General features: G+C 35.5%; 2 protein-coding genes across 2 annotated transcripts; both read left to right on the top strand.

Annotated features, from left to right (window-relative positions):
* The first annotated feature begins 6,589 nt into the window (after positions 1 to 6,589).
* On the top strand, positions 6,590 to 32,983 carry LOC103512372 (calcium-activated potassium channel slowpoke-like). Its single transcript, XM_026825862.1, has 11 exons — positions 6,590 to 6,828; positions 9,723 to 9,878; positions 10,501 to 10,577; positions 12,383 to 12,451; positions 18,159 to 18,224; positions 21,653 to 21,688; positions 22,156 to 22,291; positions 23,406 to 23,468; positions 26,514 to 26,691; positions 32,068 to 32,292; positions 32,717 to 32,983. The coding sequence occupies exons 1-11, from the start codon at positions 6,704 to 6,706 to the stop codon at positions 32,981 to 32,983; spliced, it is 1,398 nt and encodes a 465-aa protein (XP_026681663.1). The 5' UTR covers positions 6,590 to 6,703.
* LOC113468742 (calcium-activated potassium channel slowpoke-like) lies at positions 26,911 to 27,664 on the top strand. Its single transcript, XM_026825863.1, has 2 exons — positions 26,911 to 26,969; positions 27,353 to 27,664. Exons 1-2 carry the CDS (start codon positions 26,937 to 26,939, stop codon positions 27,578 to 27,580), a joined length of 261 nt encoding a protein of 86 aa, XP_026681664.1. The 5' UTR covers positions 26,911 to 26,936; the 3' UTR covers positions 27,581 to 27,664.
* Positions 32,984 to 65,211: the final 32,228 nt, after the last annotated feature.

The following is a 65,211-nucleotide window of genomic DNA, read 5'->3' on the forward strand; positions in this document are numbered from 1 at the left end:
TTTCCATGTGCGTTTTTGTGCCTGAACTTTAATTTTCAAATGGGGCATACCAAGATATTTTTTAAAAACAGAATTTGGGTAACGCTGGGAGCTTTTGGCTTTTGGTTTAGGGGAGTAACTGTCGAATTACAATTCTGTAATTATTACTGTCGGTCAAAAGTAAGTACTTTGCAAAAGATGTAGACATCCTTTTTTCGTGCAAAAACGCCAACTAGACGGTGCTTTTCAATCTTTCAATTCTGTCGTGAACAACATTAATTTGTCACTTGTTCATTTTATTCCAACTCATTTTTTTTTATTTTGTAACCCTGTCCTATTGCTGATCTTGGCATACTTATTCTATAGGATAAAAAATTGATCTTTTCGGGTTTTTACAAACAGCTGTTCTTCAATCTTCAAAAGCTTTTTGAATAAATAATAAGTACCTATAGGGTGTAGGTCTTTTCTCTTGTTCTTGAGCCTACGTTTTCATGAATACTTTATCTTTGAAATTCTTTTAATTGTGCGTCCAAATTAGGGTGTAGGTCTTTTCTCTTGTTCTTGAGCCTACGTTTTCATGAATACTTTATCTTTGAAATTCTTTTAATTGTGCGTCCAAATTTTCAATCTTAGATTGACTGCAAGGGCGGACACATAAATTATTATGTCACGGCTCTAGTTCCTTTGAGAATTTCACGTAATTCGGTATAAGTGGTATAACTATCTATAGGGCAGTATAGGGCGAAACAACGATTAACTTTACTTGACTTCTATATGTTTTCCACTAGAATTCCATGCTGTAGTAATACTCTTGCTAGTCGCTGATTGCTGCATGTTTATTGCAAGGGCGGACACATAAATTATTATGTCACGGCTCTAGTTCCTTTGAGAATTTCACGCACAAGTCCTGAATCTGTCCAATGTCTTTCATGTTTACGTTCCAAATTTCCAAGATAAGAAGAGATCAAATAAGAAGCGTGTGTTCCACACATAAACTTTCAAACTTTTCATATTTTGAAAATCTTGGAAGTATCCCAAGTCCAAGAACTTGATTTCTAATTTCACTAATTCATAAGTAATTCGGTATAAGTGGTATAACTATCTATAGGGTAGTATAGGGCGAAACAACGATGAAAATTGGGGTTCTCCATTAACTTTACTTGACTTCTATATGTTTTCCACTAGAATTCCATGCTGTAGTAATACTCTTGCTAGTCGCTGATTGCTGCATGTTTATTTGTTTCACAAAGTTGCATGTTTTCTGTAGATAATACTGTAAATATAAAGAAAAGGAAAGTTAATTTAAATTGTGCTGATAGAGAAAGAGAGGCTGAGAGGAGATGATGGAGGGATTTTTATTATGGACGTGGACGCCTTGACGTCACGTCCAAGATGGAGAGAGGTCAGTGACCTTATGGTGGAATAGTTGACGTAGTAAATGGTATGTTTACGAAGGAAAAACAATCCTAGACGTCACGTCCAAGATGGAGAGAGGTCAGTGACCTTATGGTGGAATAGTTGACGTAGTAAATGGTATGTTTACGAAGGAAAAACAATCGAAATACTATTCCAAGACGGCAAAATGTTTAGGAAATAGACTACGAGTCTACAAAGGTCAGTTTCCGCAATATTACAGAGAGTTTTTCGTCAATTATGAGTATCATTACTCAAATGTTATTGCAGAAAACAGCTATGATTGTCAAATTACAAATATGTACCTATTACAATCAATGTGATCAAGCACGTAAAAAAGTGCTCTTTGCATTTCTTGATCTCAAAAGATAAATAATCTTTTAAATCGTTTAAATGTAAAATTTAAATCACGATTTTTCGGTTCTTTACTAACTTGGTATTGAGATACATTCCTGTAGAAAACAGCTATGATTGTCAAATTACAAATAATATGTATTACAATCAATGTGATCAAGCACGTAAAAAAGTGCTCTTTGCATTTCTTGATCTCGAAAGATAAATAATCTTTTAAATCGTTTAAATGTAAAATTTAAATCACGATTTTTCGGTTCTTTACTAACTTGGTATTGAGATACATTCAGCCTCGTGAGGACAAATAGCAGGCGACATTTCAAAAACGACACCCAACTTTCATTTTCATAATTTCAAAGTTGATTTTCGCACCTCAAGGTTGGTTTTTTTCTTTTCATAAAGATTACCAATACCAGTTCAATAAAAATATTAAAATAAAATGAAAAAAAGTTGACCAATTATTTGGGCCAGCAGTATTGACCGTTGTCTTTGCTCCCTCAGGTACTTCTTTTTACCATTATTTTATTGTTTATTGAAAACTATGTATTTAGATAATGATTGATTTATTTTAAATGTACCTAAGTTTAGAGAAATTAAGAACACCTAGGTACTATTAAGATCTTTTATTCTACACTCTATTGTAATTTAATTAGAAATACCTACTTCACAATAATTATAAAATTTTCATTTTCTTCGGATTTCAAATTAGCCTTATTTTTTACTATCTAGTAGATATTTAGGATTTTTCCTGTTAATGAAATTTATTAGTAATTTGTAGCAAAATTTTTGTAGCCACAACTTCTTATCAAAAATTACAATTACATACTTATCAGAAGAGAAATCAGCTTTAATTAATTAGATAAGGTTAGAGTAAATAATTTTATAGTTTAGCAATGAATAGCAATCTTTTAATATATTTACAATAGATAGTTTTACTTAGAATTTATCCCTTTTACTTTCTATTTTAGTATAGATTCCCCCATTTTCATTAGTAACTATCTACCAATTTAATATAAAGATTTTATTGTAAATAGAGACATATCATCATAAAATTTGCATTACCTACTTTCAAAACTCATTATATGAATGAGAATTTTACTGACTCTGTTTACAATATTGCTACAGTAGGAACTAGTTTTAATTAATTTAGTCTAATTATCACTATAATTGTACCTAATTAGAGGGTTGGGGTAAAAAGTATTATCTAGATACCTGCTTCTTTTTTTTTCTCTCATCTAAAACAATGTACCTATAGGTTTATTGGTCGCTGATTGCTGCATGAAAAAAAACACCTGCTTCTGTACTACATTTAACAACAAATCCCTTCTTCTTTATAATATACGTACATCATCCAATAGCTTGCTACCAACATTAAATTTCAATAATAACCGATATGAACAAAGAAGAACTAACGTTTCTACTAACAAATATTGATAATAAAAATGCATCCATTTCGAAACACAACTAGGTAATGCTCATATTAACAGGACTAACATTTTTGATTTCTGAGATTAATAATAAACCTAACCTTTTATTAAAAGAACCTAACATTTTAACTACGTAAAACGAACTTTTTTAACAGTAATTTTCGCACGCTTTCTCCTCACTTGCACATTATGTAGGTGTCTAACATTGTTAAGAATAACATCATAAAAATAGAAAGTAAAAAACACTATTCAATAATTTCATTACATTTCCTACTGAACAGTTTGATGTAGGTTTACTTCTTGTATCAACAAGAGGTAATTGAAGAAATAATAATATTTTCATAACTATATTATGTCGTCAAAATCTTAACAAAAGTATAGAATTTTTATAATCAGTAGCTATTAACTTACTATCATCAACACAATAGACAATAAATACAAAAATAACTTTTTTAAAAAAGATTAGAATATTTAGGTATTTCTATTTATTGGTATTTTCCACAGTATTTTACACATTTCCCAGTTTCTAAATCAAGATAAAAAAAACACCTTGTCTATCTAAATTTACTACTGACGTATCAATGATTTTATCAAGGTTCACCAATAATATTTTATACTTACATCAAACGTCTTCTTTTCTCCTTTTTCCGCACTTCTTTTACGAACTTGATGGGAAAAATCAGTGGCTACATTTCGGAAAGGCGTACGAGCGATTCAGATGGTTGGGCGAACCTTTAACTTTCGTATAACTTTATTGCATACATCTACTTTTCTTCAACCCCATGATATGTTATAAACTCTATTGCATTCAATGTTGGTAATGACAATAATTTATTTTCTACATCGATTATGTAATGTGCCTATTTAGAAGAAGGAAATCAAAAAAAGAACTGGTCTCAAATGTTTTTCGAATCTTGTACATATTCGAGAAACGTTTGGTCTAATCTCCTGTTATTTTTAAGACCCCGAAAACATGACGACTTTTTCCCTTTTCCTTAGCTTTTAGAATGTTAGAATTTTCTTTTCATTATTCAAGGAAACCGATATTCCTCTTATAGTTAGCAATGGAACTAGAGTAATTTTAGTATCTTAATCAAAAGACGTAACATAATGATCCAAAACTTCCTTTCAAACTCCCTGCTCTTTTATCTCCAAATATGAATATCTAATTGTACATTTCGTAATGATAAATAGTCCACACTTGTTCGCATATAATTTATTGCTGCACGCTATCTCGGCACCAAATGTGTTGCTTCCACAGAAACCAAAACGTCTTCTGCCCTGTCGCTCCTACTGCATTCTGTATTCTGTGTGACCCTTTTTATTTTTTAAATTGTGTTTCTTTTTCAGAAGCCCTCTTCATTTCGTCTCCATTGATTAAATGTGTTCATGAGTTTTAAAACCCACTAATGAAAGCACACCACTTTTAAATTTTGTAAATTGTTTTTAGGTTTAGGGAGTTAGACGGAACTTTTCAAAGGTAAAATAATCAATGATTTGAATTCCTCATTATTAATAGACATTTTTTGTATTCTCAACTGTCCAAGTTTTTTTCCTTACGTAAGACCAGCTTTTAATAGGTATCTTTGAAAAATTGTATCTTTAAAATTTGAAACATTGATTACTTTGTCACTTGAAATATTGAATCACTACTTCTAGGTTCATATTATGTATTAAAATTCATTGATGAAAAATATGTATCATCAATGTACCCAAAAATTAAGTAGGAAATACGTAACATTGTAATCAAAATTAGTTGACAACTAGACATATTGATGAAAAATATGTATCATCAATGTACCCAAAAATTAAGTAGGAAATACGTAACATTGTAATCAAAATTAGTTGACAACTAGACACCATAAAACGAATTCACATTTGTATGAACCATTTTTGATTGGGTTACCACGAAATTTTCCTCAAGATGTAAGGAATAAATTCTGTGAGAATTTCAGGGGAAAGCACGTTCTATGAATTCTATGTTTTATGGTGTCTGGATACACCTTTTGGATGTGTAAATACCATCCTTAGGTCGAATAGGTATGTTGAATAAGAGATGAATAGATGATTGATTTATAGTTTAAGGTTTTTACTCCATACCTCCTGTTTTTAGTCAGTACAGAAAAATAGGTACCTTTAACTTTCGTATAACTTTATTGCATACATCTACTTTTCTTCAACCCCATGATATGTTATAAACTCTATTGCATTCAATGTTGGACAATAATTTATTTTCTACATCGATTATGTAATGTGCCTATTTAGAAGAAGGAAATCAAAAAAGGAACTGGTCTCAAATGTTTTTCGAATCTTGTACATATTCGAGAAACGTTTGGTCTAATCTCCAAACATGACGACTTTTTCCCTTTTCCTTAGCTTTTAGAATGTTAGAATTTTCTTTTCATTATTCAAGGAAAAAGATATTCCTCTTATAGTTAGCAATGGAACTAGAGTAATTTTAGTACCTTAATCAAAAGACGTAACATAATGATCCAAAACTTCCTTTCAAACTCCCTGCTCTTTTATCTCCAAATATGAATATCTAATTGTACATTGCGTTCAATTTATATTTATCCTATTCGATTCTACAATATCCATCTCCCCCCTGAGATTTTGCATGATGTTCTTACCTTTTGTTCTGCTTTTTGTATTCTATTTGATCGATATTTTGACGTCTCTAACTTATAGGAAACCTCCCGATTTGGAGCTCGAAGGCTTGTTCAAAAGACATTTTACAACTGTAGAATTTTTTCAAGGATCTATTATGAATCCGATTGATCTGCAAAGAGTCAAGGTAACCCCAAGAACATTGGATCTGATCGTGTGTGTGCCCAGTGGTTGTTTTTAAAAACTAAATAAATCGAGGATGTCTACTCAAAAATTGAAATCTAGCTCAGGAAATTTGCTCAAAGTTAAAATAATAAAAAATAAATAAAATAAAAAAAACGTACATGGATCAAAATCGTTGTAAGAATTCGCATGAAAATGGTGAAGACAAATAAATAAAAAAATAATGCTACCTAATCACAAATGTCATTTTCCATGTGCGTTTTTGTGCCTGAACTTTAATTTTCAAATGGGGCATACCAAGATATTTTTTAAAAACAGAATTTGGTTAACGCTGGGAGCTTTTGGCTTTGGTTTAGGGGAGTAACTGTCGAATTACAATTCTGTAATTATTACTGTCGGTTAAAAGTAAGTACTTTGCAAAAGATGTAGACATCCTTTTTTCGTGCAAAAACGCCAACTAGACGGTGCTTTTCAATCTTTCAATTCTGTCGTGAACAACATTAATTTGTCACTTGTTCATTTTATTCCAACTCATTTTTTTTATTTTGTAACCCTGTCCTATTGCTGATCTTGGCATACTTATTCTATAGGATAAAAAATTGATCTTTTCGGGTTTTTACAAATTCAATGTTGCTTGTTTTACTTCGGTTCGTTCAGTTTTATTCTCTCTACTTATAAATTCTTTATTTGATTTCTTTTCCGTTCCTTTTCGAGTGAGATTTTTGTTCTGTTTCTCTTTTGCAATGTTTTTGCAGTCCCCCGATACACAAGCATGGCAGAATGATTACTTACAAGGGACAGGCTGTGAAATGTATACAGAAACTTTGTCCCCCTCTTTCACAGGGATGACGTTTCCTCAGGCTAGCGAGTAAGTGTCACACCGGATGCCACTTAGTTTCATGACTAAATAAAATCCTTAACCAAAAATAATAATTAGATAACTTGGAAGTTTTTGTCAGAATTTTGAAATAAACGAAATTGATTGACTGAAATTATTCACATTGGTTTGTTTGGATTGAAAGCTTTGTTAATAAAATTAGTCATTTTGATTGATAAAAAATGGGCTTTGGACTTGGAAATCCAATCTCATGTCCAAGGTCACACACAATAAGCCTCCACTTGGGACATTTTGAAAAACAAAAATCTGGAGTGTATCGTAACCACTAGTTCTTGCCTTTTGAAGTATTTTCTGACACCATTTTTTTTTTTTCATCAAAAAATCTGAACCAATGTGAAATATTTCAACTTTTTTAAAACATAGTGCATAATTCTCTTTTCAAGATTTCTTCTTTCTCTGTCGGGTTTTGAACGTTTTTTACTACTTCTCCTTAATTTCTTTTATTTTTCTTAGTTTTCCAAAGATATTGTTTTTTTTTTTTTTTTTTTTTTTTTTTTTTATGGAAGCTGCTTCTGTACTACATTTAACAACAAATCCCTTCTTCTTTATAATACATGATCCAATAGCTTGCTACCAACATTAAATTTCAATAATAGCCGATATGAACAAAGAAGAACTAACATTTCTACTAACAAATATTGATAATAAAGATGCATCCATTTCGAAACACAACTAGGTGATGCTCATATTAACAGGACTAACATTTTTTATTTCTGAGATTAAGAATGAATCTAACATTTTATTAAAAGAACCTAACATTTTAACTACGTAAAACGAACTTCTTTAACAGTAATTTTCGCACGCTTTCTCCTCACTTGCACATTATGTAGGTGTCTAACATTGTTAAGAATAAAATCATAAAAATAGAAAGTAAAAAACACTATTCATAATTTCATTACATTTCCTACTGAACAGTTTGATGTAGGTTTACTTCTTGTATCAACAGGAGGTAATTGAAGAAATAATAATATTTTCATAACTATATTATGTCGTCAAAATCTTAACAAAAGTATAGGATTTTTATAATCAGTAGCTTTTAACTTACTATCAACACAATAGACAATAAATACAAAAATAACTTTTTTTAAAAAGATTAGAATATTTAGGTATTTCTATTTATTGGTATTTTCCCACAGTATTTTACACATTTTCTAGTTTCTAAATCAAGATTAAAAAAAAAAAAAACACCTTGTCTATCTAAATTTACTACTGACGTATCAATGATTTTATCAAGGTTCACCAATAATATTTTATACTTACATCAAACGTCTTCTTTTCTCCTTTTTTCCGCACTTCTTTTACGAACTTGATGGGAAAAATCAGTGGCTACATTTCGGAAAGGCGTACGAGCGATTCAGATGGTTGGGCGAGCAAGTATGTGTTTTTATTTATTTGTGTTTTGTGTTCACACATGATTTTTTTTTTACTTTGTTATTCCTTTCAGTTTTCTCTATGTTTTTTTACATTCAATTCGGTTGAAATTATTAATTTTTCCAAGGGCTCCATTTCTTATTGCAAAGTCAGTGATGATTTGATCACCGCTGTCTTATTTACATAATTAAACATTAAGTATATGTGTTTTAGTTTCATTTTTTAACTGTTAGATATTGAAAAGGGGGAAGTTATTAGATATTAGAGCTGATTTTCATTTCGGATAAAGAATATGGCCTGCTCCGGGGAAATCTCGTAAGAACATCAGGGCAGAAAAATCCTATTGGTTTTCCTTGTATTAACTGCCCAAAAACTAGCTAGATTATACCCCATAATAGGAAGTTTTTAAAGAGTATACCTATTTAATATAACGATTTTATTGTAAATAGAGACATATCATAAAATTTGCATTACTTTCAAAACTCATTATATGAATGAGGATTCTACTGACTCTGTTTACAATATTGCTACAGTAGGAACTAGTTTTAATTAATTTAGTCTTATTATCACTATAATTGTACCTAATTAGAGGGTTGGGGTAAAAGGTATTACCTAGATACCTGCTTCTTTTTTTCCCATCTAAAACAATGTACCTATTGGTTTATTGTGTCAAAAAAAAACTATCGTTTTCACCTGCTTTCATTTAGAAGTTAGAACCATGCAACTATGAGCACCTTTACTACTTTTTCTTCTTCTTCTTCTTCTTCTTCTTCTTCTTCTTCTTCTTCTTCTTCTTCTTCTTTGACAACAACATCCTTATGTCAAATCTTGAAAAAGAACAAAAGTCATCTTAAATCAGTGGTCAACACGAATTTGTTCCTCTGTAATATTATTTTATGAGTACATAGATTGATTACGTAGATTATATAAATGTTAATTAATTAAAATAGTATGCATGAACAGTAGACAGTAGCATCATTGTTGGTAGAGTACCTAGTAAAGTAAACACATTTAAGTAAACTGCTTTATTAAAAGAAAACTTGCTTGCCCTTTTTTTCACAGAACTTTGCATGTACCATCATAGTAATAATTCACTCAATTAATTTCATTCTATTTTACCTGTAAAAATTTAACCAAGTAGCATAAAAAACTACCTAGTTAGGTACATAAGTGGTGGTTGGACAAATTTTACGGTGGAGGAAATGAGTGATACTCGAATGAGGAATAAGGGATATTCCAGGGCTCATCTGGATATAATGAACAAATTAGATGTTGAACACACAATACAATAGATTACAAGTTAAATATTTCGTAGCTTAGGTCTAATAGTTTTTCTGGAATCTGATGGTCATTTTAGAGGGATCTATCCTCATTTCCCCCCCTAATAGTTTCCCTTAAACATTCGGACAGACATACATACGTATAAGTACTCCACGCTTTCCTTTTATGTATGAGATTTGTTAACACATCTTTCGGTATTTGTACCTTTCCAGGCTTTGTTTCACAAAGTTGAAGCTGCTCCTCCTAGCGATAGAGATCAAAGGAGAAGATGGACGGGATAGTAAAATCTCAATCAATCCGAGAGGAGCCAAGATTCTGGCAAACACTCAAGGATTTTTCATTGCTCAATCCGCAGATGAAGTGAAAAGGTAGCTATGTCCGTTATGTACAATTAAATACTAGCATCATTATTAGTAGAGTACCTAGTAAAGTAAACAAATTTAAGTAAACTGCTTTTATTAAAAGAAAACTTGCTTGCCCTTTTGTTCACAGAACTTTGCATGTATACCATCATAGTAATAATTCACTCAATTTATTTCATTCTATTTTACCTGTAAAAATTTAACCAAGTAGCATAAAAAACTACCTAAAAACCTTTATTGTTAATTAGGTCAATGTATTTCCAATAGATGTGGTTTATATTTCGTGTGATATTTTTAAAATCATAAATACTAGTAATGTGTGTGTGTGGTTCAATTTTGAGTGACAATTTCCAGAAGTTTTTTTTAATTAAATACACTCCTGGAGCAGTAGAGACAGAGCACTGCCAATGCCGGATTCGAAATAGCAAAGATGGACATTTGTAGACGATAGTGGATTATAATAATGGATTGTATCTATTTTTAACAGTTTTCGAAACAAAAGATTATAATTTTTAGGTATTTAAAAACTCAAGAATGGTACTTATATTTGGTTAGGTTAAGTACATTTCTCTCTGAAACTTCGACTTAATTAAATTAAAATTAAATTGAAAATTAATTTTTGTTCCAGGGCGTGGTTTTATTGCAAAGCTTGTCACGAAGACATAAAAGACGAGACACTGATTAAAAAGTGTAAATGTAAAAACTGTGAGTATACTAACTTTATTATTCACAATAAAAAAAATCCTGCATACTCTTCCCCTTACTTCACTTATTTTTACTTCTCTTTCTAATATATGTTTCAAAGCGACAAAAAAATTGTCTTCGCAATATCATAAGGTAAATAAATACGCTGAACATTTAAGCGTACTTTAAGGCCATACCTTATTTTTGTTAAAAGGACAAGCCAGCACTACGAGATTTCCCTGGTGGTCACCCATCCAGATAATGAGCACGCTCAAATTTGCTCAACTTCAGTGATCCAGGGGGTACGTGGTGCATTGAACGTCCTATTGTCACTAGGTACCGAGTCTTGTAATCCGCGTTAGTACCCTAAGGCCATACATTTTGTATGAATGCCTGGTAATTATTTCTAGGTATGCAATGTGCCAGACATGTCATAAATCCGTATTCAACAATTCAATGCAGTTATTGGAAGAGAAAATAATTAATTGGTCCTTCGGTGCCAGGGAAATAAATAAAATTGGTCCTTTGGTGCCGGATGGAAGCAAAATATTTTGTTCTGTTTCAGGCATACTTGCTGAACATTCCATCCTGGGACTGGAAGCAGGGAGATGAAAATACCCAATTTAACAGTTAAATAAATAAAACTTCCAGTACCTACTTGATGCATAGAAATATTATTGTGATCAAGCGATCAAACATTATAAAAATGAGATTAAAGAGACATGGACTTACGGTTATCTAATTTCATTTAGAAGAAGTTAGGTGAATAAAATGATTACCTCTTCAATTTCTTTTTACAGAACATGTTTTAAACAAGTTTCAATAATTCAACAATACTTTTGACAAGTACCTATCAATCCGCGATGCAATAAAAGGGTGTAGCTGTAGATTTAGGTTCTACGTAATTATGTTATTAGATCTTTAAACTATAATTATGTTTAAAACAAGTTTCAATAATTCAACAATACTTTTGAGTACCTATCAATCCGCGATGCAATAAAAGGGTGTAGCTGTAGATTTAGGTTCTACGTAATTATGTTATTAGATCTTTAAACTATAATTCGCAACAATATAGTGCCTATATGTAGAACAAAATAATATTGAAGCATCAACTAAATATTTTCCACCCAACTGTATACACCACGATGGTAGGAAAGGGCAATATTTTACACAAAGAACACAGAAGTATTATTCATATTCATGAACTAAATACCACTGACACGTTCATTCCCTGTATTAATAACAAAGAATTCCCTTCTTTTCAACTTGTCTCCAAAACCCTTTAAAATGGCAAAATTTGGTGAAAATTTGTATTCTGTTTCTTTAGGAAAATGAAATCCCATCAACATCAACTAAATATTTTCTACCCAACTGTATACACCACGATGGTAGGAAAGGGCGATATTTTACACAAAGAACACATAAGTATTATTCATATTCATGAACTAAATACCACTGACACATTCATTCCCTGTATTAATAACAAAGAATTCCCTCCTTTTCAACTTGTCTCCAAAACCCTTTAAAATGGCAAAATTTGGTGAAAATTTGTATTCTGTTTCTTTAGGAAAATGAAATACCATCAGAAGAGGTTCAAACTTTTTAATTTGATTTCGGGGCTGAAGTTGTTTTTGTCCACAGCAGCGGGAGCTTCGACCCATGGGGTAGTCTAGATCCTCAAGTAGTTGAATAACCCATCAGAAGAGGTTCAAACTTTTTCATTTGATTTCGGGGCTGAAGTTGTTTTTGTCCACAGCAGCGGGAGCTTCGACCCATGGGGTAGTCTAGATCCTCAAGTAGTTGAATAACAAGTAGTTTCTTTGCAGATGTTGGAATGTTGATGATGCAAGAAGGAATGGTGATGGGTGACTCGATGGGGCCCCCAGACTACGATGGTAGGGGCAACATTGTGCGTGCTTCTTGTAGAGTGCTATACTAATAACTTGCGTCTGTGTACAAAAGAGTGCGAGCTTGGTGCCTATTCTCTTTTCAAAAACAAATATTCGCCTTGACAATATAGCCAAAATTTTACACACAAATAGCCAAAACGAAAAAAATAGCTTAAAAACAACATTGCAAATCATGTATAAAGACAACAATGAAAAGTTGAAAGTAAAGTGACTATATTACAATTTTCCTAACTTTTAGAGGCTTAACAAAAGTCCTAAATATTGTTATATTGAATTCCCAAAAGTTCTATTAACTGAATCAATTCCAAGAGTAAATTTGTCGTCTTTGAATAGTTGTATCAAACATAAGGCGGACTAATTATTTGATTTCATGAGATTACTTACTAAATTGTTCAGACACGTGAATAACATTTGGATTATTTTCTTTCCATAATGTTAGTTTCAAAAAATATTAGTAAGCACATTTTTTTGAACGCAGACTTAACATAATATGCCCTTGTTGCTCATGCCAATTTTTTATATTTATTTTTTTCGAAAAGAAGTATAAGCCCTTCCAATTTTGTTTCTTTTTAGCTGATAGAGCTTTTTACATTTTAGATTGAAAACTTTTTTAGGGTCTGATATTTACCCTTTTAACATGATTTTAATGTGTAAGAAATGGGGAAGAGCATACTACGAGAAAACAATTCAGTAAACATTTCAAGATTCATACTACGATTGGGTTTACCTTATAATACCTACCACATATCAAAACAGTTCATAAAATTAATCTTCACTTCCAAAAAAGACCTCTAGAATCTTCTTACAAAAAGCCTACTGAATTGGAAAGAAACCCGATTTACGATTTAGGCGGAAAGGTTGCGATATGGACAAGATTTGCGTACCTACATTCTTTTATCTACCTACATTCTTGCTTGGATTTTCGTTCTTTCCTTCTTTTATTGTTGGCTTACTCTTATGTACTATTTATTAATATTCTATGTACTTTATTTACTAATGTCTTCACGCTGCTCATTAATTTGTTCTATATCTCAGTAATGGCTGCTTCTGTACTACATTTAACAACAAATCCCTTCTTCTTTATAATATACGTACATCATCCAATAGCTTGCTACCAACATTAAATTTCAATAATAACCGATATGAACAAAGAAGAACTAACGTTTCTACTAACAAATATTGATAATAAAAATGCATCCATTTCGAAACACAACTAGGTAATGCTCATATTAACAGGACTAACATTTTTGATTTCTGAGATTAATAATAAACCTAACCTTTTATTAAAAGAACCTAACATTTTAACTACGTAAAACGAACTTTTTTAACAGTAATTTTCGCACGCTTTCTCCTCACTTGCACATTATGTAGGTGTCTAACATTGTTAAGAATAACATCATAAAAATAGAAAGTAAAAAACACTATTCAATAATTTCATTACATTTCCTACTGAACAGTTTGATGTAGGTTTACTTCTTGTATCAACAAGAGGTAATTGAAGAAATAATAATATTTTCATAACTATATTATGTCGTCAAAATCTTAACAAAAGTATAGGATTTTTATAATCAGTAGCTTTTAACTTACTATCAACACAATAGACAATAAATACAAAAATAACTTTTTTAAAAAAGATTAGAATATTTAGGTATTTCTATTTATTGGTATTTTCCACAGTATTTTACACATTTTCCAGTTTCTAAATCAAGATAAAAAAAAACACCTTGTCTATCTAAATTTATTACTGACGTATCAATGACTTTATCAAGGTTCACCAATAATATTTTATACTTACATCAAACGTCTTCTTTTCTCTTTTTTCCGCACTTCTTTTACGAACTTGATGGGAAAAATCAGTGGCTACATTTCGGAAAGGCGTACGAGCGATTCAGATGGTTTGGGGCGAGCAAAGTATGTGTTTTTATTTATTTGTGTTTTTGGTGTTCACACATGATTTTTTTTTTTTTTTTTTTTTTTTTTTTTTTTCCTTTCTTTTTTCTCTGTGTTTTTTTAAATTCAATTCGGTTGAAATTATTAATTTTTCCAAGGGCTCCATTTCTTATTGCAAAGTCAGTGATGATTTGATCACCGCTGTCTTATTTACAATTAAACATTAGGTATATGTGTTTTAGTTTCATTTTTTAACTGTTAGATATTGAAAAGGGGGAAGTTATTAGGTAGATATTAGAGCTGATTTTCATTTCGGATAAAGAATATGGCCTGATCCGGGGAAATCTCGTAAGAACATTAGGGCAGAAAAATCCTATTGGTTTTCCTTGTATTAACTGCCCAAAAACTAGCTAGATTATACCCCATAATAGGAAGTTTTTAAAGAGTTTTATTTGTTTTATTTTAATTTTGGTGTGGCATGATTGTCGTTTTTATATTTGACTTTACAATATGTTACTCGGACTTTTTTCTGCGGATTTTGTCAGCATTGTCTAAATTATCCACTAATTCTAGAGGAAAGTCCGAGTCAAGCACAATAAGTTGTACATAATACGTAGGTATAAAAATTCATGACATTAAAGGTTTTATTTGGTTTTATTTTGATTTTAGTTTTTAGGCGTGAAATACTTTTGTGTTGTGTGTTCAATAAACCTTTATTGTTAATTAGGTCAATGTATTTCCAATAGATGTGGTTTGTATTTCGTGTGATATTTTTAAAATCATAAATACTAGTAATGTGTGTGTGTGGTTCAATTTTGAGTGACAATTTCCAGAAGTTTTTTTTTCCTTCAATAGATGTGGGTTTTTGTTTTCTATTCAAATATCATTGAGTTTTCTTTTGAAAAAGCCTGGAGTGGTTTTGATCTCTGATTGTGTTCATTGCATAATCTCGTCACTCATTTCATATCACATTGGTTTTTTATTATTTGTTTTCTTTTCTTTTTTTTACTTTCTTTTTAGGCGAGGTTGAGTTTCCATTCTCTGAACCAAGTAAGTTAGGTTTTCTCTATTACTAATCCCCTAGCTAACGTATTAGTCCCATAACAATTTCACCTTTTCTATGTTTGTAGTGAGCGTTCTATTTGAGGCTGACAATTGCAATGTGTATGCTCCTTTATAAATAATATTAGTTTGCCTGCGCAAATGATTCGGTAAAATATTGTCAATCATTAAAAACTTCATAAGGACGGAAGGGCCATTAAACACATTTACCTATAAAAAAAGTCGGAACACTTTTATTTTCTAACTATGTACGTGTAAAAATAAATGATTAGATTATGAAATTGACTTACACTGCCCTAGCTAAAAGCTAAAACAATAAAAACACTGAATTATAGCTCTTTATCTTTATAGAGTTACCTCAAATGATAAATTAATTAACAATTAACTCTTTTTTATCCTGAGAATCACGTGATTAACTAATTTTTTAGGGAGTTAAACTAATGAAAGGTATGGAGAACAAGAATCTAGTGTTCTAGTGTCTTTATCTTTATAGAGTTACCTCAAATGATAAATTAATTAACAATTAACTCTTTTTATCCTGAGAATCACGTGATTAACTAATTTTTTAGGGAGTTAAACTAATGAAAGGTATGGAGAACAAGAATCTAGTGTTCTAGTCTAAAGATCCAGGTTTTGAGCCGTTCATAATTATTTTTCTTATCGATATTGATCATACATCATATTATTACATATCCAAACATAATATTCAAACATTACTAAGGCTTATGTCGCAAGCCAACATGCATAGATACATACATATTTACACACTTCAATAAAAACGCAATAAAACAAGTAGAAAAGTAATAATTACTTTAGTTATTAAAGTACGAGTATGTTTTAAAGAACATAATAAATAGGTAGACATTGGATCATCTTTATCCTAAAAATGAATTGATGAATAAAATTTTGAAAACAAAAACCGACTTTTTCTTGAATAGGTAGGTAATTATTAAAGTACGAGTATGTTTTAAAGAACATAATAAATAGGTAGACATTGGATTATCTTTATCCTAAAAATGAATTGATGAATAAAATTTTGAAAACAAAAACCGACTTTTTCTTGAATAGGTAGGTATAAACTTAGAGAAATAAAACAGGACATGATAAAGAACTTTGAGACAGAAAACGTTTTTACTTATTTATTCAACTAGGATACCTTACCCAGAAAAAAAAGTTACTAAATTTATGAATCATGTGGAAGGTACCTCATGTTACTTTTTTTAGTAACTTCTGGCTTTCTAATAAGGTAAAATCTCGCTATCTAAACTTCTTCATCTCAGTTTTATTATGTTTTGCGCAAAAGCTTACTTTTTTTCTCTTTATTTTCTCCATTTTGTTTTCATGCACGTACCGTATACTTATTCCATTCACTTCTCAAAATATATGGCACGTAGATAAAAAATAGTTTTATACCATCATTATGAACTTTGCAAGTCTCTTCATGTAAAAATACAGCACTGCACAATATTATTTTTCAGAACTTGTAGTTTCTTCTTACTGTAAATATGTATGTATCGTAAAACCATAGAACTTTTTTAATTAGCTAAATTTATTTTTTAGCTACGAAAAAATAACAATGTACCCAACCAGAAAACATCCACTATTGAAATTGGTCAAAGTTTTTTTCCTTCAACTTTTTACAGATGGTAAGTTCTTTCCAGCAACACCTAGGTACCTAAATTTTGAAAATTTCGAGTTTTCTACCTGTAACAAGGTACCCAACCAGAAAACATCCACTATTGAAATTGGTCAAAGTTTTTTCCCTTCAACTTTTTACAGATGGTAAGTTCTTTCCAGCAACACCTAGATAACTATATTTTGAAATTTTCGAGTTTTCTACCTGTCCAGGTTTATCTATTGTACGAAAATATTCACAAAAAATGTGTACGGCATAGGAGTTTACAAGAAATTCATCTACCTACCTATTTGCAAGAAAGAAGCGACAACTAGGTATCAAAGTAGAATTTGAATGTAGCAAAATGTAAGACCCATTTCTTATGAATGCCTGGTTTCTACCTGTCCAGGTATAAATATTGTACGAAAATATTCACAAAAAATATGTACGGTATAGGAGTTTACAACAAATTCATCTACCTACCTATTTGGAAGAAAGAATCGACACTAGGTATCAAAGTAGAATTTGAATGTAGCAAAATGTAAGACCCATTTCTTATGAATGCCTGGAAACTATTTAGGTATGCAATGTGCAAAGCATTAAACATACTTTACCTGTTACAATGGCACATCCACTAATTTTATTCTTTCAAGTTTCAAGCCATTTATATTCCTCTTTGGAATTCGTCCCTAAATTTTCAAAATAATAATAATAATAATAAAAGGTCGGGTTCCCAAATGTCGGAACGTTTGTTAATATTGTCCCTTTAATAAATAGGTAGGTAATATTTTTAGTCGGACTTTTTGTTGTTTTCTTAGTTTAGACCTTTAGCATTAGAATTTCCTCTCCTAAATGCCTGGAAACTATTTAGGTATGCAATGTGCAAAGCATTAAACATATTTTACCTGTTACAATGGCACATCCACTAATTTTATCCTTTCAAGTTTCAAGCCAATTATAAAAGGTCAGGTTCCCGAATGTCGGAACGTTTGTTAATATTGTCCAAATCACCTAGTTTTTTTTCCCCCTTTAATAAATAGGTAGGTAATATTTTTAGTCGGACTTTTTGTTGTTTTCTTAGTTTAGACCTTTAGCATTAGAATTTCCTCTCCTGTTATTTTACAGATGAGCATCACCCCCCTCCCACCTTCACTCCAGAACTTCCTAAGAAAAATACAATTCACATTCGAGGTATAGACTTTTTGTTTACAATAATATTATACATAGAAGCGAGTACCGAGTAGAAATGTAGATCATAGTAGTACTTATTTCTATTACTATTAAGTAGCGCTTTAGTTTCCCAGTGTATCTTGGAACTTAGTGAAGTTTAGACATTATTTGTATTTATAACTTAGTGAAGTTTAGACATTATTTTTATTTAATTAAAACTGAAACTACAGTCAACCGAGTAGGCAGATAAGCGACACAAGGATCGAGCGAAACAAAGTAAGTGAAACAAACAGCATACATACAACAAATAGCATAATTCATTGTACGATACAATGTAAGTTGAAACACGATATTTAATTATTTATTAATATTTTGAAAATATTTTACAATAGAACAATGCAGTTTGGAGATTTTCTCCTAAGCTGATAGTATTTGTATTTAATTAAAACTGAAGCTACAGTCAACCGATAGGCAGATAAGCGACACAAGGATCGAGCGAAACAAAGTAAGTGAAACAACCAGCATACATACAACAAATAGCATAATTCATTCATACATTGTAAGATACAATGTAAGTTACAACACGATATTTAATTATTTATTAATATTTTGAAAATATTTTACAATAGAACAATGCAGTTTGGAGATTTTCTCCTAAGCTGATAGTAATGAAGCTTCTTTTTGAAAGTTGAATATAAATTAATATCTAATTAATAATTACTCCGTTTCTTTTGTGTTCTAAAAATCCCAAGGTTTGCGACATAAGTCAAGTAATTTTTGATTATTTCATTATTTATTTTCACCATCAACACAACTTTAGTAAACACTATTTCGGGCAAAGTACTCAATTTTAATATACCACCCTACAAAATGGCTTAGTTAGGTACACAGCAGGACAATTTCAAAAATATAATTTTATTATTATTTTACCATTTACTTTCAATATTTTTAATAATAAAGAAACACAACAACAGCAACAACTTTATTATTTTATACAAAAAAAAGTAAATTAATATTATTATTATTATTTTCTCAGGCACATTTTGTTCAAAGTTTCCAATGCTTTTGACATAAATATTTAGCTTACCGAAAAATGCACAATAAGTAAATTAATATTATTATTATTTTCTCAGGCACATTTTGTTCAAAGTTTCCAATGCTTTTGACATAAATATTTAGCTTACCGAAAAATGCACAATAATACGCACATGTTTTGTGAGTTTATTTGCACTAACTCTTCGCACAGTTATTATCATGTTTTAAAATGAAATTGTTAATTTGAAGCGATCAATATTTCCTAGAGCGCTACAAAATGTCAGCTTTTTGCGTTTGAAATTTTAATTAATGTCATCGGATTAGTCACATTTCACCTTTTATCAGTCCAATATAGCACTCCACAATTCCACATCAATTCCTCCAAGCACAACACCCAATAATATTGAAGGATTTTCTGTAAGCAGGATTGGGTTCCTGCTAATTTGAGCTTAACGGTTTTAGGTCCTTAATTATACTAATCAATTATGTAGAATACCTAAATGTTTTATACTCATACATAAAGTGCTTTGATAACATGTCAATGGCAAAAAACCACTTTCTAACTCTCAAAACATTGTTTTTGCTTCGAACTCCCTCTTAGAGAAAATCCCTCAATTGGATTTTTTTTATATACATATATATAATTTTCCAAAATCCACTAAAACAAAATCAGCCAATCAACCACGCACGTAGTTTTGCACCTTAGTTTATCGTAAGCACTTGTAGTTTTATGATAAGTGAAGCAGTATAGAGTTTACTCGTTTCCTTTTACTTGACCAGCTATACCTCTGGTCTTTATATTACCGAAATGGCTCTCAATACCTATTACCAAAACGGCCAAGTGACTTTCCTCCTGATTATACGAGTCTAAAAATTGTAATTTTAATAGTAGGTACCTGACTAGACTTCGAATGACTGCTTCACTTAATTTTTCCCCCTTAAGTAACAATACATATATACATATTGATAGAGCACCCTTAGCTAGGTATGTAAATTTTTTAATTAGTTGTACAATAAACCAGGGTAGAATTTGGAAAAGAGTTTCTTTTTATCAGAAAACCCAGCACCTAATTGAGGAGTACGTCTCAATACCTATTACCAAAACGGCCAAGTGACTTTCCTCCTGATTATACGAGTCTAAAAATTATAATTTTAATAGTAGGTACCTGACTAGACTTCGAATGACTGCTTCACTTAATTTTTCCCCCTTAAGTAACAATACATATTTATATACATATTGATAGAGCACCCTTAGCTAGGTATGTAATTTTTTTAATTAGTTGTACAATAAACCAGGGTAGAATTTGGAAAAGAGTTTCTTTTTATCAGAAAACCCAGCACCTAATTGAGGAGTACTGTCTCTTGTCGCTCAGATGGGATGCTACGACACAGACCACTATGGCAGATGCTTCATTTAAAAAACTACCTAAATATGGTTCAAAAGTTAATTACAAGATTTGACCCATACAAAGAAAAGAGATCTTAGGTAAAATGAAAGCTTGTAAAAAGGCGAAACACCCAATAGAGCGAAAAATGGGAATAGATAAGGTAATTATGTAGTCAAATTACTAAAACATCATAAACAATATCACAAAAAGTCCAAGAGCTTTTATCAAATGGGTCGGATCCTACAAACAATACGGATTAACGTTGATTCAATTCGGCCTGCATATTCGGGTTAATAGAACCGAAAAACCATGAAACTCTTTCGTGTTAATATAGGCCGGGCAATTTTGGTGTGGCATGATTGTCGTTTTTATATTTGACTTTACAATATGTTACTCGGACTTTTTTCTGCGGATTTTGTCAGCATTGTCTAAATTATCCACTAATTCTAGAGGAAAGTCCGAGTCAAGCACAATAAGTTGTACATAATACGTAGGTATAAAAATTCATGACATTAAAGGTTTTATTTGGTTTTATTTTGATTTTAGTTTTTAGGCGTGAAATACTTTTGTGTTGTGTGTTCAATAAACCTTTATATTTTGGTGTGGCATGATTGTCGTTTTTATTTGACTTTACAATATGTTACTCGGACTTTTTTCTGCGGATTTTGTCAGCATTGTCTAAATTATCCACTAATTCTAGAGGAAAGTCAAAATTACTAAAACATCATAAACAATATCACAAAAAGTCCAAGAGCTTCTATCAAATGGGTCGGATCCTACAAACAATATGGATTAACGTTGATTCAATTCGGCCTGCATATTCGGGTTAATAGAACCGAAAAACCATGAAACTCTTTCGTGTTAATATAGGCCGGGCGGTGCTTCGAACTCTTGACGTTCGCCGGCCTCCCGGCACACTTGATACTCAAGGTGATGGGGTTTCTGGCTTTGTTTTGTCAAAATGTTTTGGTCTTCATTTTGTGTTTCCTTCTACTTTTGCTTCTTCCGGTGGTGGACTACTTCCAGGTGATAATGGGATAAGCAAGGAAAAAGCCGACGCATGTAAGTCAAACAAGTTTTCTTTTCATCATTAATAATGTTTTGCCCTGCAGTTAGGCATTGTAAAGGTTTGTCCACACATAGTCAACGGCCGTCAATCAATCGACCATTGAATCGATGGTCGATCGACTATGTGTGGACACAACTTGATTATATGCTGGTGGTCCGAAATGAGCTAGGTATGCGCCAGAATGCAAATTTTTTTAGGAGAGGAAATTCGCCTCATACCTACCTACACAACTTTGTAAACCATCTCTGGGTAGTGTGCTACAGGGCTAGTGGGTAGGTACCTATTTAAACAGCTTTGGGCTTAAATAGGTTATTTTTTGCCATTATTTTGAACATGTCTACTATGAAAATCTTTTCTTTTCAAGTAACGTCTTGTTGCCAACACCTTGTTTGAACGGTGTTCTATTCCACTTGTTTACTTAGTATTTCGTTTACATGATAATTGCCATTGTTCATTTTAGTGGTAGGATTGCGTAATCACAAGAGCAATGCTATTCCAACATCCCTCACAAGCAACACCCAAGTGCCAATGAAGCAAGTGAACAAAGTAAAACCAGTGGTGAATCGGGCCGTGGCAGACAATATCGGATACAACCGGTAAGTTCTAGTGGAACCAGAAGGTTTAGTGGGACTCTAGGATCTAACTTATTGGGGTTCTAAATTGACACTTTGAGGGCCCAAGCCAAAAAAAGGTGTAGGTTCGAGCTATGTGGTTTCAATCATCTATGACTCACGGAGCACTCAAAGTGTTAAGGGAGAAAAAAAAAATCTCATTTTCCATATCTCTATGGACTTTTTGAGTCTTTTTTTTCTTCTTCTTTTCATTATCCTATCCTTTTGGGTGACATTGAAAATACTATCTCTTTCTTTGTACCTATAACTATTTAGAATTTTAGGCTGACTATCCTCAATATGTCTGCATCATCTCTTAAATCTAACACCTTGATTTAAGAGATGACGAGTCTAAGGTTGATTTTACAGTTTATGTTTACCCCATGTTCAGAAAATTGTACACATTGTCACCCACGCGTCACTTTTTACACCCCCTGTGATGTGTGACTATGTTATGTTTGTTTTTGTTGACAGAAAGATTTCCACAGGGTGGGGGAAAAGCGTTTGATTTTGTTTTGTCCTTTGATTTTGTTTTTCTTAATTTTTCTTTTCTTTTTTCTGATTTAGTGATTTTCCACTTAACTTGGGTATAAATACCTAATATGTACCTAGTTTTACTGACTGATGGAATATTAAGGAATGCTCTAAAAACTGGAAAAGTCTCCCTTTTTAAATTATTTGGTTTTTAATTTTATTATTTTTTCAACATCAAATTTTCAAATTCTAAACGAAAACCTTGTGAAGATATCACGTAATGTTTGATTTTGTAAATAATTTTCTTTTGATTTTCGTCATTTTCTTTGATTTTGATTATTAAAAAACGAACAACACTTTGATAATTATTATGATTATAATCAGCGGTTGAAAATAAGTTTATACATTTTATAGGTGGTTAGGATTTCAAAGAATAGGAAAAAGAAAAAAAAGGTAAAAAAAAGTACAACTCGCATGACAATGTATTGGTGCTGACTGTTACTTGAGTTGTGTGAAATTCAACTTTGGAACTAACATAAGATTTGAAAGTTTTGTGTTTGATTTTAGTGTTTGCAATATAGCGATGGGGTAAGTCCTCTAAATGTTACCAAATGTTTGCTTGCAGGGCACCTACCGAGGAACCCTCTTATGCAGGCTATCATCTGGCTTATGAAGTCAAAAAACTCATGTACGCTAACATTTCTTTCTATATTACCGTACTTCTTTATCCATTCTCTTTTCTTTGTTTACTTTTTGTTGTTGTTCGCCCCTCCCCGCCCCCCTTCCCCCAAATTTATTTTATTTGGTTATGCTCAATTTATAATTTTCCGAGTGGTTGACTTTGAAACGTTTTACCCCTCTTAGAGCTGTTTGGAGTTGGGAAACCAAAGACAACTCTCTCTATTTGGAATGACTTAGTTCTTCAAATACTTCACTCTATTCTTCAGGACTTTATCCTTTTACTTTTAGCTGTTGGAACGATTCCTAGCTTATTAGTTTATCTCTCTCTCTCTCTCCTAGAAAAAAAAAGTTGTCATCTAGCATAGTTAGATAAATTTCACAAATTGCATCTAGAAAATCGGAACCTTGTACCTACATCTCTGCTTGTGTAAAATGATCATATCCATGGGACAGTTGTAAATTCTTTTACTTTTAGCTGTTGGAACAATTCCTAGCTTATTAGTTTATCTCTCTCTCTCTCCTAGAAAAATAAAGTTGTCATCTAGCATAGTTAGATAGATTTCACAAATTGCATCTAGAAAATCGGAACCTTGTACCTACATCTCTGCTTGTGTAAAATGATCATATCCATGGGACAGTTGTAAATGAAAATTATTGGACATCGGCTCAGAGTCCAGTATAAACTCAGCAGTTAACTGAAAAGCCATAAAAAAGTCCTAACAAACTTGAAGTAAAATGAAATTCTATCAACCTTGTTTGCTCTTCTATGGACCATCAATACCTGCAACTGTTTCATTTTGGTTTAAGGTCAAACAAAAGCACATTGAAACTCCTCTTGTAAACTTTGTACAAATTCTTGTACTGTAAATCTCTCACACAATCCAGCGTACATGCTTATTGACAAGCTTGTTTTTCCAAACATTGTAGCCTTTTATTTCAGATGGTTGACCCAGATTAGACTCCTTTTTTCATTTCTTTCATTTATAGGTATAATAATTCAAAACTGTATCTAGAACTGTAAGTACATCACTACAATTCTTTTTCATTCTTAAAGCAATTCGTTGATTTTTTACTTTTTTAAGCAATAAGACATTCTTTATTGGCTACTAACCCAAAGTATCTAATTACATTCAGGCTAATGATCTTTTGAAATCATGTCATAAAGCAATTCGTTGATTTTTTTACTTTTTTTTAAGCAATAAGACATTCTTTATTGGCTACTAACCCAAAGTATCTAATTACATTCAGGCTAATGATCTTTTGAAATCATGTCATTATTTGAAGAATAGAAACTTGTGTAATTCTTCCGACTCAACTGCTATACAAAGTTTATTAGCCCTATATTTTAGTTCTTTTCGTTTATTCAATCATTGCTTTACTTAAAATAAGGAATATGTAGAATTTTACTTGAAAATCGGAACTACAAATAGGCTCAAGGGGAATTTTGTGACTAGAATGGAATCAGATTAAACAACTTTGGGTATCTCTTTTATAGTCGATAAAATCTTCTTAAATCTGTCGTTTCAGTGCTTCCAGATTTTCGTGGTCACTCTTTTGTATCTGTTTCTTTTACAAATTCCAACTCAACTGCTATACAAAGTTTATTAGCCCTATATTTTAGTTCTTTTTGTTTATTCAATCATTGCTTTACTTAAAATAAGGAATATGTAGAATTTTACTTGAAAATTGGAACTACAAATAGGCTCAAGGGGAATTTTGTGACTAGAATGGAATCAGATTAAACAACTTTGGGTATCTTTTTTATAGTCGATAAAATCTTCTTAAATCTGTCGTTTCAGTGCTTCCAGATTTTCGTGGTCACTCTTTTGTATCTGTTTCTTTTACAAAAGTCGTTTGTAAATTTTCTTTATTATTTGTAGTAGTTAGCATGGATTTTATTGTTTGTATTTTTATAGCTTTCTCTCTCAATTTAAACCGATCTTGTTTGTGTTGTATCTTGGAAAATTAAAGGATAATTGAACTTTTCTTTTTCTTAAAATTGGCACATTTTAAGGAGATGTCATTGAATATAAGTAATGCTCTCTGACCTACATAAATACATTTATGTCTAGAATAAAAAACTATTGAACCTAAAGGATAATTGAAATTTCTTTTTCTTAGAATTTGCACATTTTAAGGAGATGTCATTGAATATAAGTAATGCTCTCTGACCTACATAAATACATTTATGTCTAGAATAAAAAACTATTGAACGAGAGGAAGCATTAAAAATATTTTTTTTATTGATTTCAATAGCATTTTTTTCAATTTAATTTCGGATTTTCACGTGTTTAAATAATATTTTTATGTTCCTTATTTGTGTTCTTTTCTTTAGTCCTTTTATATTATTAGCACACATCCACCTTCCCCTCACAAATTTTACAACACTTTTTTGTACTTTTCAAAATAGCTTTGAAATTTTTTTTGAATTTACTTTTTAATAGTCATAAAAACAGTAACTAGGTAGGATTTGTTTGTCTTTTTTTTTTTTTTTTTTTTTTTTTTTTTAAAAATTTTTTTATTTTTTTTTTTTTTTTTTTTGTTTTTTTTTTTTTTTTTTTTTTTTTTTTTTGCTACAAAATTTATTCATCTTCATTTGCTTTGCTTCAGTTGGAGTCACTACTTTTTGAACTCACTGCAAAATATTGAAATGGTTTATTTACTTGTTTGTGTGTAAGATTACGACATGGATAGGTAATTTCATAGTGTGCCCTCTTATAATAGTGCTTTGGCATATTTTTATCGAGTCCAATATTGCTGGAATATTGAAGTTTGTTGGGTTTTTGATTAGCTGTGATTTAACTTCAGTTGTTACCTAAACACTACTGCGTTTGAGTCTATTTGTCTTTTTTTTTTTCTTTGGGGCATAGACCACTAATTAGGGGATAGAACACACAAACATGCACTGCCCCAATTTTCACATGTGTCCATTTGATAATACATTGATAAGATACAACTCGACCTAACACACAAAAATTGATAAGATCTTGCGAAAACAAAACAGATCCCGTCTAAACCAACTACCCTAATAGAATCCCTCTTTAAATTCTAGGCCTACCAACAGAGCTGCTGCCGGCAGCGGTAATAACGTCAACAACAATAACAATCTACAAGTGGGCATAGCGGACGATCAGGCAAAAGATTTCGACTTCGAAAAGACTGAAATGAAGTACGACTCCACCGGAATGTTCCACTGGAGTCCGGCCAAAAATTTAGAAGACTGCATTCTGGTGAGTCTAAAAAACTGAACTACCTGTTGGAAGCAGAGCAAAAAAAAAAGTGATATCCCCACAAAAAACAATTTGTGTTAAAAAGTAAACGCTAAGAATTCTAAATTTATCTAATAAATAAAAATGAATGTTTGTGTGTGTGTTCGAACTTTATGCCTGGCCAAACCGCTCATCCGATTACTATGAAACTTTGTCAACTTATTGCTTGCACTCAGGGGGCCGGATTACGGGGTGGCTACAGCACCATGGACAGTTTGTCTAATCGAGACAGGTGTCGGGTAAGTTTGTAATGACAGGGTTGGGAATCGAACTTGTATGCCGCCCGCCCCAGGAGCAAGTAAGTTGTGGAAATAACACCACTGATGAACCGTTTTTAAAGGTGTGTCCACACATAGTCGACTGGCCGTCATCGATGGACGACCACCAACTATGTGTGGACACACCCTGCCATCACCATTCGGGGAAACCTAAAGCCGCTACAACAAAAGTTCTAATAGACTCGTATAGGTATACCTTGTTTATTCTGCTGAGATGGGACTCTGTAGCAAATAATTTGCAAGTTTACTGTTGCTGAAATCATTCCGTGTATTTTTTGGGGTACGGTTGAGATAGGACTGAGAACTCCCAAGATAGAAATTAATTAAATCCTATTCTCTTTCAGGTGGGACAGATCTCACTCTATGACGGACCCCTGGCTCAATTCGGGGAAGCAGGGAAATATGGGGACCTGTTCGTTTCGGCGCTCAAGTCGTACGGGATGCTCTGTATTGGATTGTACAGGTTTCGGGATACGAGTAGCTCCTGTGATGCCAGTTCTAAACGATATGTGATAACCAATCCACCGGACGACTTTTCTCTACTGCCCACCGACCAAGTGAGTAGAATCTAACGCAAGAAATGGATTCATCAATTCAATCTGAAGTAGGTGATAGCTACACAAGTAACAGAGGTCAACAAAAGTATTGATTTATTAAAGACTAGCTTTTCGAATTTTCCACCTCAAAATGACATTATAGGGATTCGAATCTCACCTTCCCAAGTAAAATTCTAGTCTCTAGGTAGCTAGGTACTATGCTCATTATGTAGGTAATTTCATAGTGTGCCCTCTTATAATAGTATTTTGGCATATTTTTATCGAGTCCAATATTGCTGGAATATTGAAGTTTGTTGGGTTTTTGATTAGCTCTGATTTAACTTCAGTTGTTACCTAAACACTACTGCGTTTGAGTCTATTTGCCTTTTTTTTTCTTTGGGGGATAGACCACTAATCAGGGGATAGAACACACAAACACGCACTGCCCCAATTTTCACATGTGTCCATTTGATAATACATTGATAAGATACAACTCGACCTAACACACAAAATTTGATGAGATCTTGCGAAAACAAAACAGATCCCGTCTAAACCAACTACCCTAATAGAATCCCTCTTTAAATTCTAGGCCTACCAACAGAGCTGCTGCCGGCAGCGGTAATAACGTAAACAACAACAACAATCTACAAGTGGGTATAGCGGACGATCAGGCAAAAGATTTCGACTTCGAAAAGACTGAAATGAAGTACGACTCCACCGGAATGTTCCATTGGAGTCCGGCCAAAAATTTAGAAGACTGCATTCTGGTGAGTCTAAAAAACTGAACTACCTGTTGGAAGCAGAGCAAAAAAAAAAGTGATATCCTTACCAATTGTGGAAATTGGGACTCGAACACACTTTTGGACCAAGTTAGGTACGTACGTACATCATTTAAAACTTTTAGCAGTTTTTCCCCTAAAAGAGGTTCTTTTGAAAAAATTCTCAAAATATCTAGATAATTAGTAGGTCCTCTAATAATGCGTTGATAGAACATATTTAGTTCCTGTTTCAAACATTGCTTTTCCATTTCCTCTTCAGAGTAGTGCTTCAACGTGATATCTCCACAAAAAACAATTTGTGTTAAAAAGTAAACGCTAAGAATTCTAAATTTATCTAATAAATAAAAATTAATGTTTGTGTGTGTGTGTTCGAACTTTATGCCTGGCCAAACCGCTCATCCGATTACTATGAAACTTTTTGTCAACTTATTGCTTGCACTCTCGTGAAGGTTATATTTAAACTCGAGTTAATGAAAAAGGAGGAATAATCTCATATGATTACATACCTTGTTCTCGAACTCATGGTCCCCGATTGCGGGAAGTCTCTGGAATTAATTAGCTGTCTGGCTGGGGAGATGTTAAACAGGGAGTAGACCAGCTTAGTCTGGCTGGGGAACTATAAGCAGTTAAAAGAATAGCAAAGGTTGAGTGCGAAGGGCATGAACACGTAACCATATGTCAGCCCAAAGCAATAATTCTAATAGGGCTGATTGAGAGGCTGACAAAAAACACAGACCCAGAAAGAAGAAATCTCCAAACTAATTATCTCCCTCTTTCCCTTCCAGACCTACTTCAATCAGAACGCGTTGACTTTGATTCGGTCTCTGATCACGGGAGGCGCCACACCCGAATTAGAACTGATCCTAGCAGAGGGGGCGGGATTACGGGGTGGCTACAGCACCATGGACAGTTTGTCTAATCGAGACAGGTGTCGGGTAAGTTTGTAATGACAGAGTTGGGAATCGAACTTGTATGCCGCCCGCCCCAGGAGAAGTAAGTTGTGGAAATAACACCACTGATGAACCGTTTTTAAAGGTGTGTCCACACATAGTCGACTGGCCGTCATCGATCGACGACCACCGACTTTGTGTGGACACACCCTGCCATCACCATTCGGGGAAACCTAAAGCCGCTACAACAAAAGTTCTAATAGAATATAGGTATACCTTGTTTATTCTGCTGAGATGGGACTCTGTAGCAAATAATTTGCAAGTTTACTGTTGCTGAAATCATTCCGTGTATTGGACGACCACCAACTATGTGTGGACACACCCTGCCATCACCATTCGGGGAAACCTAAAGCCGCTACAACAAAAGTTCTAATAGACTCGTATAGGTATACCTTGTTTATTCTGCTGAGATGGGACTCTGTAGCAAATAATTTGCAAGTTTACTGTTGCTGAAATCATTCCGTGTATTTTTTGGGGTACGGTTGAGATAGGACTGAGAACTCCCAAGATAGAAATTAATTAAATCCTATTCTCTTTCAGGTGGGACAGATCTCACTCTATGACGGACCCCTGGCTCAATTCGGGGAAGCAGGGAAATATGGGGACCTGTTCGTTTCGGCGCTCAAGTCGTACGGGATGCTCTGTATTGGATTGTACAGGTTTCGGGATACGAGTAGCTCCTGTGATGCCAGTTCTAAACGATATGTGATAACCAATCCACCGGACGACTTTTCTCTACTGCCCACCGACCAAGTGAGTAGAATCTAACGCAAGAAATGGATTCATCAATTCAATCTGAAGTAGGTGATAGCTACACAAGTAACAGAGGTCAACAAAAGTATTGATTTATTAAAGACTAGCTTTTCGAATTTTCCACCTCAAAATGACATTATAGGGATTCGAATCTCACCTTCCAAAGTAAAATTCTAGTCTCTAGGTAGCTAGGTACTATGCTCATTATGGTAATACCGTCATCTCCACTAATAACTCAATGTGGTGCAACAGTCATTGAAACCAAGAGTTAAATGAAGTGTAAGTGCATGAGACATCTCCACTAATAAAAAATTTAATCTAAGGTGGAGCAACAGTCATCTCCACCAATAACTCAAGTATAATACAATGTATAAGACATCTCCATTGACAACAAATCAAAATGTGGTGAACCAGTCATCTCCACTAACAACAACAACAACAACAACAACAACAACAACAACAACAACAACAACAACAACAACAACAACAACAACAACATATTAATATTTAATCTTAGAATTTATGGTTGACATTTTCCTCATACAAAAGTAGAAGCAAATAGACCACAAGTCAAGATAATCAAAAATTTCGATAGATCAATTTGATTATATATATTTTTTCGTTGTCATAGGTACCTACCAAATAAAATGGTCGTAATTATGTACTATGTACGTACACATTTCTCAAGACGTGATCTCTACCCCTAAAATATTTGCAACCTCTGCGAAGAAGTTCAACTATGAAAAAAATATTGCAAAGGCATGTTTCACTTACAGGAGAGGATAGTACGCCAATCGACAAAAATGTCACGTACTGTCGCCAGTTCAATCACGCAGGCAAAACCTGGGGTGTCCCAGGGTTGCCAAAGTGTCCTCACAGAATGTCAGGGGTAGACAAGGCACGTGCTAATGGCGGCTATCTCGAGCTATGGCGTCTATTTCGGGCGGCAAAGTTACCGCCCCACGTTAAGCCATGGCATGATTGTTTGCTATTGTGCTCTCGAACTTGATATTGAACTGACAGTGACGGTCAATGAATAGAAAAAATAAAAAATAAACTGTTTGAGTTTAAATACTGAACGTTTTTGTTTTTCGAGTTTCAAATCTGAACGTTCTAGCTTCTAGCACGATCTAGCAATTTCTTTCCGATTTTGAAAGGCGTCCGGGCGTAACAGGCTTTATGACGTCTTTTCTCACCTACGCTCCGCTAGGATTATTTTTGACTTCAGTCATATCATAAATGATATTAAATTAAGGAATTTGCGTACGAGAAACTGCTTGTTTTTAAATTTATTGTCCCGATTAGCCTTAGAAGTACATTTTAATTGGATGTCCCTTACAGACCAAGTTCAAGTCAAAGTTTAAAGTTTAACCGTCACTGAACGTCATCAATGCTCTTTCAAGTTGACTTGGTGAGATGAAAAGCTGACGTGACGTCTTCCTTAACACTTTGGTCCTTCAAGGCGTTGTATAATCAGTGATAATATCTACCATCTAGGATTCTAATCAACACGAGATTTTTCTTATCAATACAACAGGAGGGACCTTCAGCCGAAATCCGTATGTCACTACCCTGGGGACTTTTTATCTCACAGTAATTACCCTCCTCTCCCCTCCCTTTATCGCTTCCCCCTCTCCCCTTTCACCGAGCAGAAATTGTTTTTCTCTGGCACCGGGAATCATAACTTGGCGCGAACACAAGAATGTGGGCTTCACTTGACAATGAAAATACAGCTCGCCATAGGAGAGTATATACGTTGTCGTGTAATTATACTCAATATACTCATCATAGGAGTATATAACTATATATATATTATATATTTTGTACTCAACTCATGACGGCAGACTGACAAGCTCGCGAACGAAACTGGTCGAGAGTCGATATGCAGAAAAAAACGAAGCGAGATTTCGAAATAGTTTCCAACTGAGAAGAAATTGCCAGACCAGACGAAATGACCTGAGCGGTGAACTCGGAAATTATTAACACTTCGTGTTAAAAAAAGTAAACGCCAAGATTATTTTCTTTTTCTATCATCCTACAGGACAGGAATCAGGCCGCCATGACAGTTCTCAACGGTCACGTGGTCGTATGCCTATTCGCGGACCCAGACTCCCCCCTGATTGGTCTTCGTAATTTAGTTATGCCACTCCGGGCATCGAACTTCCACTACCACGAGCTGAAACACGTGGTCATCGTGGGCGCGGTCGACTACATTCGGCGCGAGTGGAAAATGCTCCAGAATTTGCCGAAAATTTCCGTGTTGAACGTAAGTTGACTTGAAGGTTGTAGGCAAGATAGATAGGTACTTAAAAAAAAGAGGTTTGGCAGAGGCCACTGTAACTGCTAATGTCTTATCATCCCGAAATCCAAGAGAGAAGGAAGACAGGACAAGAAAAAAGACAGCCGTTCCGAGAACGAACATTATCTCACCAGGATAAAATCCGCCCCGGGCAGGCAAGATTTTGAAGATGTGACTGTGTTGTGACGAGGAAAGAATAAAATGGACACTGTTTATCCTGCCTAAATACATAGAAAAGAATACGTACCATGACCTTAACATAAGGAGAGAACTAAACTGTTGAGACAACTAAATGACACCAGTGGAGAGACTTGAGAGAGAGACTTTGTGAGTAAAAATAATAATAATAATACACGTCCCGTAATAACTGTTCTTGTCGACTTTTTTCCAGGGCTCTCCACTAAGTCGGGCAGACTTACGGGCCGTCAACGTGAACCTTTGTGATATGTGCGTGATATTGTCGGCCAAAGTGCCGAGTCATGACGATCCGACACTGGCCGACAAGGAGGCTATTCTGGCGTCCCTCAATATCAAAGCAATGACATTCGACGATACGATAGGAGTGCTCAGCCAAGGTAAGTACACTGGGGAGTGCGGGGACTGGCAACTACTAACAAGGGTAAAGAATGTAAAGATGCGTTTCAAAAATCCACTGTAGAACTTCAAAGACTGTGGCCCAGTTTTTACTTCCAAGGTCTTCTCCATGTCTTATTATGAGAGAAAGATAATTTGACTCGAAACTTTGATCCCATCGGGATTCGGGAACTAATCCCGGATTGCTTACGGGCTACACTAGCACTACCCCTACGCTCCGCTAGGATTATTTTTGACTTCAGTCACATCATAAATGATATTAAATTAAGGAATTTGCGTACGAGAAACTGCTTGTTTTTAAATTTATTGTCCCGATTAGCCTTGAAAGTACATTTTAACTGGATGTCCCTTACAGACCAAGTTCAAGTCAAAGTTTAAAGTTTAACCGTCACTGAACGTCATCAATGCTCTTACATGTTGACTTGGTGAGATGAAAAGCTGACGTGACGTCTTCCTTAACACTTTGGTCCTTCAAGGCGTTGTATAATCAGTGGTAATATCTACCATCTAGGATTCTAATCAACACGAGATCTCTCTTATCAATACAACAGGAGAGGGACCTTCAGCCGAAATCCGTATGTCACTACCCTGGGGACTTTTTATCTCACAGTAATTGCCCTCCTTTCTCCTCCTTTTATCGCTTCCCCCTCTCCCCTTTCACCGAGCAGAAATTGTTTTTCTCTGGCACCGGGAATCATAACTTGGCGCAGACACAAGAATGTGGGCTTCACTTGACAATGAAAATACAGCTCACCATAGGAGAGTATATACGTTGTCGTGTAATTATACTCAATATACTCATCATAGGAGTATATAGTATATAACTACATATATATTATATATTTTGTACTCAACTCATGACGGCAGACTGACGAGCTCGCGAACGAAACTGGTCGAGAGTCGATATGCAGAAAATAACGAAGCGAGATTTCGAAATAGTTTCCAACTGAGAAGAAATTGCCAGACCAGACGAAATGACCTGAGCGGTGAACTCGGAAATTATTTGCTAATGAGGAAAAATATTTCGTTCGTTCATGAATGCGAGAGGGATTGTGAGGTCTCAAAATAGCAAAGCTCCTTTTCATGACCGATTGTAGTGCGCATTGTTTCAGAGGGTTTGATTGGATAAGATTTACGTCAAGGCGTTGTACGACGAATTCAAAATGTACTTAGCCGCAAGAACCAAAAGCTAATCAGCCAGCCTAGTTAGCTTAGTTGGTAGTGCGTCTGCCTTGTAAGCGCTAGGCCGCGGGTTCGATTCCCGCCCGGGGCGGATTTGGTCATTTTGTTTCCGAAGTCGATGATACTAATGATTTGAGATGAGAGATGTGATATGTTTTTGAAGGGTTTAATTTTTTGTTTAAGAGATGCATCAAATCTAATCATTTAATTTCATCTGTTCGTTGTTTGTTTATCTTTAAACTTATTATTGGAAAAGACGGGAATATAAATCTCAATAATCTCTCATATTTTGAATCGGTGGGGCAGAAGCGACTCGCAACACTCCAAAATGATTTTCCTATTTTGCCAAATATCCTATTTTCCTACAAAATAAGCGTCAATCTTGGCCAGCCTAGTTAGCTTAGTTGGTAGTGTGTCTGCCTTGTAAGCGCTAGGCCGCGGGTTCGATTCCCGCCCGGGGCGGATTTTATTAAAAATGTTTATGAAATATTATTTTGTTAGAACATTACTGACGTTCAATTTTTTCCTTCTTATGTTCCAGGTAAAAATTCTCGACACAATGTTGACGAAAAAGTTTCACAGCTCGCCCGGGATTGATCTCACGCCCTCCTTATTCCCCGGGAGGGTCCCGAGGGTCTCACCCAGTATATCACTAATTTGGGTTCAGGTATGCGAAGTATAAATGTTACGGTTTCAAAATTTTTCCTTTTATTTTATCCTTTTGAGACTTTTTAGCTACAGTAAAACGATAAAACCTATGGATTTTCCGATATTTCTACTCAAATCCGGGGGGGCGGGGTTGATGGACTATTGTAGAAAAGTACCCTTAGTATAAATACAGTAGGCGGAAAAGTACTCTAGGAAACTCCTGCCGCTTTTCTAATTCTTGTTTTACATCCGGACTCAATAACAATAACAATTATTGTAATAGAAGGTAAAAATAACAACAACAACAACAACAACAACAACAACAACAACAACAAAACGTGTCTTGGGAGTTAGAACATCATAAGTCTCATGAAGTCATGACAGAGACACGCCAATCATGCCTTGAAACAATGTTGGGGAAGAACTAACTGCTATCACGCGATGATCAGATGAAAAACATCCAGGAACAGGCATCAAAATAGGCACAAGGAAAAATCGTGTAGTTGTAGGTAGGGTTGTCAGCATGGAGTAGTCACAATAGTAATATTATAGTGATCAGCTGTCAACATGAAAGAAAAATCTGGTGTGAACATCACATAGGTATCACATAACTTTCTATTACATTACTGGAGAGAGAAAACAAAACTGTTCGAATTTGGAAAAATAAAGTATAAAATGGCCAGCCTAGTTAGGTTGGCTGGTGGCGCGTCTGCCTTGTAAGCGCTAGGCCGCGGGTTCGATTCCCGCCCGGGGCGGATTTCATCCTGATGGGATAATGTTCGTTCTCGGAACGGCTGGCTTTCCTCCTATCCTGTCTTCCTTCTTTCTTCGATTTCGGGACGATAAGACCCTAGCAGTTACAGTTCCCTCTGTCAAACCTCTTTTTTTTAAGTATAGATAGGTAAATGAATCAATAATTGATTATCTCGTAAATGGTGGAAAACCGTAAACGGAAAGGAAAAATCCATATCACCAAAAAAAAGATACGTAATTTGGAAAAAAAATTTCCATCAATCAAGGGGCCTCACATTTTTCTCAAATGACCAGTTTCCTCAATTATCCAGGTTCGACTGTACAACACAAGATATATTTTATTATTATTAATTCTAAATTGTTTTATTGTTCAAGACACGGCTGTAGACATTCGTTTATTGTTTGCGATTTTCCTTTCATTTCGAAGTCTTATTGAATCCTTGACCTTTGTAAAATCAGCGTAAGTCTAAGTGGAGAGCTTAACCTGGGATTTAAAATTGTGATTTAAAATAAACACCTCTCTTGTTTAAGCTTTCTGTCTATTGAATATGTTTTTATGTCACGGTCAATGTCTTGGACTGCCGCTTTTCTACGATTTTTCCCCATTAATAAACTTTAATGTGAAGAAAGATACCTAGATTACCCGCTTTCTTAGAAGTTACCATCTTTACGATGTACTGTATGGGAGAGTGTTATGTATTGTAATCATTTATTAAAAAAGTAAAATGAACATGAAATTTCTTAAACCTAAAATAAAGTTTTCTCTTAAAAGCAAGTGAAGTTATCAAACGCAGATCCTGAAATATACACCAAAAGCACTCAAATGAATAAGAGTCAACAACAGTCAATTTCGGGCCTTGTCCGTAACATATCACCTGCTCACCTATGCATGGTAATTTCACTGTGATTTATAATTGAAACCGTGAGCTATATAATTTATAATCACACTGATATGTGTGTAATAGGCAGGACTGTGCAGTGTGCATTCTATTCTATTCTAGATACCTATTCTATTCTAGAGGTTCCCAATCTGTAAGAATTTCTGGTGGTACCTACGCGAAGAGATTTGAAAACCCCATTTTTATGATTTATCACGTAAACACGAAAAAAAAAAAAAAAAAAAAAAAAAAAATTCCGAACCCTTAGTTGAGGAGAAAAAAAAATCTGACAACAATCCAAAAAAATCATGCTATCATCATCCTGGGTTCCTCTTATAATACGCCGGTGGTATTTACCAGGTTCCAACACAACAGTGCTACCTGTAAGGGACGGCAAATCAAATTACAGCCTAAGGAACCGGAAGATGAAAAGAGAGCTGGAACACCCGCGGAGTGATTCCTGTAGCATGCGATTCAGATGTCGCCTCTATCTGACCTATCCCAATTTTTTTTTTTTTTTTTTTTTTAAGATTAGTGTTCCCCCCCCGTTTTTTTTTCGTAGCAATGGAACAACTGCTACATTAGACGCTTGTGGCCTGTGTCGTAGCATGTCCATCCCGTAGTATGCCTCTCATCAGATGGGCGAGAAGAGACACAATACTTCCCATTTAGGTGCTGGGTCAACACGGGAACACCAGAAAGTAACCCGTTGAAATATTTGCAATCGAAAAACGAGTACAAATTTTTGTCGATGGTGGGATTCGAACCCGGGACCTTCTGCATGGCAAGCAAGCGCGTTACCACTGGACGGAACCCCTGTTCTATTCCATTCTGTGGAGTCAATAAGCAGTATGTTATCGTATTGACAGTTTCCGCCTTCGGGGGGGTGCAGTGCTGGGGATTTATGGACTCAATCTTCATACGGATACAGTCGAGTGCAGAACATTTGGGACAATTTTGCATTTCCTTTCTCCTGACAGCTTTTTCTGGATGTTTTGAAAATATTACTTAACATTTTTGGAAGGTCGGGGGACATATTTTTATAACCGAGTCAACATACGGCCGAGTGCTGGACGTGCTACGGCGAGAAAGAAAATCTAGGCATTTGGACTGTCGGGACACGCATCACGACGGTGCTGACGCGATGGGGTGATGTGTGTCCCGACCTTAACACTTTTGAACACCGCGCGCCGTCCCAGTATAAGTATGAAACACTCCGCTCACAAAATGCCAAAATTATTTACAGCAAAATGAAACACATTGATATCTGTTTCTAAATGATGTACGGGTGTGTGTTGTATTTCAAATTGATATCCGTGTATTTGTCCAGTGGCGACTCCTTCATATGAGGAGCTCTTTGGAAGGGCCAGATGACGATTTGGCCCTTTTTCTGGAGATTGCATATTAGAACTCGCCATTTGGTTGTTAGTATTTCCATAACATTTCATGTTGATAGGTGGAACCACTAGTTATTTTTGATTAGACAGTGATAAAACCAGACTTTTCAAATGATAATATCAAATGCTTCCTGATAATATCTTTTACTGCACATTTTCTCAATGTTATTTGGAGTCAGCGGCGTTACCCTCCTTTATCCTACTCCATTTCTAACAAGTCTTCCTCAACCCTATCTTGGAAAGTCTCTGTAAATTGGTTTATATCTTCCCCTTTTATAAATCTTACCATTCGCCACTGAATTTTATTTCACATATATCACAACAACGGAATCATTCTGAAAGTCTCTCAAATTGCAATTATGTGAGCTGTCAATCTGTTTTACATTCTAGTTTACATCTCTTTATCCCGGAGCTTATCCCAATACATAAAATCCATATAGAATATATAGAACAGTACGTATGTGATACAAATTATATCTACCTATCCCATGTAATACATTATATCAAATGTATTACGCTTGTAAAAACGTGTATGGGTGCCGGCGGTATTGTGTTGTGTCTGTTGTCGCTTCAGAAATAAATGAGCCTATCACCCCCAAGTTGGATATGGGTGCTGTAGATTCGCACAATTCCAGCCCAAAAAAAAAAGTTCTTCGTTTCCCATGTTTATTATTATTAATTTATTACTCTGACTAAAAAGAAGAAGAAGAAAGAGGAGGAGGAGGAGAAAGAGAAGTAAATGTAAAATTCACGAAAAAAAAATCCTTCTTACTTTTCTTTACGACCTCAAAAATTGGCTAAATATACTCTTTTTGGGCAGTTTTGTTTCTTAAACGCTAATATGTTGTGCGAATGTAGATATTATTCTCTTTTGCACAGTCACAATCATTTCAAATCTCATCATATCGGTGTAGAAAACTGATTTACAGTGTCGTAAATTGTAAATCTATTCTAAATTGTAAATCTATTCACACTCGGGCGGCAATAAAGCTGCTGAGGAGTGTTTTTTTGCGCGGCAGAATAACGGAATGTAAGTTACGGATATCCGGAATAAAAAGATGTTCATTTTCAAGGTTCGGATGAAAGGATGATGTTTTGTGGTGAAGTTTATGTGGAGTTGCCTTGGTGCGAAACGCAAATCTATCTCGAAAACTTGCAAGCTGCCCGTGCCTCGCCACGGAAGATCCATAACTCGATATTGGTTTAGATTTCGGCAAAATCCTCTCTTATTTGCACATCTAGAACACTTTGGGAATATTCCTACTAAATTTCATCTTTAAAGGTGTTGGGATTCTGGAGATAGAGCGACCAGTGAGTGAATGGATCTCGCTTTTATAAAGTGCGTTAAATCACGGACAATTTTATTTTTCTCACATGCCGAATACTAGGTACTCACTACCACTACTCATCCTAATTTCCTAACAAATGTACATCATGTGCTCTTACCCATTCCACTAAATCTACTTTTTTTTAATCGATTCTACTACATTTCTACTCAGTCCTCTGTACATTCTACTACATTTACTCGTATTCTACCCGAATAGATCAAGATTGATTGCAGGTTGTCCGCAAACTTGCAGCACTGGATTGATTGCTATCCGTCTCAAACTCTGCATAACTTCATTATTCTTGCTGGAAGTACTCGAAAGATTCCCGTCTATCTGTGTACATAGATATCTGTATCTGTTTATCTCTCTATATACATATGTATCTATTTTGCTATTTATCTCAACAGAACGACTATTCATCTTCGAAAGACTTTACCGCATTTTGAGACTTGGGTATATTAAATACTTCGTCTATAATAGTCTATAATTCTATATCATATCTACTACTTACAATAGGGTTAACCATATCTTCCCGAGATAGATATATCTTCTGGTACCTATTACATATCTTTTGAGGCTACATATATACATTCGAGTATTATTGAGTAGTTTACCTATATCTTCTGCTCTCATGTGTAATGTACATATCTTTTGAAGCTATATTATTGAGTAGGTCTTTGAGAAATATGAGGTCTATCGAGTACACAGCGCAAAACAATAACATAAATGTTTATGAAATATTATTTTGTTAGAACATTATTGACGTTCCATTTTTTCCTTCTTATGTTCCAGGTAAAAAATCTCGAAACAATGTTGACGAAAAAGTTTCACATCTCGCTCGGGATTGAACTCACGCCCTCCTTATTCCCAGGGAGGGTCTTACCAAGTACATCACTACTTTGGGTTCAGGTATGCGAAGTGTAAATGTCACGGTTTCAAAATTTTCCCTTTTATTTTATCCTTTTGAGACTTTTTACCTATAGTAAAACGATAAAACCTATGAATTTTCCGATATTTCTACTCAAATCAGGGGGGGGGGAGGGGGGTTGATGGACTATTGTAGAAAAGTACCCTTAGTACAAATACAGTAGGCGGAAAAGTACTCTAGGAAACTCCTGCCGCTTTTCTACTTCTCGTTTTACATCCGGACTCAATAACAATAACAATCATTGCAATAGAAGGTAAAAATAACAACAAAACGTGTCTTGGGAGTTAGAACATCATAAGTCTCATGAATTCATGACAGGGACACGCCAATCATGCCTTGAAACAATGTTGGGGAAGAACTAACTGCTATCACGCGATGATCAGATGAAAAACATCCAGAAACAGGCATCGAAATAGGCACAAGGAAAAATCGTGTAGTTGTAGGTAGGGTTGTCAGCATGGAGTAGTCACAATAGTAATATTACTGATCAGCTGTCGACATGAAAGAAAAATCTGGTGTGAACATCACATAGGTATCACATAACTTTCTATTACATTACTGGAGAGAGAAAACAAAACTGTTCGACATGTGTATGCGGGCCACATGCTACATTGGCAGGTACTTCGCGGGCCACATACACAGGGGAGCAGGCAGGTATCCAGGATTTTCTTGAAGAGGGTGTGAATGCTCGATATTTTCGGAGTCCACCCCATAGTAAACGAGCAAATATGAAGCTCGAGGGGCCCCACCCAAAAAGCTTCGCGGGCCACATAAATGGTCTGGCGGGCCGCTAGTTGGAAATCCCTGGGTTATTGCAAAATATGTATGTAGTTAACTAGTTATGTAGGAACTGAAGCAAAAGATGTTGGGAATATTAGAGTTTGGACTTTGAAGGATTGCTTTAGGTGCGTCTGTGGTCGACCGACGTCGCGTCGTCTAAAAATCTCTTGATATACGTCCTCACTCTCAGTCGACTGATCTCTGACCGATCTATCGATGTCAATTGTGTAGCGATAGTTGTCTGTTACCTTCATCTTCTTAACGTAACTATCCTATCCGAGTCTCTTTGTATTTGATGAAAGTCTCCGAGGATATATTTACTACAATAGGGTTAACCATATTTTCCCGAGGTAGGTATATCTTCTGCTATTACATATCTTTTGATATGTAATAGAAGAAGATATATCTATATATACATTCGAGTATTATTGAGTAGTTTACCTATATCTTCTGCTCTCACATGTATAATGTACATATCTTTTGAAGCTATATTATTGAGTAGGTCTTTGAGAAATATGAGGTCTCTCGAGTACATAGCGCAAAACAATAACATGCCAATGGCTTGATTTATGAACGATCATAATTCATAGGACTGCCATTGTACTGACCAATGATAGGTTATTGCAGGGATTTCCAACTTCTATGTGTGTGCGGGCCACATGCTACATAGGCAAGTACTTCGCGGGCCACATACACAGGGGAGCAGACCTGTATCCAGGATTTTCTTGAAGGGGGTGTGGATGCTCGATATTTTCGGAGTCCACCCCATAGTAAACGAGCAAATATGATGCTCGAGGGGGCCCACCCAAAAAGCTTCGCGGGCCACATAAATGGTCTGGCGGGCCGCTAGTTGGAAATCCCTGGGCTATTGCAAAATATGTATGTAGTTAACTATGTAGGAACTGAAGCAAAAGATGTTGGGAATATTAGAGTTTGGACTTTGAAGGATTGCTTTAGGTGCGTCTGTGGTCGACCGACGTATTCTTCCTGTTTTTCTTAATCTTCTTTGGATCTTTCTTTTTTGCTGTGGCCTAAGTACTAACATAATTATAAGAATCTCTTCCGTCTTCTCTTGTTGCGTCACAGTTTTGGCATTTTGTTGCTGAAAATACGTATAATGTTAGCATTTTGTTGAGATGTTTTCTCAGACTTTAAGTAGGGCATTTTGTGTGCTGAATATTTTTGTGGTTTGTTGAGGTGTTCACTAAATATTTTGTCATTTTGTTCAATGTTGATCATTCAGTCTTTTGGTATTTTGGTTAGTTGACGACTTTTGGCATTTTGATGCCCCATCTTTTGGCATTTATTTTAAGTTGGTTCAATCCTTCGACATTTTGCTGATTCGATCTGTAGTCTACTCACTATTTTGTCTACAAATAGAGTTAAACTTCTATTCAGACAAGATAAACATTAATTTCCTCTCCCCCCCCTTCTGTTTTCTCTTCATTACCCGAACATCTTTTAACATTAGTATCCATGAATCATCATCCATCATGAAATTATACAATTTTATAAATACAACAGGAGCAAATTTACACTTCATTTCATCTAGGGTAGGGGTTCTATTTGTTCTGGTGTGGTTATTCGTTCTGTAGTTGTTATTGTTGTTCTTTTTGCTGTAGTTGAAAGTTTTTTCTCTATTTTTATCTGCGTTTTCATCTCCCAAGATAGACTCCATCAGATACGGACTGTTTCAGTAATTTAAGCTATGTATTTCCTTTGTTCACAAAATGAGACTATATATTTTCCCTTGATTTGGTTATAAAATAATCTGTTTAGTTTTCCCCCCATTTTTCGATTATATTATGGGAGACATGGCAATGTTTCTATAAAAATTTCCCCCTCCCCCCCCCAAAAAAAACTCTCTACCTCTCCACCTCCTTGAATTTCAACATATTCAAATCTTCCTGTGTCATTTCCCGTCAGGACCTGTGGGATCTTTTTCGTCACCTCCCGATGTGGTCTCTTTTTCCCTCCTGTCGAGTGAGACGCGAGTTCATTATTTGAGGACCACCCTGTATTTCTAACTCACCTTTACAATCACCCTGTCTGAAATACACAACTTCTTTAGGCCTTTTTCATCACCTCCTGAGTCCCGATTCGGTGGTCATCTTTTTCCCTTGTAGGTATACCGTGTATGAGGCTTGTTCATTATTTGACGACCACCCTGTATTTCTGACTCACGTTTCTGACTCACCCTGTATACTGACTCGTGTTTACGTGTGTAATTTTCGTTTCCCAATCATAACGAATCAATTGAACAAACGTTTCGTGAGAAGAATTGATTTCCTTTCCATACCCTTCCCTATATTTTCCACCCCACCCACCGCGATACCCCCTCTTCGCCCCTCTATCTTCTCCTTCTCTTCTTCCACCCCTCCATTTCTTCATTCTCCTCTTCTCCTGAGGCTCTCTTTCTTCTTCTCCTCCTCCACAAATATTCTGTTTCCCAATACCTTCTCCTCCTCCCCATTCTTTCCTCAATCTTCTTCTCCTTCCCCTCTTCCACCCCTCCTTCTTCTCCTCCCCCTTCTCTCCTCTCCCTTCCCCTCCCTTCAACCCAGCACGACGTCTGTTATCGTGTTTAAGAAAATAACTTAATTACGACCGAGTGAAAATTAAAAAGAAAAAACGACGAGGAGGTGGGAGAGAAGTAAGAAGAAGAAGAAGAAGAAGAAGAAGAAAAAGAAGAAGAAGAAGAAGAAGAAGAGGAAATGAAGAAAGAAAGGAGGAGAAGAGGAGAAAGAAACAGCAGGATTTTTTTCTTATTACACACATAAAGAAAAGGAATAATAGAAAATGAAAAGTAACGTAAATAAAAAGTTAAATTAATTTATTTTCATTCTGTCTCGATGGTGTACTTAATTGTCATTGTCACTTTTCATGTTATTGTATAAAATTAAATAATAATTGAATACATATTTAGTAATTTAGTCACGGGTGAATATCAGTTGCCCACATGTCTTTGGGAATCCACAGTAACAGATAGATGATATTAAATTTAATCATTTTAATCGTAGAATTTCATTTTTTCATATAATTTTATTACACTCAATTCCATTCTAATCATTTCCAAGTACTGTTTTTAGTGGGATTTGAAATTTTATTATTTCTGACTTTTGCCATGAAACTGTGGAAATGGAAATGGACGGTTTTTTTATTCGATTTCAAATTGGGGGTGATTCAGTAGGTAGTTATTACGAGTATATTTCCCACTTCTTTTCTCTTTCTTCCTTCTTCTCTTTTTGAACTCCTTCCTTCCCTTTTACAAAATTGTGAAAGTAACAAAATGCGAATTCAATACACTGGGTGACAAAATTAGCGGAACGCTCGTATTTTTTAGTTTTTCTCAAATTGCTGTTCAGTGTTCAATTTTTTTCGAAAAACATATTATTAATGTTATTTGCTGTAAAGTTTAAAACTTATTCCACAAGACCGCATACCTACATAAGCTGTGAGTAAAAAAAGAAAAATCAAAAACAAGGATCAGTTTTTTTTTTTTTGCTGAAAATGCATGTTTCTGGAGATAAGTGTTAACGTAACATTTTTTTCTTCTCAATTTTTTGACACCATTTTTGAACCAGGTGCTTTAGAAAAGAACACAGAACATTAATTTACTGCTGGTAAAAATAATAAAAAAAAAAAAAATCTGGACCCTAACCGGAACTTTTTTAAAAAGTTCGTTTTTGCCCTCCTATAAAACTAATGGTAAACAAGCGGGGCCCGTCCCTCCGGGAATTTCTTCTCTTAGTTCTTACTTTCTCCTTTTCGTTCCCTCTCTTCTGTTCTCTATTTTTTTCCCTTCCTACTTTTCTTCCCTTTTCTTCATCTCTTCTTATAACTTCTCTCTCCTCCATTCTGCTTACTTCGTTTGGCCCCCCACTTCTCTTCCCTTTTCCCTACTTTCTTTCTTGGGAACTTTTCCTCGTGCTTTCTTTATGTCTTCTTCTACTTTCCAACTTTCTTTTTATTTCACGACAATGTCCACACAGATTTCATGTTTAGTTTGGTCTTTTATAGTATTCCCGTTTCCCTCTCTGACACACGCTTCTGCACTTGTCACAACATGTTTTGTAACGGGTTTCCAACGTTTTTTTTCTATATAGATTCTTTATTTATTTTACTTTTTTCTAGGTTTTTATTTTATTTCTTTTTTATCCAAGAGCTCTATTTCTTTTTTTTTCTACTATGGACTTCTTCGTATATTCTTCTTGTTCTTCGTCTTTGTCTTTTTCTTCTCCTCCCACTTCATCTTCTTCTCCTTCTTCTTCTTCCTTTTTCTTTTGAATCCCAGTTTTATTTAGTTGCATGTTAGCAACACTGTTGACATTGGAGTTTGTGTCTGATTTATGTGGTTTGGTCGTTGAATGGATTCAGATACGTTGTGCTTTGTCAGGTTTTGTGATTTTGTGTAGTTCATTTTGTGAGGTTTTGTGATTTTGTGTATTCCATTGGACAGAGTTCTTGCCTCTGCACTGGAATTAGAACTGTCAGATGCAATTTTTGTCCAGATTAATAAAACGTCTATCCGCCGGGATTCGAACACCACACCTTCAGGTTGAAATCAGTACTCTTGAGTTTTTAGGACGATTTCACCCCATAAAATCTGTTGACGCGCCTCTGACGTTTTGCACATATTAAACTTTTCTTTTTCTCGCTGGAATTTGAAATCAGCGGCGCTGACGTTGGCAAACAATGGGAGATCTCAAGATGCTATGCTGATGCTTCGGGTGATGTTTTCGCTGTTACTGCTTCTGCTACTGATGTTGATGATGCTGCTGCTGTGGTTGTAACTGACGCGGATATTGTTATTTAGGATCCTGCCGTCTAGACGGGGTGGACTTTGTTTGCTGGAAGGTTTAAAAATGATACAATAGGAACTTTCTGAATGCTGTGATATGATTGATAGTCAGCTGTCAGGATTGAAGTCTAGCGGGTATGCCTTGTAAGTGCTCGGTCTTGGGTTTGATTTTTTGATTCCCACCCGGTTCAAACTATGAGCCAAACAGGTTCGTTCTCAGAAAGGCTGGCAGAATCTAGATGAATCAAAATGGTGGTAAAATTCGATGAAAGTTCGACGAATAGGAATAGAAAGATTTCATCAATTTCATTTTATTTTGATCTTTGGTTTCTCTCTTCCACCCATATTCCTTCACTATTCCATATTCCTTCACTATTCTATTGTTTGTTTTTTCTCCTTCTTCTTTCCTTCTAAGTTGGAAAAATATTCAGTTTGTTTGGTTTAGTTTTTGTTTTGTTTTGTTTTTTTTTTTTTTTTTCCTTTTTTTTCTTTCCTTTTGTTTTCTCGTCAAAGGTACCTGTTAGAGTTGATAGTGTGTGTGCTCATCAGGTGTCAGGTGACCGGATCAGGCGTACCTGTCAGGTGTACCTGTCAGGTCTACCTGATAGTGAGTGGCCGGAATTACGTAACTTGTAATTGTGGATTTTACCAACCTTCTTTTTGGCCCCTAACAGCCTGTTAGCTTAACAGCTCTGTTAAACCTATACAAATCAAATGGAACTTAACAGGTTGTTAGCTTAACAAGCCTTTTAATTCTTCTAAAGGCTGAAAAAATATTGGTGAAATCGACCATAAGTTTTGTAACCCATCAGGACACACTTAACACATTTATGACACATTTATTGTAAAAATAAATGGCTTTTAAAGCCGTAAGTTGTATTAATATTAACATATGAATGAGTATTCCACAAACCTTTACCCAACTCCTATACTCATATCCTATTGTTGTTTTGTTGTTGATGTTGTTGTTGTTGTTGTTGTTGTTGTTATTGTTGTTGTTGATGTTTTTAAAGGTAGGTAAGCTATAAAGGTAGGTTGGAAGTAGCAATGACACACTACGCAGACTTAGTGCCTTTCCATTAGTGTACATTTAATTTTAATGTAGGCCGTGTGTCATGCCATTAGGACTAGTACACTCGAAGGTAGGTGGGTTAGGTAGGTCACAAAAAGTATTGGGATACCTATAGAATATACCTAGTTATAGATTGATAATAATGTTTCTACCAATGCCTACTTCCCAAGTACCTATACGTAACATTATCTCACAACTATTAAGTGGATATTATTACAACTTATTATCGCACTTTTAAAAGTTAGTTAGCTTAGTTGGTAGTGCGTCTGCCTTGTAAGCGCTAGGCCGCGGGTTCGATTCCCGCCCGGGGCGGATTTTATCCTGATGGGATAATGTTCGTTCTCGGAACGGCTGGCTTTCTCCTATCCTGTCTTCCTTCTCTCTTCGATTTCGGAACGATAAGAGCATAGCAGTTACAGTTCCCTCTGTCAAACCTCTAAAAAAAGCGTCAATCTTGACTCCCGTTTTTCCCAGATGCCAAAATATGCGTCAATGTCGATTCCCCTTTTCCTAGAAATTCCAGAACGTACGTCAATTGTTTTGATTCATCGGCATCACATGACGGTCAAGTTTTCTTTGCTTTTCTTTTCCGCATTTCCAAGATAAATACCAATATTATTCAGTATTTTGTTATTCTTTTTGTCATGTTCGTTTTTATCATGCTCATTCTCAGTTTATTTTGATGGATCAGTGTGGACTGGAGCATTGACAGACTGCATTTTCGAATGGAACAACATCAGCAAATTTTATTTCATCAGCAACATATTTTTCACAATGCATCTTACTGAATGATGTCTTCATTCTGCAGTGGAAATGACGTTTTTTTTTTTTTTTTTAAGAGGTTTGACAGAGGGAACTATAACTGCTATGGTCTTATCGTACCGAAATCGAAGAGAGAAGGAAGACAGGATAGGAGAAAGCCAACCGTTCCGATTTTAAGTATAGATAGGTAAATGAATCAATAATTGATTATCTCGTAAATGGTGGAAAACCGTAAACGGAAAGGAAAAATCCATATCACCAAAAAAAAGATACGTAATTTGGAAAAAAAATTTCCATCAATCAAGGGGCCTCACATTTTTCTCAAATGACCAGTTTCCTCAATTATCCAGGTTCGACTGTACAACACAAGATATATTTTATTATTATTAATTCTAAATTGTTTTATTGTTCAAGACACGGCTGTAGACATTCGTTTATTGTTTGCGATTTTCCTTTCATTTCGAAGTCTTATTGAATCCTTGACCTTTGTAAAATCAGCGTAAGTCTAAGTGGAGAGCTTAACCTGGGATTTAAAATTGTGATTTAAAATAAACACCTCTCTTGTTTAAGCTTTCTGTCTATTGAATATGTTTTTATGTCACGGTCAATGTCTTGGACTGCCGCTTTTCTACGATTTTTCCCCATTAATAAACTTTAATGTGAAGAAAGATACCTAGATTACCCGCTTTCTTAGAAGTTACCATCTTTACGATGTACTGTATGGGAGAGTGTTATGTATTGTAATCATTTATTAAAAAAGTAAAATGAACATGAAATTTCTTAAACCTAAAATAAAGTTTTCTCTTAAAAGCAAGTGAAGTTATCAAACGCAGATCCTGAAATATACACCAAAAGCACTCAAATGAATAAGAGTCAACAACAGTCAATTTCGGGCCTTGTCCGTAACATATCACCTGCTCACCTATGCATGGTAATTTCACTGTGATTTATAATTGAAACCGTGAAATACGTCCTCACTCTCAGTCGACTGATCTCTGACCGATCTATCGATGTCAACTGTGTAGCGATAGTTGTCTGTTACCTTCATCTTCTTAACGTAACTATCCTATCCGAGTCTCTTTGTATTTGATGAAAGTCTCCGAGGAACATATATATAATATCTTGGGATCCCTTTAAATTTCACTTTACGGAAAGTGTCCGGTGATCCCTTGAAATAGTAGAAAAAGAAGAACTCTTTTTAACTGTCGTATATTCTGAGTCTGACAGTCTCGAACACGAAAAATTAACTTTTTTAAATATACCTATAACGATCGTCATAAAAAAAAGCCTATTTAAAATTTTGAGGCAGTTTCGGAAATTAACTTCCATAAAAAAAACCTTGAAAACCCCGTTTTAAAAAAAAATTCCACCATTAACTTGGCCTTCATTATAATATTAATGTAATTATATCTAACCCATTTGGGCTGTAAATTTACCATTATAGGAGATTAAAAAATAGAGTATTGACACTTTGGAGGGTCATAAATTTAAATTAATTGAAGCCTCATTGCCTTGTTGCGGGAGGTAATTAAAAAATGTGAACTTTGTACGCTTTCAGTTTCATTATTATTATACCTATTATTTGTTTTACTATGTATTTTTTAAATTAAATAGTAAAACTATGCACATACCTAAGTACATTATGAAGTGGCTACCTATTGATTTATTGACTACCTCAAAAATGATAATAGGATCCGTTCCATTGATAATTTTGATTTATCGAGGTAGTGAGGTCAAAAAAAAAGAATAAATCAATAAAATAAATGAGAATAAATGATTTGTTAATTAAGTTTTTCTCACTCGCCAGAAAACATTAGTTTTAGGAATTTTGCGACCGGACCATATTGGATTGGTTCAATGTTTTCCGATCACCCTGAATTTCTGATAAACAAAGAGATCCACCGTTTTTTTTTTTTTTTTTTCTTCTTCTTCTTCTTCTTTTTTTTTCTTCTTCTTTTTCCCTTCCTCTTCTTCAGAAGTTAAAATTTTATGGCAAGAGGTTGAAACCTCGTCAGCTCATCATCAGATTTTCAGCCAGCCTAGTTAGCTTAGTTGGTAGTGCGTCTGCCTTGTAAGCGCTAGGCCGCGGGTTCGATTCCCGCCCGTGGTTATTCGTTCTGTAGTTGTTATTGTTGTTCTTTTTGCTGTAGTTGAAAGTTTTTTCTCTATTTTTATCTGCGTTTTCATCTCCCAAGATAGACTCCATCAGATACGGACTGTTTCAGTAATTTAAGCTATGTATTTCCTTTGTTCACAAAATGAGACTATATATTTTCCCTTGATTTGGTTATAAAATAATCTGTTTAGTTTTCCCCCCATTTTTCGATTATATTATGGGAGACATGGCAATGTTTCTATAAAAATTTCCCCCTCCCCCCCCCAAAAAAAACTCTCTACCTCTCCACCTCCTTGAATTTCAACATATTCAAATCTTCCTGTGTCATTTCCCGTCAGGACCTGTGGGATCTTTTTCGTCACCTCCCGATGTGGTCTCTTTTTCCCTCCTGTCGAGTGAGACGCGAGTTCATTATTTGAGGACCACCCTGTATTTCTAACTCACCTTTACAATCACCCTGTCTGAAATACACAACTTCTTTAGGCCTTTTTCATCACCTCCTGAGTCCCGATTCGGTGGTCATCTTTTTCCCTTGTAGGTATACCGTGTATGAGGCTTGTTCATTATTTGACGACCACCCTGTATTTCTGACTCACCCTGTATACTGACTCATGTTTACGTGTGTAATTTTCGTTTCCCAATCATAACGAATCAATTGAACAAACGTTTCGTGAGAAGAATTGATTTCCTTTCCATACCCTTTTCTCTTTTCCTAATCTTCTCCTTTCCTCTTCCTTTTTCCTCTTTCAACTTCTCCTCTACTTCCTTCTTATTCTCCTTCTCCCCTTCCCTTTACCCTACTTTTCTCCCTTCCTCCTTCCTTTTCTTCTACCTAGTTCTCATCACTCCTCTTCTCTTTTCCTCACATCCTCACTTTTTCTCTTTTCTCATCTTCTCTTAGTTCTTACTTTCTCCTTTTCGTTCCCTCTCTTCTGTTCTCTATTGTTTTCCTTCCTTCTTCTCTTCTCTTTTCTTCATCTCTTCTTATAACTTCTCTCTCCTCCATTCTGCTTACTTCGTTTGGCCCCCACTTCTCTTCCCTTTTCCTCTCTTCTCCCTACTTTCTTTCTTGGGAACTTTTCCTCGTGCTTTCTTTATGTCTTCTTCTACTTTCCAACTTTCTTTTTATTTCACGACAATTTTCGTTTGGCCCCACTTCTCTTCCCTTTTCCTCTCCTCTCCCTACTTTCTTTCTTGGGAACTTTTCCTCGTGCTTTCTTTATGTCTTCTTCTACTTTCCAACTTTCTTTTTATTTCACGACAATGTCCACACAGACTTCATGTTTAGTTTGGTCTTTTATATTCCCGTTTCCCTCTCTGACACACGTTTCTGCACTTGTCACAACATGTTTTGTAACGGGTTTCCAACGTTTTTTTTCTATATAGATTCTTTATTTATTTTACTTTTTTCTAGGTTAAATTGTAAATCTATTCACACTCGGGCGGCAGTAAAGCTGCTGAGGAGTGTTTTTTGCGTGGCAGAATAACGGAATGTTAGTTACGGATATCTGGAATAAAAAGATGTTCATTTTCAAGGTTCGGATGGAAGGATGATGTTTTGTGGTGAAGTTTATGTGGAGTTGCCTTGGTGCGAGACGCAAATCTATCTTGAACTTGCAAGTTGCCCGTTCCTCGCCACGGAAGATCAATAACTCGATATTGATTTAGATTTCGGCAAAATCCTCTCTTATTTGCACATCTAGAACACTTTGGGAATATTCCTAACAAATTTCAGCTTTCTAGGTGTTGAGGTTCTGGAGATAGAGCGATCAGTGAGTGAATGGATCTCGCTTTTATAAGGTGCGTTAAATCACGGACAAGTTTTCTCACAATACTAGGTACTCACTACCACTAGTCATTCTAATTTCCCAACAAAATGTAGATCATGTGCTCTTACCCATTCCACTAAATCTACTTTTTTTTTATCGATTCTACTACATTTCTAATAACTCAGTACTCTTTACATTCTACTACATTTACTCGTATTCTACTCGAATAGAGATCAATCAAGATTGATTGCAGGTTGTCCGCAAACTTCCAGCACTGGATTGATTGCTATCCGTCTCAAACTCTGCATAACTTCATTATTCTTGATGCTGGAAGTACCTACTCGAAAGATTCCCGTCTATCTGTGTACATATCTGTTTATCTCTCTATATACATATATGTATCTATTTTGCTATTTATCTCAACAGAACGACTATTTATCTTCGAAAGACTTTACCGCATTTTTACATGGTTTTGAGACTTGGGTATATTAAATACTTCGTCTATAATAGTCTATATCTTATCTTAATAAATAAAATTAGAGATTAGAGAACCCTTTTAATTTTCAATAGAAACGTAGACGAAGATATATTATAACATTTTTTTTGAAAATAAGAAACAGCGAGAAGTTATACTATGAAAATAACGCGAAATTCGACTAAATTGTTGCATATTGCATACACAGAATCATGTACATGTATGTCTGTCTGTTACGGCGCTGTTACTCTTTTGTTGTCCTCTTTTCACGAAAAAACGGCTTGACCGATTTTGATGAATTTTTTGTGGTTGTTGAGAAGAGTACTGAGGGTGACATAGGCTATTTAAATTTGTCATATTCCATCCCGATTCAAAATGGCAGCAGTTTTGTGTAGTTCATTTTGTCAGGTTTTGTGATTTTGTGTAGTTCATTTTGTGAGGTTTTGTGATTTTGTGTAGTTCATTGGACAGAGTTCTTGCCTCTCCACTGGAACTAGAACTGTCAAATGCAATTTTCGTCCAATTTTTTTTTCTTTCTTTCTTCACGTTTCTCTCTCTCTCTCTTTTTTTAATTTCTAATATTTCTTTTCTCTTTCTCTTTCCTCTTCTCTTTTCTTTTCATCAGCTTGTGAAATCCTTCTCAGATTTGAGTTTGCTAACATGTCATTCTTTCTTCTTCTTCTTCTTCTTCTTCTTCTTCTTCTTCTTCTTCTTCTTCGTTTTCTTCTTGTCCAGATTTTTTTCTTTCTTTCTTCACGTTTCTCTCTTTTTTTAATTTCTATATTTCTTTTCTCTTTCCTCTTCTCTTTTCTTTTCATCAGCTTGTGAAATCCCTCTCAGATTTGAGTTTGCTAACATGTCATTCTTTCTTCTTCTTCTTTTTCTTCTTCTTCTTCTTCTTCTTCTTCTTCTTCTTCGTTTTCTTCTTCTCTAGATTCTGAAACACGAGGCAAAGTTTCCTCACCAAGTTTCAATCTTATTACTACAAGATCTTCTCAAAGTAATAGACTCTTGTTACTATTATTTGCGCCTCAACTTTTAAACCGTTTTTCTTCGTCTACTTTTTTGTCGTCTTCTTTCCTTTCTTATTTTTCTTCTTCTTCTTCTTCTCCTTCTCCTTCTTTTCTTTTTCTTCTTCTTCTTTCCTTTCTTCTTCTCCCTCTTTTTCCAGTCTGTTTACATTTGTGATGAGATGAGAAAACTTTCGAGTGTGCCTAGACTGTTTTCTTCTTCTCCATCTTCTTTTTCGTGTTCCTCTTTTCTTTTTCCTCCTTCCTTTTCATGCTCATCTTTTCTTCTTCCTTGTCTTTCTCTTCTTCCTGTTTTTCTTAATCTTCTTTGGATCTTTCTTTTTCGTTGTGGCCTAAGTACTAACATAATCATAAGAATCTCTTCCGTCTTCTCTTGTTGCGTCACAATTTTGGCATTTTGTTGCTGAAAATACGTATAATGTTAGCATTTTGTTGAGATGTTTTCTCAGATTTTAGGGCTTTAGGGTATTTTGTGTGCTGAATATTTTTGTGGTTTGTTGAGGTGTTCACTAAATATTTTGTCATTTTGTTCAATGTTGATCATTCAGTCTTTTGGTATTTTGGTTAGTTGACGACTTTTGGCATTTTGATGCCCCATCTTTTGGCATTTATTTTAAGTTGGTTCAATCCTTCGACATTTTGCTGATTCGATCTGTAGTCTACTCACTATTTTGTCTACAAATAGAGTTAAACTTCTATTCAGACAAGATAAACATTAATTTCCTCTCCCCCCCCTTCTGTTTTCTCTTCATTACCCGAACATCTTTTAACATTAGTATCCATGAATCATCATCCATCATGAAATTATACAATTTTATATTTTGCTGATTCGATCTGTAGTCTACTCACTATTTTGTCTATAAATAGAGTTAAACTTCTATTCAGACAAGATAAACATAAATTTCCTATCCTCCCCCTTCTGTTTTCTCTTCATTACCCGAACATCTTTTAACATTAGTATCCATGAATCATCATCCATCATGAAATTATACAATTTTATAAATACAACAGGAGCAAATTTACACTTCATTTCATCTAGGGTAGGGGTTCTATTTGTTCTGGTGTGGTTATTCGTTCTGTAGTTGTTATTGTTGTTCTTTTTGCTGTAGTTGAAAGTTTTTTCTCTATTTTTATCTGCGTTTTCATCTCCCAAGATAGACTCCATCAGATACGGACTGTTTCAGTAATTTAAGCTATGTATTTCCTTTGTTCACAAAATGAGACTATATATTTTCCCTTGATTTGGTTATAAAATAATCTGTTTAGTTTTCCCCCCATTTTTCGATTATATTATGGGAGACATGGCAATGTTTCTATAAAAATTTCCCCCTCCCCCCCCCAAAAAAAACTCTCTACCTCTCCACCTCCTTGAATTTCAACATATTCAAATCTTCCTGTGTCATTTCCCGTCAGGACCTGTGGGATCTTTTTCGTCACCTCCCGATGTGGTCTCTTTTTCCCTCCTGTCGAGTGAGACGCGAGTTCATTATTTGAGGACCACCCTGTATTTCTAACTCACCTTTACAATCACCCTGTCTGAAATACACAACTTCTTTAGGCCTTTTTCATCACCTCCTGAGTCCCGATTCGGTGGTCATCTTTTTCCCTTGTAGGTATACCGTGTATGAGGCTTGTTCATTATTTGACGACCACCCTGTATTTCTGACTCACGTTTCTGACTCACCCTGTATACTGACTCGTGTTTACGTGTGTAATTTTCGTTTCCCAATCATAACGAATCAATTGAACAAACGTTTCGTGAGAAGAATTGATTTCCTTTCCATACCCTTCCCTATATTTTCCACCCCACCCACCGCGATACCCCCTCTTCGCCCCTCTATCTTCTCCTTCTCTTCTTCCACCCCTCCATTTCTTCATTCTCCTCTTCTCCTGAGGCTCTCTTTCTTCTTCTCCTCCTCCACAAATATTCTGTTTCCCAATACCTTCTCCTCCTCCCCATTCTTTCCTCAATCTTCTTCTCCTTCCCCTCTTCCACCCCTCCTTCTTCTCCTCCCCCTTCTCTCCTCTCCCTTCCCCTCCCTTCAACCCAGCACGACGTCTGTTATCGTGTTTAAGAAAATAACTTAATTACGACCGAGTGAAAATTAAAAAGAAAAAACGACGAGGAGGTGGGAGAGAAGTAAGAAGAAGAAGAAGAAGAAGAAGAAGAAAAAGAAGAAGAAGAAGAAGAAGAAGAGGAAATGAAGAAAGAAAGGAGGAGAAGAGGAGAAAGAAACAGCAGGATTTTTTTCTTATTACACACATAAAGAAAAGGAATAATAGAAAATGAAAAGTAACGTAAATAAAAAGTTAAATTAATTTATTTTCATTCTGTCTCGATGGTGTACTTAATTGTCAAGACTCTCGCTTGGTAATGAGGAGAGTGTGGTTTCGATTCTAGCCGAGTTACTGCAGGCTTTTTTTAGTCACAGTTCAGCTAGGATTGCTTCTGATTCGGGACTTTAGAGTGCCTTAAGGACTTCCTCTAGTGCCTCAAACTCCTTAAAGGACATTCAAGAAAAGACTCACAAGGCAAATTCTAAAAACTGTGTTCCCACCCTTCACACTCTTACCACTTCTACAGATAATCTACTCCAAATTATAAATAGTACACCTACAAATATACTCCAGTTCAACTGAGTTCTAAATTCTAATTCTAAATAGATACACTCACAAAATACTCCCACTAGATCTTCAAATTTCAAATTAGCTACTCCAAGATCTTAATTCTAAAGAGGTACTTACTTACAAATTTAGTTCTAAATAGGTACACTTACAAATTTAAAGTTGAGCTTGTTGTACAATTCCCAGCACTGTATTGTAGCGGGGGATTAATGAAACGAACAACATAAATAACGTCCTTAAAACAAAAAAAAAATGTCTTGAGAAATACAAAAACAGCTAAAGGCTAACCCTAAAGTGCATGGTGTTGAACGAATATTTTTTCTGGTGACTAGGAGCTCAGTTAAAGGCACTAACTCAAGTTCTCATACTAACCAACCACTTTTTCGAAAAAAAGCCTTTTATTTTTTTTAATTTGTTAAGAAGTTGCTTCTGTTGTAGATAGCGTTGAGTCCGACCCTGAATTCAATAATGAACTTATGTAGATCCGGTTATTACACTGATGTATTTTGTAATAAATGTTTATTGTCTCTTTTCTGTTCCAGGTATGTGTCTCATTTCTCCTAAATCATGTTAAAAGGATGCAAAGTTATCAATCTGTAAATATGGAATCAACGTAAATCTTATAAAATCTTTGGTAAGTTCTCTGAATGGATTCATTTGGCAATGTTTACCTTCCCCAAATCAGAGAAGCGGGGAATTTGAATTTAAAGGTGCGTCCAAACATAGTCGACCGGCCGTCGATCGACAAGGTAAACCTATGTTGTCGAGGCAGTATGGACGGTTTCAGTTGACATCGATGGCCGGTCGACTATGTGTGGACACACCTTTTCCATTCGAATCACATTGTTTGCAGATCCACCCTTTGTTCAGAGAATGGACGGATGTCACCCAGGAATGGACGATTTATTCCATCTCCCATAAGGGCCCAATGCCGCAACGGGTTAGCGCAACAAAAGAAGTCTCTTAAAGGAGAGAAGTGAGAGAACGGAACAAAAAATTAAGAATACTCTCTCGAAGAACAATTTGAAACAAAATAAATTATCACGAAACTCCTCTTCTTCCTTAATCCTCATTTCCTTTTTAACTGACTTCGCTCCGAGCTTAGAGGATACTCGGTGACAGTAATTTATATCCTTACTTAAGGACTTCTTAAGGAGTTTTTACTAATCAGGGAAATAAGAAAGAAGTTACGGCTGTCAGCATAAGCTTGTCGTTGAAGCCCGGAGCTGAGACCATTTTTTCTGCTGGTTATTAGTTGCTCATTTTGACTGGAGTGGATATTATCAGATTTTTTTAGCTAAACTAAAATGGACGCAGCACATAAGGGAAGTAAGAATGGTTAAAGCCCTTTTAGGGGTGAGACGGTGAGTTATTCTTTTTGGCTAAATCCCTTTCAGGAATGAGCTATTTATTTCCATCAAAGTTACAACTTTGGGTTGGGGTTGTGTTTTTTGGGGGTTTAAGGTATTCCTCAAAATCTCCCAATCATCTCAGATGGTGTGTGTTTAAAATGTTGTTATCGTCAATAGATAGAATCTCGGTCCTATCATTTATTTTCATAGGAGATTTTACAAGGAATTTTCCAGCCCTGTTCGGGCAAGATTTTTGTTTAGATTAATCCCAAATCACCTAAACAATAACTTTCTTACAGTAGTCTACCGTGTAGGAGGCTTGAATGACTTGCATTGTAAAATATACCTCATTTTTAGTGCTAGGTTGAGACTGAAAAGTCCCTTTACAAAAAAAAAAAAAAAAAAAAAAAAAAAAAAAAAAAAAAAACCACCAAAAATTCAAAAACCCCCCTTTTTTAAAAAAAAAAAATGAAAAACAGTCCCGAGCTTGAGCCGCCTACGGCGGCCAATTTTCGACCAAAAATTTCCTATCTTAAAATACTCCCCATGTAATGAAAAAAATCTGGTGTGAACATCACACGACTTTCTATTACATTTGCGGAATACGTACATATTTGAAAAAAAAAATAATAATAATAAAAAAAAAAAAATGAAAATTTTCCTAAGTCCCGAGCTTGAGCCGCCTACGACGGCCAATTTTCGACCAAAAATTTCCTATCTTAAAATACTCCCCGAGTAATGAGGAATCATTAAAAAGTGTCCAAAAATTGAACATTTTTTTTTTTTTTTTTTTTTTTTTTTTTTAAAAATTTTTTAACTCAAAAAACCACCCCCCCACGGGGCCATTTTTTCTCACAAAACTGGATGAGTGCTGTCGCGATTTTTACCAACATTGGTTACAGTCGCGATTCACATTGGAACAATACACCAAGGGATATCAAACGCATGCACCATAAAATATGCAAATCGCTCTAGACAAACCGTTCCTTGAGAAATTTTGTAATACCGACGCTCTTCCCATTTTCACCATTTAAACCTGTCAGTCACACACATACATAGATACACATAACAACATAACGTACGTACATACAATACATACAATACATCAGCGTACAGACATAGGGCCCTAAAAATACACTTTTTTGAACATCAGGGAAGATCCCAAAACGATTTTCAACCATGTAGTCCGCGATGTTTGAAAATTTGACGATTGACAATACTATTTCTAATTAGCTGAGATAATAGCATCCGTATACTGAAATAAAAAAAAGAAAAAAAAAAAATGCTTGTTGCACTTTTATACTTTCAGCTTATGAATCTTATGATAAGGCTCGCTTTATAAGGTAACGAATTCCTGCAAACGGCATGCTTGTCTTGAGCGTCTAATCAAGAGGCTTTACTTTGTAATAACGACCAAACGACTTGGAATCTTAAAAATAGTACTAACATCGTCGGGGCAAAACAAAACCTGCCTTGTCTAGGTGTTTCTTATCACTCATCAAACAGGGCATTAATCTTCCTGCAGGATTTACTGCTCAGGATTCAAGATTAATTGTTACGAGAAATAATGTGTATTTTATGAGGCGCGTTTTGTGTTGATGCTATAAAAAAACACATTGACGGGACGTTGTTGTTGTTACTGCTGTTGTAGTTTGGTATATTAAGTATGAGGACTATAAAATTGAATTCGAAATTCGAAAACACAGCATCTAATGTTTTACTTGTTGGATGAGAAATTCGAAAACACAGGATCCAATTCTTCACGTGTTGATCCAAGAGCTTGGGAATATAGTACCTAGAGAGAAGCAATCAATAATTTATTGATATAAATACCTAGTTATAGGAAAGTCATTAATTCGTGAAAACAGTGATGGATTTGGAGTGAAATTTTGAGAGGCGTCCATTTTAGTGCTGCATTTTTAATAATTTTCCATGTCTTAATTCTCTTTCCTTTTTTGAGATCCTCTTCTATCGAAGGTTGGAAAATTTTACATCCACTTTGGTAATGAGATATCGGCGTCTCACTCACTGTTCTGAAAAGTTGACTGGTTTTGTTGTAGTCAAATCACTCTCTCAAATTCTGCAACCAACTGGTTCCTGGAATAGGAAGGTTCTTCCTCTCTTTCCATAGATCTTTCCTTCTAAAGTTGTAGCATTTCATACTTCTCCCCACGTATCATAAGTCACAAGACTGCAATTTTCTCGATTTCATTGTGTTCAAATCAAGTCACAGCATAGTGCTCAAAAAGAAGAAATATTCTTTTATAGATTTCTTCTTTTTGTTTGTCTGCCAGCTTGAATGTTATCCGCTCCACATTGTATCACAAGTCACAAGACTGCATTTTTCTCGATTTCATTGTTTTCAAATCAAGTCAGTACAGCATAGTGCTCAAAAAGAAGAAATATTCTTTTATAGATTTCTTCTTTTTGTTTGTCTGCCAGCTTGAATGTTATCCGCTCCACATCGGAATCAAAATTGAGATGTCCTCATCTGTGTGTCTCTATTTGTTTTGTAATAAAAATTCAAATTTCTTTAAATGATTTTAATTTCCAACATTTCAGAAAATATCCAACGTAACGAACAGATTAATAATAATGTTAATTAGTTTTTTTCTCGCTCGCGTGTGTCTCTCTATTTGTTTTGTAATAAAAATTCAAATTTCATTAAATGATTTTAATTTCCAACATTTCAGAAAATATCCAACGTAACGAACAGATTAATAATAATGTTAATTAGTTTTTTTTCTCGCTCGTCTTTCGGTTTTTATTATTTGAAATAATACATTGGGAACATAAATAAATTACCAGAATACACCATTATTAGATTCGGGAAGATGGGTGTTAATAATGAGGGGCGGGCGCACACCGGACGGGCCGAAGGCGCAGAGTTTTAAGATGAGCGCGAACGACCGACGCTGACGCGACGCGATAGACGCCGCGTCCCGCCGTCGAGCTAGTTCCTGACTCAAGAGTCCTAGAGTCTTCATCGAGAGGGTCCTTAGTTTGACCGACCAGCCTTCTCCAATCTCCTTTCGTGCCTGTCCTGTGCGATGGTCTGGCAAACTACTCTGATGTCCTGGAGGATGTTTCTGACTCCCTCTTCCCACATCTTCCTTGGACGTCCGACATGTCTTATTAAATTGGAAGTCTATCGAGTTAACGAGTTAATATTTCAAGTTCTGTAGGACTAATTGCCACTTCAGAGTCTTCAGACTAGCTTTTGTCTCTGAGCATACCCAAGTTTAATGTAAACCTGTAATCTCCGGACTCAGAAAAACAACCCCTATATGACTTTCATATGAATCTTTAGAATCTTATGAATACCTGAATACCGCTCATGTATTGAGCGGTATAAGGTTTTAACATGGTCAAAGACGCGCCCTGCAAATGAGCCACTGCAAAGTCCAATGTGAAGTCGCTCCCCGAAACGGAATTGGCACGAGTTCAAGAAACATATATCCCCAGAAGATAACAGCGAGCGAAGTGATAATGAAGAACAAAACTGAAACAAAAACAAATATTCAATTAAACACCATATAAAACAAATAGTTTACAACAATAGAACCTCTCACACACGAGACAGCTTGGATGAATTTAGAATTAGTAGCGTTAACCCGCGATAACCCCTTGACCAATGTGGCGTTTTAGATGTGGGTGGATTTGGAATAAGATTTTGTGAAATTAGAATTAGATTCACTCTAATTGAAATTCAGATGAAATTCTGTAGTTTTGTCGGGTTAAGCTAGCCACACACCTGAACAGTCTGAAATGTCTGAACACGTTTAGTTGAATAGGTATATCTGAACGTATGTGACCGGCCTTGGACTAGATTAAATGCACCTTTTTTATGAAGTGTAGGAAACACCCAAAAAATACAAAGAAAATATAGAAATCCAGAATGAATGTAAGATTGATTCCATTGTGGCAGAAATGAGCTTTTATGCTGCAAGTATGTTTACAGCGTCAACAGCCACTGGTTATCTATTTCTGTAAAAGTGATGATTGGACCAAAATCCAGCTGTCCCAACGCTTTATGGTTGACCCTATTGCCAACTGTTGACCAAACCAATTTAAACTGGGGAAGAGTCTCAGTACTCTTGGTGAACGTACTTCCAAAGGCGTATCTCTTCCAGTTCCTCCATTTGTCGCATCTAATACTATATACTAACAAAGAAAAAACAGTGCCCAGTTCTGCTCGAATGGAAAGGGCAACGGGTTAATGCCAAGAGACTTGAAACTTCCTGTTCCAAGTGTTTTGTTTATAAATATCGCTCCCAACAATATATTGTAAAAAGACATTGTTATTGTTACGTATTCAAATAATACATATCACTGTAAAGTGACATTGGTATTAATAAAATAAGAATAAATATCACTGTAAAAAGGACTGCTCCAGTCTTACGTCCTGTCAAGGATAGAATGGTTCATGGTTTGATTTATCGGACTCCCGTGGCAGCGTGGCACGAGGTGGGTTACACCCACAATTGATGATTCTCATGAAAAATATAACTGTCCAAATGTATTTTTTTCGTAAAGATCGTCAAAAATAATAAATAATCCGAAAACGAGGTGGGTTACACCCACAATTATCGACCCTAGGTCCACTCAGTCCAGAGGAATTGTCCATAGTGTCCGACTGTCCGCAGAAGTAGACTTCAAGAAAACAATGCAATGGAATTAAGAAATACGCTCATACAGTCTCGATAATAGAACTGTGGACGCGAGTAGAAAAAAGCTTGAGGCCCGTCGCACACTGGACGTACGACTGAGTCGCGCGATGCCTCTTGAAAACCTAATATGAAAATGATAAGAGACCTCTCACACTCTCCAGGTGTGTCCAAACGTAGGCGATCGACGAGGTGAATCTATGTTATCGAAGCAGTGTGGACGGTTCAGGCGACATCGATCGACGGCCGGTCGACTAGGCGTGTCACCTTCAGAGTCTTTTGTCCTCAGCTCAATGCGGTTTGAACTTTCCTCTGTCATCGCATCCCTCTGTCGTCCCATCCCTCTACGTGTTTGATGCTTTATGCTCTCTGGACCACTCTGTTTCTAGCCTCAATCACTCGACTCCAGTGTGAGAAATCTCTAACGTTTTCATAGGTTCCGATTTTCAGGATTACAGACGGTCTAGCGCGACTTCAAGGTGCTTTGATGCTTACTAATTTAAGAACTATAATATGTTAGGTAAGTGCTTCTGTTCTGTTGTTCCTAGCGCGACTCCACGTGTTTAGACTGCTGGGGTAAAGGGACTTTTTAGTCTCATTCGAGCAGGATAAACAAGGTATTCTATTCTACTTGACCACGCTCCCAATGAGCGACAGGCCTCGCAATTACAAGAGATTGGAAAAAAGATTTATGTATTATTCCGCGTGCAACGTGCAGAAACAATGTAAACTGAATGCAAGTTGCGTTTGGAATTAAATTACTTGCATGCGCTTGGTCAATAGTCCGTAACTGAATGAGGAATTAAATTATGTAGACCTTGTTAACACACTATTTACGAAGTCCACACGACGTACTGTGTTCTGTGGATGCGATTTCGTGTTTTTATGTCACATTTTTTGGTGCTCCCTGCAGCAGCATTGTAGGATTTTCCAGATATGTATCTAAATAATCGATTAATACTAACATCCAATGTTTACCTACGCTGGCACCAGTCGCTATGCGTATTTATATTACTAAGCTACTCATTTTCCTCATGAGGCTGAGTGGGCCCCACAGCAGTCACAGAATCAATCATTTGCAAATGATACAATTTTTTTAACCCCGCCGGGAATCGGACCCGAGTCTCCCGCGTGCAAGGCGAGCACAGTGACCATTATACCATGGGGGCTAACTATTCTGTGAAATAGTGAAAGCTTTCATAAAATAAGTTGAATAAGATTAAGATCACTGACCAGCGCTTATGGTGCTGCATATCTAATCCCTATCCTTCTGACGATGCTAGGCGATTCTACCGGCCAAAATTCGAACGACAATGGCTTTCTAGCCCTCTCTGCCCTATTGTTTCAGCAGTCCAAGCGTGGGTAAAACCGTACAAAGCCCAGCTGATGAAAGAATTGAAAGAAATTATCTCCAAGAACTAAATCGAATGAACTTTCCGCACAAAATAACCCCATGACTAATCTCTTCTCGTGTTTTCACAACGTTTTCACGGAATTTAAGGGAAAAACAAGACGATATTTTAGCGAAAAAACGTGCTCAATTTGCCCCGCAGCAGAGAGGGTGGATTTATCGTACTTACATTTTTGCCCCTAGATAGCCATCGCCCCCTTTATCGCTCCTTTTATTGATCGCCCCCCATATCGCCCCCTAAGGCTTCATCGCCCCCATGAAAATCTCCATCGCCCCCAAGGGGGCGATATCGCCCAGGTTGGGAAACACTGGTCTAGCAGATGATGTACGTCCAAATCAAATTGAGACGTCAGATTTTAGGAACTTATGAGAATTTGTATGTGAAAAAGGTAAGTAAATCAGAAGAGTTTGATGTTGATGCTGCCCCAAGTTGTGTAATGGCCTGATGGTAAATCAAATTTCAAATGCACACAGATACTGGAGAAGAAATAATAATATAACATGAAACAATAGAATGATGTCATGACCAAAAACTCAAAACGGGCATTGGAACGATTCTAAAAGTCATAAACAAAGTATTCTATCGAATTACAAACACCACCAACTACTACACATCGTGCTATCGCCCCCGACCAGATTTTCCCATGTTTATGACTTTTGTGGGTACTGCGGAGTTTTAGGGTTGTCTGCACATTTCAGCAATTTGTACTTTTCGTTCAAAATTCACGATCCATTTATTTCCGAACGAAAAAATAATAATAATAATAATAATAATAATACATTCTGCTTCGGCTGTTGTTGTTAAATCCACAACACTAATTACACCATAATTTGGAGGGTGCTTGAGTACCCGTAAAACCCTCAAATTTCAATTCGTGAATTTTACATAATTTTTTCCATACAGGGTGTGAGTCTTCATTAATTTTCGCCCATTTGGAATTACGTATACATATGTATAGTTGTTTCCGAGTGTTCCTAATTTAGAATTACCGTCTTTTCGAGTCACGCCGTATCCATTTCGCCTTTTAGAACCCCTCCGTTAGTCACGGGCACCCCAAATATCTTTTAATTCCAACCGGATATCCCATTTATAATGCGATTAATATCGCGTAGTCCCTTAACTGTACCGGGAATTGACTGCGCGAGGGTCTTTGAATGTTATCGTTCTGTTTTTGTCGTGTTTTTAAGAGCGTGATATATTTCTAGTTTTTATTTCCTCTTCAAGGTGCTCTAGGTCCACTCACCATCGACCCTAGGTCCACTCAGTCCATAGGAACTGTCCATAGTGTCCGACTGTCCGCAGAAGTAGTGACTTCAAGAAAACAATGCAATGGAATTGAGAAATACGCTCATACAGTCTCGATAACAGAACAACTGTGGACGCGAGTAGAAAAAAGATTGAGACCCGTCGCACACTGGACGTACGACTGAGTCGCTGAGTCGCGCGATGCCTCTTGAAAACCTATGAAAATGATAAGAGACCTCTCACACTCTCAAGATGTGTCCAAACGTAGGCGATCGACGAGGTGAATTAGTTATCGAAGCAGTATGGACGGTTCAGGCGACATCGATCGACGGCCGGTCGACTAGGTGTGTCACCTTCAGAGTCTTTTGTCCTCAGCTCAATGCGGTTTGAACTTTCCTCTGTCAACGCATCCCTCTACGTGCTTGATGCTTTATGCTCTCTGGACCACTCTGTTTTTAGCCTCAATCACTCGACTCCAGTGTGAGAAATCTCTAACGTTTTCATAGGTTCCGATTTTCAGGATTACAGACGGTCTAGCGCGACTCTGTTGTTCCGTGAGACCGTGAGTTGGGCCTTTCTATGTCCTTATTCTCAGCAAATTGTATAGTGGTGTTGTAGTTGTAGTTGTTTTCTGAATCATAAATTCAACCTTCTTTTTGTTTCTTTGAAAGGCTTGAATGATACCTACTCTTATGTTTTTCTCCTCAAGGCTCAAGCCTTTTTTTCTACAAATTTTCTTTGGTGTAATTTTTCTATAGTTTTGAGACCTTTGGCAAATGAGGTCCTAGTTGGATATTCATTAACTTTTTCACCTTCGATTTGTGTTATTGTTTCTTTGGAGAAGTTTGACAGTTTTAGGGTCTTCAGAATATTCCTTTCACAACCAATATCATCTAGTATTTCTTCACTATCATCAAGGAGTATTGTGCAGTCATCCGCGTTCCCATTTCTCACTTCCCGACTCCCTCGTTTTTATGACGAGTGTAAATTGTTTCTGCGTCTTTGCTTGTCGCTTTGGTAACTCCATTGCGTGTACACACACACACACACACACACACACAGGGACACGCG

This window comes from Diaphorina citri, unplaced genomic scaffold, assembly GCF_000475195.1.
Source record: "Diaphorina citri unplaced genomic scaffold, Diaci psyllid genome assembly version 1.1 scaffold831, whole genome shotgun sequence".
Taxonomy (NCBI): domain Eukaryota; kingdom Metazoa; phylum Arthropoda; class Insecta; order Hemiptera; family Psyllidae; genus Diaphorina; species Diaphorina citri.

Bases quoted from the DNA above. Each gene is read 5' to 3' on its own strand.
- LOC103512372 (XM_026825862.1), top strand. From the start codon at position 6,704: ATGTTTTTGCAGTCCCCCGATACACAAGCATGGCAGAATGATTACTTA. The intron at 9,879-10,500 runs GTAGCTATGTCC...TTTTTGTTCCAG, and splicing joins TCCGCAGATGAAGTGAAAAG to GGCGTGGTTTTATTGCAAAG. The intron at 26,692-32,067 runs GTGAGTCTAAAA...ATCATCCTACAG, and splicing joins ATTTAGAAGACTGCATTCTG to GACAGGAATCAGGCCGCCAT.
- LOC113468742 (XM_026825863.1), top strand. From the start codon at position 26,937: ATGGACAGTTTGTCTAATCGAGACAGGTGTCGG. The intron at 26,970-27,352 runs GTAAGTTTGTAA...ATTCTCTTTCAG, and splicing joins CTAATCGAGACAGGTGTCGG to GTGGGACAGATCTCACTCTA.